General features: G+C 37.2%; 11 protein-coding genes and 1 long non-coding RNA gene across 15 annotated transcripts in view; 3 read left to right on the top strand and 9 right to left on the bottom strand.

The window, feature by feature from the left end:
• LOC141826809 (protein ETHYLENE-INSENSITIVE 2-like) overlaps positions 1-1,875 on the top strand; it is an 8,918-nt gene extending 7,043 nt beyond the window's left edge. For all 4 annotated transcript variants that reach the window (XM_074714112.1, XM_074714111.1, XM_074714110.1 and 1 more), the window contains exons 8-9: positions 1-967; positions 1,353-1,875. The exon at positions 1-967 is cut by the window's left edge and continues 1,757 nt beyond it. In XM_074714112.1, coding sequence (XP_074570213.1) covers positions 1-967; positions 1,353-1,703 — 1,318 coding nt within the window. In that variant the 3' untranslated portion in view covers positions 1,704-1,875. The remainder of the gene's footprint in view (positions 968-1,352) is intronic.
• A 9,924-nt stretch (positions 1,876-11,799) lies between these two features.
• LOC141826926 (protein YABBY 2-like) lies at positions 11,800-19,866 on the bottom strand. The gene is made up of 7 exons (XM_074714247.1): positions 19,846-19,866; positions 19,644-19,722; positions 14,310-14,432; positions 13,902-14,004; positions 13,586-13,637; positions 13,374-13,449; positions 11,800-11,871 (listed from the first exon to the last, which is right to left on the bottom strand). The coding sequence occupies exons 2-7, from the start codon at positions 19,659-19,661 to the stop codon at positions 11,800-11,802; spliced, it is 444 nt and encodes a 147-aa protein (XP_074570348.1). The 5' UTR covers positions 19,662-19,722; positions 19,846-19,866.
• Positions 19,867-19,868: 2 nt separating this feature from the next.
• Positions 19,869-20,373, bottom strand: LOC141828385 (uncharacterized). The gene is made up of 3 exons (XR_012601760.1): positions 20,285-20,373; positions 20,012-20,124; positions 19,869-19,926 (listed from the first exon to the last, which is right to left on the bottom strand). It is a non-coding gene; the product is annotated as an uncharacterized LOC141828385 (long non-coding RNA).
• A 327-nt stretch (positions 20,374-20,700) lies between these two features.
• Positions 20,701-22,901, top strand: LOC141828295 (fra a 1-associated protein). Its single transcript, XM_074715697.1, has 2 exons — positions 20,701-20,905; positions 22,379-22,901. The coding sequence occupies exons 1-2, from the start codon at positions 20,706-20,708 to the stop codon at positions 22,737-22,739; spliced, it is 561 nt and encodes a 186-aa protein (XP_074571798.1). The 5' UTR covers positions 20,701-20,705; the 3' UTR covers positions 22,740-22,901.
• A 256-nt stretch (positions 22,902-23,157) lies between these two features.
• On the bottom strand, positions 23,158-27,373 carry LOC141828130 (uncharacterized). Its single transcript, XM_074715501.1, has 10 exons — positions 27,353-27,373; positions 25,936-26,190; positions 25,665-25,869; positions 25,223-25,313; positions 24,980-25,125; positions 24,554-24,797; positions 24,292-24,396; positions 24,030-24,212; positions 23,739-23,940; positions 23,158-23,645 (listed from the first exon to the last, which is right to left on the bottom strand). Exons 2-10 carry the CDS (start codon positions 26,153-26,155, stop codon positions 23,158-23,160), a joined length of 1,884 nt encoding a protein of 627 aa, XP_074571602.1. The 5' UTR covers positions 26,156-26,190; positions 27,353-27,373.
• Positions 27,374-29,048: 1,675 nt separating this feature from the next.
• LOC141826925 (indole-3-acetaldehyde oxidase-like) lies at positions 29,049-30,786 on the bottom strand. The gene is made up of 2 exons (XM_074714246.1): positions 30,633-30,786; positions 29,049-29,248 (listed from the first exon to the last, which is right to left on the bottom strand). The coding sequence occupies exons 1-2, from the start codon at positions 30,784-30,786 to the stop codon at positions 29,049-29,051; spliced, it is 354 nt and encodes a 117-aa protein (XP_074570347.1).
• On the bottom strand, positions 30,765-38,753 carry LOC141828128 (indole-3-acetaldehyde oxidase-like). The gene is made up of 9 exons (XM_074715499.1): positions 38,615-38,753; positions 36,259-38,022; positions 34,718-34,977; positions 34,408-34,617; positions 33,547-33,765; positions 31,955-32,920; positions 31,545-31,640; positions 31,359-31,470; positions 30,765-30,822 (listed from the first exon to the last, which is right to left on the bottom strand). The coding sequence occupies exons 1-9, from the start codon at positions 38,745-38,747 to the stop codon at positions 30,818-30,820; spliced, it is 3,765 nt and encodes a 1,254-aa protein (XP_074571600.1). The 5' UTR covers positions 38,748-38,753; the 3' UTR covers positions 30,765-30,817.
• Positions 38,754-39,417: 664 nt separating this feature from the next.
• Positions 39,418-42,780, bottom strand: LOC141828129 (multiple C2 domain and transmembrane region protein 16). Its single transcript, XM_074715500.1, has one exon. The coding sequence runs from the start codon at positions 42,531-42,533 to the stop codon at positions 39,567-39,569; it is 2,967 nt and encodes a 988-aa protein (XP_074571601.1). The 5' UTR covers positions 42,534-42,780; the 3' UTR covers positions 39,418-39,566.
• Positions 42,781-47,417: 4,637 nt separating this feature from the next.
• On the bottom strand, positions 47,418-47,958 carry LOC141828429 (uncharacterized). Its single transcript, XM_074715857.1, has one exon. It carries the CDS (start codon positions 47,901-47,903, stop codon positions 47,556-47,558), a length of 348 nt encoding a protein of 115 aa, XP_074571958.1. The 5' UTR covers positions 47,904-47,958; the 3' UTR covers positions 47,418-47,555.
• A 3,591-nt stretch (positions 47,959-51,549) lies between these two features.
• LOC141827387 (protein CDC73 homolog) lies at positions 51,550-55,168 on the top strand. The gene is made up of 3 exons (XM_074714614.1): positions 51,550-52,681; positions 54,759-54,841; positions 54,936-55,168. The coding sequence occupies exons 1-3, from the start codon at positions 51,613-51,615 to the stop codon at positions 55,026-55,028; spliced, it is 1,245 nt and encodes a 414-aa protein (XP_074570715.1). The 5' UTR covers positions 51,550-51,612; the 3' UTR covers positions 55,029-55,168.
• Positions 55,169-55,550: 382 nt separating this feature from the next.
• Positions 55,551-56,684, bottom strand: LOC141827388 (protein LIFEGUARD 4-like). Its single transcript, XM_074714615.1, has 4 exons — positions 56,435-56,684; positions 56,229-56,342; positions 55,933-56,090; positions 55,551-55,748 (listed from the first exon to the last, which is right to left on the bottom strand). The coding sequence occupies exons 1-4, from the start codon at positions 56,682-56,684 to the stop codon at positions 55,551-55,553; spliced, it is 720 nt and encodes a 239-aa protein (XP_074570716.1).
• A 6,891-nt stretch (positions 56,685-63,575) lies between these two features.
• On the bottom strand, positions 63,576-67,093 carry LOC141826924 (putative aldo-keto reductase 1). The gene is made up of 8 exons (XM_074714245.1): positions 67,065-67,093; positions 66,771-66,786; positions 65,081-65,248; positions 64,791-64,994; positions 64,509-64,681; positions 64,220-64,316; positions 63,981-64,134; positions 63,576-63,870 (listed from the first exon to the last, which is right to left on the bottom strand). Exons 1-8 carry the CDS (start codon positions 67,091-67,093, stop codon positions 63,689-63,691), a joined length of 1,023 nt encoding a protein of 340 aa, XP_074570346.1. The 3' UTR covers positions 63,576-63,688.
• Between the last annotated feature and the right edge of the window lie 2,073 nt (positions 67,094-69,166).

The raw sequence follows: 69,166 nt of genomic DNA, 5'->3' as shown, positions 1-69,166 counted from the left end.
AATTCCTCCAGGGTTTGGGGATTCAGTTCCATACAGTGATAAACAAAATGGACTGAATTCACTTGCATCTTCTAGTTTGCAAAGCCCAACACCATCTCGAGTTAGCAGAATGCAGGTTGAAGGAAATTATTTCAACCCTTCTTTGGTCGAACCTATAGGAAATGCTGACACTTCTGCCTATGAAAAGAAATATCATAGTTCTCCAGACATTTCTGCTCTTATCGCTGCTAGCAGGAACTATTACTTGAATGAGTCAAAGTTGGGTGGTCCTATCGGTTCCAGACCATCTGTTGGTAGGATGATGGCTAGCCAGCAGCACCAGTATTTGAATCCCATCTCCAGGACTGCAGTTTCATCACCATTCAATGAGCTCTACTCACCCAATCTCCAGAGAGATGCACTCCCTCAGTCAAATTTGAGTTCAGACAGCAAATCTCTTTGGTCTATGCAACCATATGAGCAATTCTTTGGTATGCCAACCAGGGAATACAATATAGGGGGGCGAACAGTCCCTGACAAACCTGGCCGCGCTTCCCAAGAAATTTTTCCTTGTGCAGAGGTAGAACGCAGGTTGTTACAATCTCTTCGATCTTGTATCTTGAAGCTCCTGAAATTGGAAAACTCAGATTGGCTTTTCAGACGAAATGATGGATGTGACGAGGAACTAATTTATCAACTTGCTACAACTGAGAAGAATACGTGCAAAGTGGTTGAGATGAATCATTTGGATTCTAGTGAACTTCGCCACTTGTCGCCTGAACGAAAGCTTAATTCAGTTCAGAGGAACGAGGAGGCAGACATCCCTTGCACTTTGTCATTGCCTAATTGTGGAGATGGTTGTATATGGCGCACATCCCTTGTTGTGAGTTTTGGAGTGTGGTGCATTCATCGGATATTGGATCTGTCCCTTGTTGAAAGTCGGCCAGAGTTGTGGGGTAAATACACTTACGTGCTCAATCGTCTTCAGGTAAAAACTTAATCATTAGCTTTATCTTATTCCTTTAATGAATAACTAAGTTCATGCATAAAATATATATATTCTAAAATCTACACAATAGCAAATATTGCAAATTATAATCTACCTTCTACTTTTACACTGTTGTTCCAATACAATCTGGTTCTCGTCATTCGCCACTTATCATTTTGAGCTGGAAATAAAGTATTTCTGCTATGAGTGAATAAATAGTCCAAAACCAAACTTATTTAGCTGGTTATTAGTTGAGACAGTGATGGGTTCTATCATTCGCCACGAACTTTAGGCAGTATTCATTTTTTTCCTTTATATATAGCAATAATTTGAAGGAAAACATTGAAGGATGCCAAAGAATCTAAGCCTTTAATATTGAATTCAGGGGATTCTTGATCTTGCATTTTCCAAACCCCGAACTGCCCTCAACACTTGCTTGTGTCTCGATGTACCACTGGAAGTTACTGCACCTTCCGACTCTCTTATGGGGTCAAAAATGATAAGTGGATCCTTCACAACTGCAGCTCTGATTCTTGATCTCATCAAAGAAGTTGAAATTTCAGTCTCAGGTCGAAAGGGTCGGACCGGCACAGCGGCCGGCGACGTTGCATTTCCCAAGGGGAAGGAGAACTTGGCATCCGTGCTGAAGCGTTACAAGCGCCGGCTCTCAAACAGGAGTGCCGGAGCACAGGAAGTTTCTTTATCCCGCAAGATTCAAACGGCTCCAGTTCTATAACGACTGTACCTTTCGATATTTGGTTTTTTCGTTGAAAAACGTTCTCAGGGTTCAAAGCTGTTCCTCTTTGTCCCTCCAAGTTTCCCTTTGTGTATGTTGTATAATTAAGCAGGATTATGTAGAATTTCTTCAGTTTCAAGATCTTAACCCTAATATTTAATTTGTTTTCGAATATCCTTTTGTCTTAATTAAGTTGGGAATTTGTAAATTGCTCATGTAGTTATTTTCTTGTGTTGCCATGGGCATGATCCTCTAGAGTTGGTCGACTTGATTGAGCTGATTCATCGAACCAAGTCAGTCTATCAAGTCGAGTTGGTCTTCTCAAACGGATGTGTCTATTTGTATTAGCTAATCAAAATTTATTTTTGAATTTTGTGATTTGAAGATCATGAATTTATATCTCCAAAATAGTCTCTTGTAAAATAAATTTTATTTTAAAAATTTATATTTTTATTTTATCTTTTATAATTTTTAAATCATATTTTTTTTTTAATTGGATAAATAATAATAAAATAAACTCTCAACTAAAATAAACTTTAATTTTTTTACATCGCACAATTTTTAAAATCTTAACTTGTTTTAATTATTTGAATTTTGATTGGATTTATTTTAAATTTAATAAGTAGTATTGTTGAATAATAATCAAAATCTATAGTACTATATTTATGAAAATGTTAACTCTTTCTTTATGTATACGAAGAGCATGACCTAAAACTCTCCCTACTTATCGTCAACATGTTTGTATATATATACACAATTCGCTAAAACAATACTTTCATTTTAATCTCGCTTCAATCAACAATTTTCACTTTCTCAAAAGTCATACAATAATCTATATAATAAAATCATCGATAATTTATTGAACCACACAAGTTTAGATTTCGTAATATCCAAAATGCGTATCCGACTCATATTTACTAAAACATATAATTATTTCTCATTATTCCTTGCTTTTATCAATAATCTACTGTTCATTCATTAACAACTAGATAGTCGAGTGCAGTACTTGATTTTTAAATTTACTGTACTAGATTTGTGATCAATAGTCAACTAATAGTCCACTGCCCATAACTCCTTAGTCTATTGTTAAACTTTCGGTATTTTCATTATGTGACATAACTATTACATAACTCTCAAAATATTTTCAAACTTTTGCCAATTTTAAAAATTCACATTACTCAATTTATACCATAGAATCTAGGTACAAATTGACATAACTACATTAATTAGGAAGCTCACAAGAGTGTAAAAGTCTTGATTTGAAATATTTTTGAGGTGCTAAGTTCATCAATAAGTTTTTAATAAAAAATTAGTTGATGGTTAAAATATTCAGAATTTCAAAATTTTAACTTGATTTGAATCATAAGAATCCTAATTAAAAACTCTTTGATGGTATTAGTGAGTATGATAGACTTAAATCTTTTAATGAATTTGTTTCAAATTAGCCTGAGGTCATAAAGATTTCAAAAATTCACATCTCTCGAGTGTAGATCTAAAGACATAGTTACACTCAAGAGTCTCCTAGGAATATAATAATCTTGATTTGAAGTAATTTTGAGATTTATAAGATTATCGATAAGTTTTAATTAAAATTCATTGATAATCTTAGATAGTTTTACGATATTTTGAGAGTTATGTAATGATCATGCCACATAATGAGAGTAAAAAATTTAACAATCATTGATAAATTATAAGCAATCGATTGTCGATCATAAATCTATCATAGTAAATCTAGAATGCTAAAAATTTAAATGTAAAATAAATATTTATAACTAAAAAATTTTCTATAACATCTCCCACTCGTCCAAGTGAAGCCACAAAGGCAAATGGTCACAAAGACCATTAAGAGGTATCTAGTCACGTAGACTAAATATAACCGGAATGCACAGTCACATAGACTGTAAGAACAACCAATTCATACATAGGAAAATGGTTCGTGCGACAGCAAGCACATTGAGCATTCATTGCTAAGAAAGTTGTTACACCTTACATAGCTGCTCATAGAGCGATCAATGCTAAGAAAGTTGTTACACCTAACTTAGCCGCTCTCCAAATAGTACATAACCATTTTCTGAATGACACACAGTCATTTATCTGATGGCTCACAACCATCATCCAGGTGGCACCTAGCCGTTCTCCAGTGATACATAAATCACTCTTCTTATGGTACATAACCATTTCCTGGACTCATTATGTCTTGCTATTTACCCAGATTAAATAATATGTATTTACATCAATATGAACATCTCTAATCCCTCAATTTGACTATCATGTCAAGAGCATGTTTCATATCTCAATATTCACAAACATTTCTATACATAACAGAAATGGGTCGACCAGTGAATAACATCATAAGATGTAAATATATTTAATCTTCCTTTTTAGCTAGAATCTATTCATTTTAATCAGTCGCTTTCCTAGTCATGCTCCATAGACCGAATCATCCATAGTCATAGGTCTACATGCTAAAGTAGCAAACCCTGATTAAAATTTCAAGTAGACAGCTAAATAGTCACTTAAGGTAAATGCTGAGATCAACATATAATCTCATAGGGCTCACATAGTAGAGAAGCAGGGATCCATTCTCCTACTACCCTAATTGTCGCATTAGCACATGTGGTATGAATCACATGCTACGATGTTATTCTCTTTACCAAAAAGAGTGCATGTTTTTCTCAAATTAACATCGTACAGATTTCGATCTAGACATTCCCAATGCCTAATCCAGAATTTAACACATAAATTCTAATCTGGCTTCAAACAGGTTTAGTAAATGGTGGGATCATTTACTTCGATCATCAAACTTTAAATGATCTCATCTTGATTCCAATATCAAGGCGACCCCAGCTTATAGGAATGTAACAATTTTAACAGCTACATAAGCTAACAGCTGCTTAAGCTGAACTATAAGCACCGGTCTTACCTCTATTCATACATAACAAATAGAGATGATTGTCCATGTGAGAGGACCAATCACTACCTGCCAACATGCTCACCGAGATCTTATATGAATGTAACTCAAACACATACACTGAATAGATTATGGCAAATTACTCAATCAAATCATAATATTTGATTGTCATTGTTACATTCTACGAAGTCCCAAAGACTTTACATGTTCACAAAATGATTCTCTTGGTATTGGCTTAGTAAAAGGATCTGCAAGCATAGCACGAGTAGGGATATACTTAAGAACCACTTTTCTTTTTGCCACAATATCCCTTACAAAGTTATATTTGATAGCTATATGCTTGCCCTTGCTGTGATATTTGGGATCCTTCGAAAAAGCTATTGCAGCTTGACTGTCACAGTAGACAGTAACTGGACTCCCACTGTCCTCAGCAATCTTCAGATGCTTTAGGAACCTTCTTAACCAGACTGCTTCTTGCACAGCTGCTGAACATGCCACATATTCAGCTTCCATAGTTGACAAGGCTACACAAGCCTGTTTCTTGCTGTTCCAGGAGATGGCGCCACCATTCAGCAAGAACGCATAGCCTGATGTGGATTTTCTATCATCCAGGTCCCCAGCCCAATCTGCATCTGAATAGCCCGTCAGGCTCATATCTGATCCTTGAAAACAGAGACAATAATCTGTTGTTGCCTTCAGATATCTGAATATCCTTTTTACTGCCTTCCAGTGTCTCGGTCCTGGATTTGACTGGAAGCGACTTACTAAGCCAACAGCATAGCTGATATCGGGACGTGTACACAACATAGTGTACATCAAACTACCAATAGCACTGGCATATGGTCTTTTCTTCATTTCGGCTATTTCATTAGGAGTCTTGGGACACATACTCTTGCTCAGAACAGTACCTTTCACAATAGGTGTCTGTTCTATGTTGCACTCAGACATGCCGAACTGTTGTAACATCTTATTAATATAAGTCTCTTGAGACAAACCCAAAAGTCTTTTAGAACGATCTCTAATGATCTTCACCCCTAAGATGTACTCGGCTTCCCCCATATCTGTTGTATCAAATTGTGATGATAACCACTTCTTGATTTCATTCACAAACCTTATGTCATTTCCAGCTATCAACATATCATCAACGTATAATGATAAAATGACATACTTTCCTTTTTCCCTTTTCAGGAAAACACAATGATCCTCATTGATCATTTCGAAACCATAAGATAAAATGACTTCATTAAATCTTATGTTCCATTGCCTTGACGCTTGCTTTAGCCCATATATAGATTTTTTAAGTCTACATACTTTATCCTCTTGGCCTTCAGCAATGAAACCTTCTGGCTGAACCATATAGATTTCCTCGTCAAGTTCACCATTAAGGAAAGCGGTTTTTACATCCATCTGATGTAATTCTAAGTCATAATGTGCCACAAAGGCCAAAATAACTCGTATTGATACAAATTTTACTACGGGAGAAAATGTCTCTTCAAAGTCAATACCCTCTACTTGGGTAAATCCTTTTGCAACTAATCGAGCTTTGTATCTGTTAATCGATCCATCAGCTTTCCTCTTTATTTTGAGAATCCATTTATTCCCAATAGCCTTTCGGCCAGGAGGAAGATCGACTAAGTCCCAAACATGATTCTTATTCATAGACTCCATCTCTTCAACCATTGCAGTTTTCCACTTTTCTTTAACTCTACATCCCAATGCTTCCTCAACAGATTGAGGTTCATCATCGTCAACTGGGAGTGTCATCAATGCCTCATTCTCAATATCAAACCTCTTCTTAGGTTTGATTTTACGAATACTTCTTCGTAAGTTGGGCTGTTGAGAAGTCAACTCATGACTAGGCAAATTACTCCCACTCGGTTGACTAGGTTCAGGCATCTCTATAGACACCTCTTTGGTTGATAATGTCTCATCCTCCTCAAATAGAGGAACTGTCTTCTCAACCTCACCTCTAATTGGGAACTCAGTTTCAAGAAAAGTAGCATCTCTCGACTCTATTTCAGAGATAGTTCCATCTTGCTGCTCACCAATGAAAACATAACCTTTAGAAGTATCAGAATACCTTATAAAGATACACTTCTTACCCCTAGGTCCCAGTTTTCCATATTTATGAGAGTTATCATGAACATAGGCAGCTGACCCCCAGGGTCTCAGATTACTCAAATCCGGCTTTCTGCCAGTCCAACGTTCATATGGGGTAGATGGAACTGATTTTGAAGGCACTCTGTTAAGTATATAAGCCGCTGCTAATAATGCATCTCCCCAATAGGAAATAGGCAAATTAGCTTGGGTCATCATAGACCTAACCATTTCAAGAAGAGTCCTATTTCTTCTTTCAGCAACCCCATTTTGCTGTGGAGTTCCAGGGATTGTCAGCTGTCTAATAATCCCTCTATCATTACATATTGTCTTGAACATATCAGACAAATATTCCCCCCCACGGTCAGTGCGTAGGGTCTTAACCTTACGTTCCATTTGATTCTCAACTTCGTTCATATAACGAATGAAGCAATCTAATGCTTCAGATTTATGAGAAATCAAATACACATGACCGAAACGAGAGAAATCATCAATAAATGTAATGAAGTAAGAAGCTCCATGTCTAGCCTTCACATTCATTGGACCACAAATATCCGAATGAATCAATTGCAATGGTGACTCAGCCCTAATAGCCTTACCAAATGGTTTCCGAGTCGCTTTTCCAGCAAGACAATGCTCACATATAGACAAGTTGAATCTTAGCTCGAGTGCCTAATAGACCCTCTCTAGCCAACCGATTCATACGTTCTTGTCCTATATGTCCTAATCTAGCATGCCAAACTTCATCAGTTATATCTGCATCACTAGTAAGAGCAATGTTTGAAAAACAACTATCAATTCCACAACTGATATTCGGTTCCACATCAAGAACCATAAAACCATTCGTTAAATAACCATATCCGATTGACACTGAGTCAATCTTAAGTTCCACACACCGGCTATAAAAATTAATACAATACCCTAATTCAAGAAGACTAGTTACAGAAACAAGATTCCTTCGAATCTCCGGAGCATACAGAACATCATGTAGAAACAATGTAAAAAGTCCAGTCAATCTGGAGGATCGTACTGGCATCAGGTAATCTCTCCTGAGGGGAGTAGGTGAGGACGCGTTCCCCGGAAGAGGGAACAGTAGGCGTCGATTCGACCTAGAATTTCCGATTGGAAATTCGAAGTCAGAACCGGACAGTTCGAAGACTGTCAAACCTATTTTCCTTATATATTATTTATTATGTTCTAACTCTGTGTTGCAGGATACTAATATGTTTGTGCAGAGTTGGAATAGGCCAGGATTGGTCGACCGAACCAAGAAGAAGCGTCAACTGATCAAGCCGAGTTGATCAGGTCAGAATCGACCAAACCTGGAATAGGAGTCGATCAGATCAAAGTAGAATGAGCCGATCAAATAAAGTGGAGATTAACTTATTGGTCAATATTGTATGAGGTTTGGTCAACTTATTTGCTTCGGTCAAATTAGATCCCAATATTTAAGGATCTGGATTACTGTTGCATGCAAAAAGAGAGCCTTTGGTGTGCAACGCTTCCACCACGAAGGTTAAGTTTGCAAGTGCCGATTCCTTTGACTTCAACTCTTGCATTGTTTCCTACATAAATCCATTTGTTGCCAGCTGGTACCCTGTGGTACTCAACATACGTAACTCGTTCCCGAGTTACATGGTTGGTTGCTCCCGAATCTATAATCCACAAAGGATAAGAATCTGCCAACAACACAGAACTAGCAACTAAATGCTCAGAAAAAGAAGACACACTAGGAGAAACCTTTTTCAGCTCAGAACATTCCCGAGCGAAGTGACCCTCTTTGCCACAGTTAAAGCAAGTCAACTTGCTTTTAGGTTTCTTTCCAGTCTTCTTTCCCTTCTTCTTGATAGGGTCTGGTCTCACTCCTATAGTAAGACCATCTACAGGTTCAATCATGACCTGATTTATAGCCTCTAGAACTTTTTGTTCCTCTAGGACATCCTGTATCCTAAGGTGCCAGTTTTTGTAGTTATCCCCATTAAAATTTTCTCCATTATTTAAATCAGCTATGATGTTCTTTGTTGCCATAACCTATCATAAATAAACAAATTATTCAGATATTCAGTGTATGTCATTTTATGTATGTAATCTCTAAATTGACTCAATGTAAATTTGATTTGGTTTACAAAATCAAGTGAGAATTACATTCTCACTCATCATTTGTATGTTCCAATCTAATTTGCATTGATCTATTTTATTACATACATCCCATCTTTAATGAACTTAATCATTAATTAATCATGATATTTATCATTAAATGAACTTATCATTTAAAAGTTAATTAATTATACTCATAATGAACCAATCAAAGAGTATACATTAATTAAATATCATGCATCATGTAGAGCAAACAGCATAAAATGAACATATCATTAAAACGTGCTGTACATTGTTAACAAATAACAAGAACTCTACTTTAAATGTTATCTTTAACATTTTTACTCATAATTAACTAGACAACAACTCTAACAAACTAGATAAGCAACTATCACTCCCACTAGGACAAACACTAGCGCAGTGATAATCCAAACATAGCTTATCCTTTTAGGCTGAACAGAAACATCTTCAACTGGGATATTATTTGGATGATGCCAGGATACAGAATCCTGTGATGAACTCAAATATCCCTCAGAAGTGTCCTCTCCAGAGTCTTCTCTTGGATCTTCTTCTGGATCCTCTTCACAATCAGCATAGTGAAGCAGTTCTGTGCACAACTCAGTATATGTAATACGTCCCTTATAGCGCTCCCATATCTGAAGTGCTTCAACTTGCAGGTTTTCAGGCAATGAACGAATCAAAGCTTAAATCCTGCAGTTGTCCAGAATCGAAAAATCCTACATCTCTAGGCGCCAAAATAGTCTGTTCAACCTCCCCATGTGTCTACTAACTCCATAAGCTGGATCATAATCTATCCACTAGATAATTTCCCTCAGCTTATTACGCATCACTTCGCGTCGAGTCATAGTAGTAATCGTCTGTGCCATCTCGAAAAATTGAAATTAATGAAGTCAGTACAAAACTGACAAACCAGTACATATACCAGCTTAATTCAATTTATACAGGCATAGATCTAACACAATAAATCAAGAAAAACAAATCTTCTTGATTTATAGGGGCTTTGTTAACTGATCCTTTGATCAGTCGATCGGCACCTTGAAGACTCAACATGGCAGTGTTCCATGAGAACTAAAAATATCACATTAGCTCCAAGCACCCCAGGCACCTTGAGCACCATGCATGATATTTAGTTTAACTATCATCTTCATGTTGACTAAGCCTATTGAGTTGTTTCTTGAAGTATAAGTTGTTCAAACAACTTCTCAATTATGAGTATGGTTGACCAATGTCAACACTAACACCGGCTTCCCTTTCCTGCCACCCAAATCGCCCCTGCTTGACCTCGCCGGCTTGCCAGCACCCGACCTCGCCGGCTGACACGGCTGCGCACTCATCTGTCACCGGTACCAGCCTTGCCGGCACCATTCTGCGCCAGCCTTGCCGGCGCCACAGATCTTCATCGCGAGCAGCGCCGGTGCGCCGCCGCTTGCGACATCGGCCAAAACAGGACGAACCGAGAAATAGCAACAGGTAATTTCACTACAACTTGCTCTGATACCAATGTAAATTAATACCTGTTGAAGCGTGCCTCGACTCCGGCTCCGGCGGCAGAGCTTCTGTCGGAAGAATAATCACAGTCGGAAAACTCTTCTATTTCCACAAACCAAATCCGTCGGAGTTTGGGAGTTCTTCCTCTTCTCCGGCAACACCTGAAGGCTCCTCTGGATGCTCACACACAGCAGGTGCTTCTTCCACTTGGACGCACACACAGGTATCCTCTCCACACTCACTGGAGAAGCCCCTTCACTCTTTCACTTTCAGCAGCAGAGCTTTCCTCTCCCTTTATAGGGAGAGGACTGCGTCTCCACGAGCACTCCGTGGGAGCGCCGTGTGGTGATCATGGTGATCATGCGAAGTGGACGGCGGTTACCAAAACCGCCAGCGGTTACCGAAACCCCAGACTTACTTGTTATTGTACGTCGATATGCGCGCCAAATTTTACACCCATGCAGCGACCTACTACGTGGGTCTTAGCCTTTTTAGGGTTCAGTTTAGATAGATATTTACTGTAATTTTTTAAAAAAATAAAATAATATAATATTTATTTGTATTATTTACCTCTAGTAACTTTAAATGTGTTATATATATAATTTGTAATGGAATTATCTCAAAATAATATATTTTTTAATGATGCATGTTTTATGGTTTAGTTATATAGGGATAGTGACAAAATGATAATTTTTTTTGTAATATTTAATTATTAAGAAGTAGCGTCAAAATAATAACTTAATCTACTCTTAAACATTTACCAAAATACTTTTTTAAAAAAATAGATATCAATTTATTTTATGAAAAAATTGTATAGTTTATCGTTTTTAGATTTCCAACAAGTCATCCTTCTATTTGAGTGTATAATATTCATTAGTTAAGTTAATTTTGACACAATTCTAATATAATATATTATTTTATTTATCCTTGTAAATCTATAAATATCTCATAAATACTATTAATTTGAATTAAACTTAGTTTATAGTCAAGTCAAAATGCCCTTATTAATCCCAAATTTTAACAAATTAAATATTATTCCATAGAAACATTTGTGATTAGAAGATTAGACTTATTTCTTTTAAACACAAAAAAATAGTTATGATAATAATGTAACATACAAGATTATATATAAATTTATAGAAGAATATATTTAAAAAACTCCTCTATTCTTAAATGACTCTTGTTGTTGTTCATCATCTTTCTCTATCGTCTCACACGCAAGTAACAACAATGAGTTCGGGTGCAACAATAGTAAGAGTAAAGTGGAGAAGAGAGTCGACTAGCAAGGACAATGCTAAAATTAACACTAGGAACAACTTGAGAGAGGCATGTATACAAACTCATGAAGTACAATAAAGTATTGTTCTTGCTTCACACTTCAATATATAGAGATAGAATGCAATCAATACAAGAGTAGATCCATTTAATTATCTCCATTTATTCAAGATTGTATTTTAACCCATACTAAATTTATTCTCTCCATCAATCCTCACTCCTTATTCTTTTATTCTTGTTGAGGTTTGGCCCGATATGAATGCTAGGTAAGCGTGCCCACTGCTAGACCCGACCACGGTTCAGAATCGACGGTTCAACGGTTCAGAGCCGCCGATTCGACGATTCATGGCAGATCGACCCTTAACCTTAACCGCCCAAGATGGTTACGGTTCACGGTTCGAAACCGCCGGTTCACGGTTCACGACGGTTCGAGATTATTATATTAAAAAATTTAAAATTTAAAATTTATATAAAAGAAATATTGAAACAAAAAGAGAAAAGTCGATGTAGTTTAGTGATGCGTATTCCAAGACCGGTGAGAATTGCGTTCGTTCCCCATCAACGACGTCTTAAAATGGATTTGAATTAAATAAATATAAATATAGTATATATATAATTATATTAATTTTATAAACAAAAAACGTTGTAGAACAGTGGTGAGTATATGCGCTTGTGTTTCGGGATGTCCTGGTTCAATCCCCAACAACGACATGTTAAATTATAATTTAATTAAATAAAAATGAATATATTTTATATACAAATGTATTGAATGAAAAAAAAAATCCAAACCGACGGTTGCTATTGGAATCGGCGGTTCAGCCCGTCGGTTAACCGACGGGCCGCCGGTTTCAGACCCCTTGAACCGTAACCGGCCCCGGGCCGGTTCCGGTTTGGGCCGGCTAACCCGGCCGTTGACCCGGGCCGGATCCGGGCTGGACCCGGCCGGTGGTCGGGTCTACCCACTGCGACACGATAAATTAGTGAAATAAGCAAAATATATAATTTCTTCACTTGTTGAGGCCAATTTAAAGAGGAGATGCTAACAAAACTATCGAAGTGAAAAAACAAACCAATTCATTCATCATGGAGGATAATAAATGCATCACACTTGAGAAAAGGAATCACATAATCTACCTAAAACTAGTTGTATTTGCGGTTAATGAGTATCCAACAAATAGACAAGAATATTGAGTTGTTTTGTAACTAGCTAGTTTATTGATGCAAGTTGAAACAAAACAAGGGTTTAGTGGCCAAATATTCTTTCATCTTTGAGTTTAGTTAGTATTCACAAAGCATGTAAAATTTACGATCTAATCAAGAAGTTTATAAATATAAAGGAGTGAACTTAATTCTACTAATCTAAGTTTAATTGGATTAATTAATATTCATGGATATCAAATTAGACTTTAGCATAAACATGCCCAAGTGTTGGAAGACTACTTTGATCCTCATATGCTATCAACTAATGACAATTCATAGATGAATTTGACTCGATTTTGATAGATGAAAAAAAAATCATTCATTTTTCTCACTAGATCATTTACCCTTCTTTGCAAAATATGCCCTTACTTTTAATAATGTATTATAACTTATACTCAATACCTAGAATTTTAAAGCAAATACACAATTAGTTTGTAGTTTCTTGGGCAAATGAACACTTAGCTTTAAAGGTATCTTATGTTTGCCTTTAGGACATTATTAATAATATTATTATTTGTTATAATTATTAAAATCAAAAAATATATAAATATTTTTTGATAATAATTATCATATGTACTTACATTTTTTGCTGCTGAACTGAAAGCTTCCTTGTGGCTAATCCTTGGATTGTTTGCCTTTATCCTTTGAATTTCTTCCCTGAAGAAAACAAGAAATCTCAAAGAATCATCAGATTTAATTTTTAATGATGTTTGATATGGCGAAAAAAAGTTAAGGAAAAATATATTCTTTTGGAATTTTGTTTTTTTTATATGAAAAAATCTCAATTAATTACCTGATAAAACTGTTATATGCAGAAGGAACACGTTGTCTCTTTTCAGGAGGAGCTGTTTAACAAAAAACAATTTCTAATAAGTAATAAGAATTTGATACTAGATTTATTTTTTTCCTAATTCAATAAATTTTCATTAAAAATTTTATTAGTAGATTTATCAATACAATATATATTGATGTATAATTTTTGTCATTAATTGCTAATATATTTTGTAATATTATCACTAATTTATACAATAGTGACACAAATGAAGCAATATATATGAAGAAAACAAACTATTTTGACTACCACATATATATGAGTATCGTAATCTTACGATTAAGTTTAGTTTGTCCTTGATCATTCTGCGTCTGATTGCACTTGGATGATGATGATGAGCCACGATCCATCCAATTTCCTTGAGGTTCGATGTCGTAGGCCTGTAGTTTAATTTTCTCTCCACCAAATGAAAATGGATATGCAATATTATGGTTGATGCAACCAATTTTTTGAGTAAATTATCGCAAACCTTTGCACATATTTTCCCCTTCCATTTCCTAAATGCAACTCATTTTGGACTACTAATCCTTGTGTGATGAAATGTTACCAAGATGTTACATACACAATGCATATGCTATATATCAACTAAGCTACCATATCGACATATCGAAAAAAACCCCCTAAAGTAACTATACATGTGCACAACAAGAAAGACTAAAAACTCTTCATATAAATGAAACTAAACCTGGAGATCATGAAGAGGTAGAGTTTGCTGCAATGACTCCAAATGCACAGAAAGAAAATTTGAGCAGAGGCCACATCTCACTGTTACTGTGTTGAAAACTAGCCTATTGCTTGGCACACTAACCTGGAAATTAATCAAGCAAAATATATCATTCTTTTTTTAAAAAAAAGTAAAATGTTAATGACTTCATTATCTACAAGTCCATCTAAAGTACTAAAACAAACTTTATATAATAAAGTTAGTCTTTCTTCCTTGAACTATAGTAATAACTCAAAGTTTTGACATACTACTTTTATGTCTACTTAAGCTTTGAAGTCTGAGAACTATAAGAGATAGATTATTGTACATTTTCATATGCAAACTAGGGCACAAAACATCTTAAACTTAGTCTTTCTTTTACTTCTATGAAGCATTGAACTGTAGAGATGTCTATGACAAACCTAAAGATCTTGAGAAAAGAAAATGTCAACACCTTTATTGAGTAGAAGAATGAAAAGAGGGGCTTGTCTCTTTGTTGATCTGTCTCCTTGTCAAGTTCAAGAAGATGGAGAAGAGAAGGATGGCAAAAAGAGGGGAGAGATCAAGATCAGAAACTCGTTGGATGAAAAGACAGTGAGGAGATTGCAGTAGCCTAAAAAACACAGTGAGTCGATCACTTGGTTCTAACTCAAAATGATGAGACAAGGAACCCTAAAAAAGGCTGCAGCTTTAATTCCATCAATTGCATTGCAGTCCTCTCACCAGTTCGACCGACTTTTCTTAAATTTCTGTTCCCTTCTGGCTTCTTGTTAAAGAATTATAAATTCATTCCAGAAATGAAAGAACTTATGCTTTTGAAGAAAGATTATAGGTTTGCTGATAGGCATAGATCTTGTCAGCCAAAGTAGGTAGCTGATTCTAGGGTTTAGATTCATATACATAGAATATATGATAGATATTTAACAATCTTTGGGAGCTACTAATTAAAGTTGTTTGAAGTACATTTTTTATTATTATTTCTCAAAATATGTATAAAAACTAGATTCAACTGAAAATGGAAAAAAGATTTAATATATCTTCTTGGCCAAAAGCTTAATTCAGTGCTAAAAAACTGAAAGAACAAAGCTCCTATAGTGCATGTACATGACATTCATGTCTAGAAAAATAAGATCATCCATAGATCTTATGTCAGATCACCAATATTATAGTGTTTTGTTCGAAGATGTCATGAAAAATAAGATCTTGACCAAAATCAAATGAAATCAATATGTCCACAGTACAATATAAATTAGTCGTCAGTAGTTTAATGTATTTTCTGAAAAGAATCAAGTAGAACTTCATAGGAAAAAATACACACAAATAGTATACTTCTGACCTCTTTCTTATGATTTATATGATGGATAAATGAAATATAAAAGTATCCATATTCTACCACGAGAAAAGTGTTGCAGAAGTTGCATTGCACATAGCAAATGTGCTCCGGGGCAACAAATTGGGCCGCCAACGACATTTCTAATGACCTGGATCTCTGAATTATGTTGCATAAGGATTTAGCGACCGATTAGCGACCGAAAATCGGAGGAAGATTCGGTCGCTAATCGATATTATTTTTGTAGTGGGAGGAAGTGAGTCAATCGTGAAGAAGAAGAGGAAGGCAAGGAGGAGGATAAGTAAAATGATGAGTTTATAAATAGGAGAAGAGAGGGATTAATTGCTTTCTTGATCTTAAATTTGTTTTGGTTGCATTGGTGGACAACAAACAAAAAGGAAGGTGTGAGTGGGGACTAACTCATTACTTGATCTCACGGAGTGTGAAGAAGCTAAGCCTCATGATCACCTAAAGGGACCTTCCTCAAGTGGATGAAGAGAGAAGAGAGGTAGATTTAGATGGTGGTGGTGATGATGAGTGCATCTCTAGGGTTAAATGAATGAGTGGGTAGGAATCCATTTGGTGCATGTCTTTCTTTGAGGAAATTTCACTTTTGTCCTAAGAGTTTTGGAACATTTTCTCGCTGCACCAAGAATTTAAGAATGTTAGGTTCCTATATATAGTTTTGAAGATCATCATTTTACCTTGAGTTTTTCCTGTTATGATATCTCTGTCAACTTCTTTTATTAAAATTAAACTAAACTACCGAGTTTTGGCATGATTTCAGTAGTATTTAGAAAAATCTTAGTTCCATCTTACTTTAGAATATTCAAACTTAAATATTTCAATTTAGTATTAAGTTTACTACTAAATCAATTGGTAAACTGAGGGCCATGCATGCAACTCCTAATCTCCTATCATGATCAAGAGCTCGACCAACGATAACTCTAAGGAGGCATTTAATTGGAGGTTATTGTTGATAACTTTAGTAGATTATTAATAAAATCCTTGTTTGATTTATGTAATCAATGATTCCCGATAATGCAACATCCCGCCACATCAACAATTGGGGATATAATTCGGAATCGAAACACCTTAGAAGCATAAGGTTTTTTATGATTCCAAAGTTAATAATAATTTTTTTCCAAAATTATCCTCCGCAAGCTGCGGCTTCTTCCCTCTTCCCCATTGCGAGTGGAGAACAACTGACACCGTTTACATGTCCCCTCCACAAGCTGTCGGCACCTTGAACTAAATTAAACCGCTTCAAAATTTGGACGCGTATTTTCCTACTTCTTTTAGAACGACACTGGCGAAGCTACTCATGAGAATTTGCTAGTGTTCAGAAGAACCAACAGAGCCGACTTCGATCGAGAAAAGTTGCAGCATGTGGAATTGTTGAACACGAATTCGTTGTTGTTCTTCTACGTGGAGGTGGCGAGGATCTTGGTGGACGATGTGGCGTTAGATATACTAGAATCATCGTGGCGCTAGTGTTCTCGATCTCTCACCCTGTTCACGCACCAGTGAACTCCAAAATCCAAGGTGACTCCTTTGATTTTTCCATGAAATGATACTTATTGCCCTATTGATCTCAGTTTCCCACCATGTATCTTTGATGAACATCTTACCATGTGGATGTTTTGGTAAGACTCCCATGGTGATCCCTATATACTTCTTAGTGATTGTATTCCCTTTCTTTGGCCCCATCAACGCCACCGTCGGCTCCCTTCTTGTTAGCTTCATAGTCTACATCATCCCTGTCGTAGCTCATATGATCACTTTCGCTCCTGCTTCAGCAAGAGACGGCTAGCTTAATAGTTTGGGTCTTTCTTAATCCTCTTTAAATTTGTTAATTCTTTACCATAGCGATCAACTATTCAATAGAATATCGTGGAGAGACCTCCGTTTTTTCTTAGAGGATGGGTGGGTCATTACTGCATCAATGTATTTGTGGTGGCATGGGTATTGGTCGTTGGGTTGAGGTTTGGTCTATAGTCATCAATTTGAGTTGAGTCCGTCGGATTGGTCCGCCCCGCTAAATAATTTAGACGGATTAGATTGAAATTTTATCAATTCATTTTAAATTGGGTTTAGATGAGTCGGCCCGCCTAGGCCCGTGTGTGGCTCGAGTCGGCCCGTGGCGAGAAAATTCAATGGACTTGGAGTTGACCATCAAATTGAAAAAATTTATTTTTTTCTTTAAAATTTAAAATTAAAGTAGAAAATTCAATGGACTAGTGGGTTTGACTCATCTAAATCGCAATTCAAACTTAAAAATTTCAACTTGATCAATTTAAATCATAATACAAACTTAAAATTTTTAATATTTTTTAATTTTTATTTTTTTGACAGGCCCGTGGAGTTGGCCTGCCTAACTCACAACCCGCCTTGAGTTGGGTTGGATTGGAGATTTTCAACCCGCAGAATTGATGGGTCGGCTCGCCCTATCCCGCCACGCCATATAACGGGTTTCTAATGGGTTGGTTCGCTCCACCATGGATTAGCTAGCCTGTTTGATAGCTCTACAGTTTAGAGGGTGGGCGAGCATGGTGACTTCATACGCTAAGTGGGCACATTTGGACTCTTTGCCAAGTGCTACCGGTTGGCACATTTGGACTCTTCGCCAAGTGCTACCGGTGCCCTCTCAAGCACTGATGCAAATCAATTGATTTAATACTTCACTCGATCTATATGCTAAGTTTGAGATTGTGCCTAAGGCCCCCGGGATATAGCTGAGTTGGTTACGACGGAACAGAGTTGCAAAAGAGGACAAGAATTCGAATCTCGGCGAAACCGAGACAATACCTTCCTCCGTCGTCGTGGTCAATTGCAGTTTCTCGATTTACCTCCTTACAGATGGTCGTAGGGCCGACCATGTAGGGCCGCTGGGGTGGCGGATTCCACCTTTTGCAGAAGAGATTGTGCCTAAGCGTGTGGAAGTGGCTTTTTAGTTTTGGTTGATTAGTTTATATACGTATCCTTATTGAGGTACAAATTGACCCCCAAGAAAATCCATATTTTTGTTAATTTCTCCTTTCACGTTCTTCCTAAGTTAAGAATATGTTGTTACTGTAGTGCTAAGACTACTCTTAAATTGTTGGCTTTTCGATTTCAAATCAGAAATAAGTATGAGTGCATGAATCATAAACACTTTTTTATTTCAAGTCTATGATATTCTGTTTTGTGGTTCCTTGATCACTTTTATTTTATTTTTTACTTTAAACAACTTTAACTAGAGATGAATATCTTACTATGTGGATGTTTTGTGGTTCCTAGATCACTCTTCTTTTAGTTTTTATTTTAAAAAACTTTAACTAGAGATCAACATCTTACCAGATTGATGTTTTGTAGTTCTTTGATCACCTTTTTTTATCTTTTATTATATTTTCTTAAATTACAATGTTCAGTTGGCTTTCTCGGTAGTTTGGACCGTGTAAGGATTCAATTTGCTTCAACTTAACCCTTCACGAAAAGGAATAAAGCGAAATGGGTGGTTTCAAAATTGTAAAGGGTAAAGGTAAAGTTTTCTAAACTCTAAAAAGGTAAAGTGAAATTGCTCTTCTTTCTCTCTTACCTGTCTCATTGAAGAGTATATTGGAGTGAGAGGTGAGAGGTGAGAGGGTTTTAAATGTGGAATGAAGAGTGAAAGAGAATGAGAAAGGTTCCACTTTTGGATGAATGTACTTGGTAAACACAACGCTAGATAATTAACTTAGATAGTGTTGGTTGGTACTTGTGAAAAATTAAATTTAAGGATAGACACTGTGAACCTATGGCAGCTTGAAATTCGGATTAGATGACAAGTACTATTCCAAAATATATGAACAAAGTAATAACACTGATGACATACAATTTTGATGAATGACAAAGATTCAAATTACAAGAAACATGTTTGTTTGCTATTTATTGATAACTGCTTAGTTTGGTCCAGTTCAGAAACTACTATTAGAGCAGAAAATACAAAAGAAGAGATGATGACTTACTAGCTTCACTTTCTGCATATGGCTGTTTGAGTTTTTGGGCCATTCTGTCTTGAGCTTCTTCCATCTCCTTCAACTTTGCCTACCAGCAAACAATTGGAAATCAGAATGGGGTTCTTGGCTAATGATTTCTGTTTATTTTCAGATATTCGTGGCAAGCTTGATGATGATCATGATAAAGAAGTGGTAATGAATCATACTGTACCTGATAAAGAAACCTCCATTTGATGCTTCATCCTCTCGATCACAGTATTTGCACTCTCCACTTTCCACGGGCCATCTGTAACTGGATTAAGATCTCTTCCCTAATTCCACAGTAATCTAAGAATGAACACAGAAGGCAAAATGCACAGCTTTACTAAAAGAAATACCAAAACACGACTTAATTTTGTCGAGCTCTGAAAATCAGTCAACCGCTCCTACGAATTTGGGTCTCCCGGAAGGTCCGATCCCCAAGAGCAAAATGCGTGTGAGAAACTCAACCCTGCATATATCGGAAGCGCGAACAGGGGCGAGTATTGATCAGGAAACAAGTAAAGCAATCACGAAGAGATTTAGAGAACCGTGTGGCGATGTGTTCATTGATTCCTTGGAAGATCGAAGGTGAAGGCGAAGAGTTCACGAGATTGGAAGAAAGATCGTACCTTGACGGTCGAATCGGATTGCAGAAGCGAAGGCGGCGGAGTTCTAGGCAGCGGCAAACCCAAATCTCATGTAAATTTTGCAAACCGTGCTGCTAAGTTTTGTAATTTACCAAATGACGCTCTAAACTTTCACAGAATATTTTTAAGATGAAAAATAAAATAAAAAAGTATTTTAATATACATTTTTAAAAACTAAGGTGTTTTTTAACAATAACAAAAATAAAAATGCTATTTTTTCATTTTTACCTTAGATTTATTATAATTTTTAAAAAGTGACAAAATTGTTGATTCTAGAAGTTTCCATAAATTTACTAAAATTTGGGATGTATTTAAGAATTTACCCCTTTTTAAATACGGCAAGTCGGAAGACTTGCGGCCCAATCAACAACTCGGAGAGGGAGAGAGAGAGAGAGAGAGAGAGATGGGGTGGGAGTGGGTGGACGACGAGCCTTCGGGGCGGGGCTTCGGCGATCTCGCGAGCCCTAACCTGAACCCTAGCGAGGAGCGATTCTCGACGCGGAGGGTGGTCCGATCGAGCTGCCGGACGGAGGAGGTGGAGCCTGGAAGGTTCGTGCGCAAGTGCGAGAAGACAGAGCAGCTGCTGAGGGATTGCATTGGCAGGTATGCCACCGTCTACGAATATTGTTCGCCTGATTTGGCGTGCATATGTTTCAATACCGTGCCGCTGTGTTAATCGAGATTAAGTTAGGGTTCTTATATTTGTTTGACGCCGAATTCTTGAATTATACTTGTGGATTCTTGTTGTGTTACCTTTCGTACGATCTCATTGTTTGAAGTAGAATAGGGTGAATTGCTAGGTATGTGGTTGCCGGGGATGGTTAGCTCATACCGATGGATAGATTAGATGTGTGTCGTCCTCTCTGCTACAGCATATGTTGCTGACTTGTAGATCTAGGGCCATTTTTTACTGAGTGGAACGTGGGCAGGAGTAAATGGGCTCAAGTGTTTTTTTCTGCTGGGTGCCATGTCCTTAGGTGGAAACAACGGGACGAAAGGATACAACTGGAGAAATGTTTCCCAACTCCGCCCCATTTTAGTTTTGCCCAGATCCTGTGGAGCTATGGAAGCATTACTAAACACATGTTTCTGTCCAATTTGGGAGTCAAAAATAATTTTTTTAGTGAATCTATGTGATTAAACATCGTTCTTATATTTTTCAACTAGGAAAATTTTTCCTTATTCATCTTCTCCAACTTTTTTCCTGTAGCTCATTGCCTTTCGCATAGGAAATTGGCCTTAAATGTTATTTTGGTTATGTAAGTTGGGACATTATCAAGTTAACAATCTGATTTTTACCATGCACACCTTTTTCATTTGTTCAGATTATTGTTCCACTACATTATTTCATCCACCATTTGTGATGTACATACCATCCTGATTATTGGTTGTTAACATTTCCCTTTCTTAGTAGTTTGTTTTCAAGGTCTCTCTTTTTATGTGAGTGCATATATTTGTCACAAAGAAAAATGCTTATTTATTGTTTCAACCGTTGGGTTGCTTAAATATCTCTTACTAGCTCTTGTGCCTAATTTGTATGGTGGTGTTAGTTTAGAGGCCAATCTAGTGGTGGCAATTCTTTAATCAAAATGTATTTGTTAGCCAGTTGATTGCTTTGATCAAAATTTTATGAAGCATAATACAAACAGCGAGAGGTAAGATTATAACATAGTGTAGATGTGCTGTATGGGCATATGTCGATGGATATAAGTCAACATTAAGGAATTGTATTTGGAAGTGTGTGTTTAATCGAAACAGAAATTCCACAGTAGTTCACATATGTCAACCACTGTTCTTATGTTGGTATATGATTCTTGTTTTGAATTGGGTGAGATCTTGTCTGATTCATAGAGATTTCACCCTGGTTCCAACTGAAGAACTCTGATTTTTTTTACCAATTTCCATTAGCTTATCGTAAGCAATACCACTCTTCTATCAGTCCATGTGTTAAAAAAAAAATATTAACGTCATCCCACTGTAAACAAACTTTTTACATGTAGATTGTTCTCTGTTCTCTCATGTTTCACTGTTGTTTTGTTTGCGATCTTTACATTGATGGTAGGTTTTTGTCATCAGGCCTTCACAAGTAATTGAATCAAACACCGAGCATACTGAAGTCGATGTCACTGAAGACATGAACAAGGGACTCATTTCTTTTGAGTCCCCTTCCCCAGAGCCCTTCACTTTTCCTGGGCTTCAACGTGATATTGAGGGCATCGAAAGAACATTGTTCGGAGGCTTCAGGCATTTCATGGAGGCGGCCGAGGAGATGACCAATGAGTTCTTCCAATCAATGGGAGATCCTTTTCAGCAGCGGAGGGAATCAGCGGCATTTGGTTACCCTGGGCCATCTGATAAGCAACTGAAGAAAGATCATTCGAGCCAACCAAGCGAATCAGGTACCTCCGACTATTTAGGGCAGATGACCGATGTATAAACAATAACACTTATGCTTTGCTCTCGAGTGACTGCTATTCATGCTCTAGTTTTTGTGTTACATGTAGTTTTATAGAGATGGTTGTGCTAGATAGAGTCCCTTGTCTGAAACACTTATTATTTGTTTCGCATCTTCATAATCTAAAGAATAATTTTCATTCAACTCTATTAGTGGTATCGAAAACACTTGCGAGAAAGCACTGCAGCATGTAAAGAATAGCAACTGAAAACATAAATTTATCTCATCCAAATCGATGGGGTTTAATCAATGGCACAAACACAGGAAACTGAATAGTTAAGATACCACATTAGCTAGAGAAAGCATCAATAAATGGTGTATCGACATATCATGGTTACTGATACTGAAATGGACCGAGTACATAAACTACCAAAAGACTTCACTACCTTTTCATCTTGTTCTACCTGGACACTTTTGGCTCAGTTGTTAAGCCGAAACCAAAGGGAAACAATGGATCATAGTTTTTGTCTCCCACATTCATAGGCAGTTGCTCGACAGATTTGAACCAGGTGCGCGGAAGCTTCCCCGTGAATCCATAATCTCCAAAGAGCACGTCGGTGATGCCTTGCCCTTCCGTCCCGGGAAGCCAAGCAGCAACAAGAGCATCCATGACGGGGACGTAAGGCTCGACGACGAGAGGCCTACCAGAGATGATGACGACAACACATTTGGTGGCACCACAGACAGTCTGAATCAAGCTCGGGCCAGGGTCGGGAAGTGTGAGGTTGGTGTTGTCTCCGGCTGTTTCGGCATAAGGGAGTTCTCCAACCACAACAATGGCATATGAGAAGCCATTGTCTTTGACAAAATTTTCATCAGGATTCTCCGAATAGATAACTTCAGTCGAAGGATCAACTGCAGATTTTATAGCATCAAGTATTGTCGTTCCTGCACGGTGTCGTTCCATAAATGACTTGCTTGGTTAACTTGGCAAACTCGACTTGCGTAAATTTCGAATCCTAACTTATCAAGATTGCATACCGACTGTGATGTTTCCACTTGCTCCTTGCCATTGAATTGTCCATCCACCACACTGATAGCCTAAGTTGTCGGCATGACTTCCCGAAACAAGGATCTTTGCAGCCCTTTTAGGAAGAGGCAACAGAGAATCATTTGTACCTTTTCCATTTTTCAGCAACACAAGCGATTTCCGAACAGCTTCCCTTGCTAAATCCCTGTGTTCCTGTTATTTCCAATACCCACTAAGTTCTATCAGAAACAATACAGTTATTTGCATACATGGAAACTGAAACTATTCGCAAAACAATGAACCTGCTTTCCAATCTGATCGGCTAAGCTAAGGTCAGCCATCGGGTTCTCGAAGAGGCCGCTTGCGAATTTGACCCTTAAGATCCTTCTTACAGCGTCATCAATTCGGCTCATAGGGATGAAGTTGTTGTTAACTAGGAAAGTAAGATCATTGATGAACTCAGTGTAGCTGTATGGAACCATCACCTGCCAATGGACATCATTAGTAACAAAGGAGAATATTAGTTTTACGACAAGTTTCATGATCCAACTATAGAGAGATTACCATATCGATACCGGCATTGATCCCATCTTGCACAGAGTAAGTGTAGTTTGCACCTGGTGGGCTTGTGATTCTATCGATTCCTTGCCAATCCGAGATTACAAAGCCCTAGTTTGTTGAATTTGAAGAATCATTATGAAACTTCTTTTAACGAATATGAACATGGTAGTAAGAGGCTCAAAAGGACCCCCACAATTTCTTTGTTAGTACTCTAGGATGTAAATATCGATTGTGAGAGATACATTTTGGTAAAAGTATAACATACCCTAAACCGAAGAGTATTCTTGAGGAAGCCAGTGACTAGATCAGCATTGGCATGCATCTTCACACCATTCCAGCTTGAGTATGAAACCATAACTGTCGAGACACCTTTAATGATCGAGTTGTAGTAGGCAGGCATATGGATGCTAAGTAGTCCATGACGGTCGATGATCGTGTTGTTCTCGTTAATGCCATCATGAGTGCCGCCGTCACCGACAAAATGCTTTGCACAGGCTACAACTTTCTCCCTGATCAATCAACAGCAATAGACAGACTTCAGTAGAGAAACAACCAACAAATGTTGTTTACTTGAGTTGGACTAAACTTGATCATATTTTACTTTCCGATTGGAATTCGCCAAACTAAGAATGCACATCTATTTCATTTGATGAACTAAACACATGATAAATATATGAAAGTTCTTACTTACTTTCCAGAAACATAAGGGACACCCTTGCTTTGGTTATCAGGTACATCACCCTGTAACCCGGGGATTATTTCTGTCATTTGCTGGACAAGGCTGTGGTCTTCGCTGTAGCTCTCGTAGCACCTACCCCATCTCGGATCTCTGCATACCTTCACAAATTCAAATAGGTGAAACTTCAAGTGTGAATATTTTCGTTAGCTAGCGAAGAAGTTGTCATTGCAACATCAAGCAAATCTAGTAACTTACAGCTACACAAGGGGCAAAAACATATGGTATACCGGTCGCCCTTACTTCTAGGGCCGTTGCTGCGCCAATCCTCTTCACAAGTACAGGGTCCCTAGTAAGGAACAGTTTGCCATCATGTTCATGAAAGATGTAATCGAATTAGTAAACTCGGATCATCTTTAAAGAATGATGATCAGAGTGTTTTAAAAAGAGAGAATTGCTTAAATGGCTTATAAACTAGAACTAAATTGGACAATTTCTCAATGAACTTGTTCAACTCTTACGAAAGATAATGTTGTATCTCTTACATAGTTGCATCTTTGCCTTTCGTTTCGATCGGTTTAGAAAAAGCATCAACCAACAATTTGAATATTACTTGCAAATTAAATGGAGGAACAACTGATTGCAAATATTTGGGACTTCAGTGATATTGGAGGGAAAAAACATATGAATTTCGTCTTACCCGGTTGCTCCGAGGCCAATATTATGAGGGAATATTGTGGCTTTATAGACATTATTATGTCCATGAACAGCATCAATCCCATATATGAGAGGAATCCCCAGTCTTGTGGCAAGGGATCCCTTTTGAAAACTGTTAACCATATTCACCCAGTCTTCAGGACTAGCTTGAGGGCCTGGCACACTCCCTCCACCACTCAGCACACTACCTGTATCGATTCATCATCCAATAAAAAAAAATCCCCAAAAAAAAATAATGATACAGATATCGTTACCGATGAAGTAGTCTTGCATGACTTGAGCCGATGCAACTTCACGCTCAATCTGTGTCATTTGACCAATTTTTTCAGCTAAAGTCATTCGTTTCATCAGGTCCTTGATTCGAACACTGATCGGTTGTTCAGGATCCTTGTACTTCATGTATTGTGCTTCTCCATTTGATACCCAAAACAGTAGGAAGACAAGTTGAAGCCATAGTGTTTGATATCTACTCATCTTTGCCCAAGTGCCAATGGTTTCGATTTTGTTTGCTGTTCAGATTGTTCGAAAATGGCAAAAACTAAAGTGAATTAAGAAGTTGCTCAAAGCATTAACAGTCTGTTTAACATGTTAGCATGTACACTAATTCAAGATTTGTAAGATAGATTCCATAGTTAGACTAGTGAAATTGATAAGAACTGAAGATGTAAAGAGTAAAAGGTACAGAAAACACAAAGAAGTCTCTGATTGACATAATTCAATGTGGTTTAATGATATAGCTGTGTGCCTCGTACAATTGAAGGATAAGGTTCATAAGCTGACAGGGAATAGGTAACACAAACATTACAACTTGATGATGATGATGATGATGACGATGTCGTCTAATGATTTGAGATAAACACAAAAGCAGTAATTGCAACTATCCACCATAGTAGAATTTGCACTTCAAAACTTAAAACTTGAATAAATGCCATTAGAGATAATTGTTTTTCTTAATAATGTAACAAAATGATCTTAATTGTCCTAAAATTTTAAACATATCACAAAGTCCCTTTAATTTGATTGATCTATACTTTTATTTTAACTTCTGAAATGCGATATATATTGTATGATGAAATAGCATGTAGATCGAAGAGGATGAGAAAAACATTTGGGTGTATAACTTTACCTAAACATTATTAACCGAACTTTAGTTCAAACTAATGATATATGTGAAAAACTTATAGGTGTAGAACATATATGCAATATCAAAATTGAAAAGATAGATTAAATAAGGGGAAAAAAGAAAATTAAACTTGAGAAATAAAAGAAGTTGAGCAAACATTCCATCTTGCTATATGCAAAAGTTCATCTAAAAAGGATTATATTCAACCATAATATTCTTCTCTTCTCTTCTCTTCCCTTTCCTCATCTCTCCTACAGGATTATCTCATTCTTCCTGTTTGGTAAAGTTCCCCTTTTCTTTCTTTTCCAGGGTTTTAGCAGCTTTTTGTGTTTGGTAAAGCATTCCTTTTTCTTTGCCTCAAACAGAAAATAAAGACAAAGAAAGAAAGAAGATGAAGCATAACATATCAAATCCATGTCAATGCAGCAAATGGAAGAAGAAAGAAGAGAACAGCTTCACTGCAGCCACTCACCATGGAGAACGTACGCTTCAAAGAGGAGCAAGAACAAGAAATGGAGAAGTAAAAGCTCAAGTGAGTCGATGCATACCTTGAAAACCTGTGGCAGATGGACAGACCGGGGAGGGGACGGAGAGCAGAGTAGGAATTTATAGAAAGAGAAAGAAAAAAGAGAGAGAGTTTCTTGTAGCAGATAAATTACATTAGAATTATAAATGAATATGGTTTCCAGGGAGCCAAGTTAAGGTTGTGTGCTTGTCTTGCCGTGCATGGAGTGAAGCTGCAATTAAAGTTTTTTTTTTTGTGTGTGTTTTTGTAAAGATAGTCGGAGAATTCACCAAAATAGTAAGAACAGTGATGAGCAATTCAATCTGCTGAATCATTTTCTAGTGTATCCCAACTGGCACGAGTGATGATGAGTGATGATGGCTTTGGTGTTATTTATTTATTTTTATCAATTGGAAACAACTTTTATTTAGTTAGAACAGAACGTACTGGGCATGCCACCTTTTTTTAATTTGTTTACCATTCACGTAAAGTTTTCTTTATGCATAAGAAATATGATCTTAGATTTCATGGCACTAAGAAAGGTATTATATATGAGTTGAAATATCTAGCTCCCGAAATATAATTGAGTTAGTTACGACGAAACACACTTGTTAAAGTGGACAAGAATCGAATCTCAGCGAAATCGAGACAATGTCCTCTTTCGTAATAGTCAACTGTAACTTCTCGATTTACCTGTTTACATATGGTTGTGAGACCGTATGAGACCACTGAGATGACAGATTCCATTTTTTATAAATCGAATATCTAAATCAATTTTAATAAAAATGTTTATTCAACTTAATTCATTATCAAAATGATACAATTACGGGTGTTAAATCATTTTTATATTTTTTAAATTTATTTTGATAATCGATAAAAAAATTTTATTGATTCGAACCAATTGTATTTAAGATTAGACTATTCAAAAAAATTAAATATCTAAATTATTTTTAATATATATATATATATATATATATATATATATATATATAATAGGTAAACAAATTTAAAAAAACATTTTTAATTATTAGAATCGTTAAAAAATATATTCCTTTATAAAATAAAATCAATCATCTTTGACTGATGAAGTTAATAAAGAATTTTTTAAATATAAATATACTGAATGTGAAGATTTTTTTAATCAATTTTAATTAATTTATTTATTTATTACACGCTATATTCGGTATAAAAAATATGATAAAATGCTCTTTTATTTTTTAAAAAAAAATATCTTTTGCCCTTTTAATTTTGGCCTCATTACAATTTCTAAGAAAAAACACAAAAAGAATATTATCAAGAGTGCTCTTTAAATTTTTGCCTCGTTACAATTTCTAAGAAAAAAACAAAAGCAATAATAATATAATATCAAGTATTTACAGACATGTACAAATAGTCGGACAGATTCAAATTATTTATTTAAATTACAAGTAGTAATTTTGATGTTTAAATTGGTAAAAAAAGGAAGAATAAGAAAAAATGGCCCAAAAAAAAAACACAACAACACTGCTCTTGAAGATCATGTAGTTTTGCTGCTTGAATCCTTCTTCAAAACCCTTTATGGTTTGCCTTTCCTTCCTATCATCTTTAGGTTAATTGACTGAACTCAGCTCTGCGAAATAGTATCCGCAGATATCATCTTGTAACTACTCATAACCGAGCGAAGGGGCACGAGAATTTCCGTGTAGTATATCAGATTCTGAATGCCGAAAACTAGCTTCAAGAAGTGTACCTAGAATTTGTTAGGCATCCTTAGGTTGCCGAGTAGTTATGAAGGTTTCCAAGTATTTCTCCACATTGTTTAGTCCACATAGCTCCTTCACCACAGGCATGGTTGCAGGAACATCAAATTGAAAGGCCAATGCAGAACTTTTAGTGTCGTCGGTGGAGAACTCAGTTCGAGCGGCTCTTATAGCTTCTCTTGTCGCGCAATGAACTGAAACTGCTAAAAGCAAAGGTGGTTCTCAGCTGTTTACTGGCTTTCAGAAGCTGCAATAAGAAATTTATCAGCTGTTTACTGGACTAGTTATCAACAAACATAATAATGGTATGCATAAACTGAATGCATATGAGTTAGAGTAGAGTGAAGTGTCATAGTCGAGTCAATACAGGAGCTGTCTTAATTAGCATAAGCCAAATCGTCGAATAAATATTTATCCGAATGAATCTTAAATCATAGGTTGAGAAGGGGAATACAACAATGCCCTTCAGCCGCCAAAGTATTGAATATAATAGGGTGAGAGTATTTATTTGTGTTTCTATGTATTATTTGGATTTCTATGGTTTGCAAGATCCTTATCAACATTCAAACTACCATTTTTTTCCAGTTACTGCGTTAGGTGGAAGTTCAGGTAGAACATAGTTTCAACTTCAAATGTACCGGTATCAATCGTTAACACGGACAAAATATATAGTTTAGATAGTAGACTAACACCATATTGTATTGACGCAGACTACGATCCTGTAACAGCACTGGTAAATGTAACTATATTATCCATGCTCAAATAGTTTTAGTGGTCTCTATATTATCGGTGTTGGGATAGTTTAATGGTCTCTATAAGAATAACCTTTTCATGCAATACCATTTGACACTCCTTTTGTTCAGTACCATTCGACACTAATCAAGATTTGATGATTATTTTTCCATGACATATCCTTCGATTTCGTATGCTAGTCACAGGAGGAGAAAACCCCAATAAGGAGAGTTAGGAAGATAAGTACCAAACAAACATTAGCATTCGCAAAGAGAAGAAACACAAAAGATGGAGAAATATAATAATAATCCAATTTTAGTTAAGCTAGTCCAAGTTTAGCTTTTTGTAATTAATCAAGATATATTTATAATCATGTAGAGAAATCAGTTGCAATATCAAATATTTTAAAATTATTTAATTTGGATCTTAAAAGTTATGAGTTAGATTTTACTAGAAGGCTACAAGAATTAATTCTCGTCTTATGCACAAGACTCACTTTGGTATTCGAAAGGTATAACCTTTAGTCGAGATACCCTTTAGCTAGAGTTGAGATGTTTTTTGTATTTTTATAATTTTGTTTTGTTTCATCAAAATTTTAATTCAAATGACTTTCTAATTGTTATAGACTTTTATTTGAGATAACCAAACTAAGCTAAAGAGGACTATAGATTGAAACACATTTAATATGATCTCAACACAAGAGAACCATTCCTATAGGCAACTGCATTTCAAGCACAGAATGGTATCTTAAGCCTTGTTGCAAAGTAATCTCAATTTTCAGATAAACGAAAAATCAATAGAGGAAAACAAATAGAGTTTCAAAGCGATATAATTCAAAATGTGGATTCGTACCCTTGGAGGAGAGAACACGCTTTTGGTGATGCCCACTGCTCAACAATTTAACATTGAAGTGCTTCGGGATTGTGTCGAGGGTGGGGATCTTGTATGTCCAAGTACCATCTGAGACCACCAAACCATCTGAATTTTCCACAACTTCTTCATACATAAAGAAACCAATTCCTTGAACAAAGGCACCTTCAATCTGCCAGAAGAGAGGCAAAGATTAATGTCGGATCATACTAATCCAGGATCAGTTTGAAGTTAACATCATGTCATTAGGAATAAAGAGTTTAGTTACACGCGGCTTGTTTAGTTTTGAGATTTATTTACTAGATCAATCTTGCTCCTGGCTAATTGGATTGGCTACATCAATCTTGTTCCTTCATTAAACTCCATGTGACTTACATCAACAATAATATTCTTATCTCTTAATCCTTTTAGTACATTTACTAAGTTTTTTTTGGTTCTCCCTCTGTCATATCTCTACCTTCAACTCTAAATCATTTCAACTTGCGTAACTACGAATCTATTGGTAGTCTACAGATATTCATACCATCTTTAATTTGTTTTCTTTCATTTTATAAAAAACCAAGTTTTGCTCCGAGATAATCCACAAAGATAATCCAATCTTCGGATTACAAAGATTCTTATCTTGGCACCTATAAAGTTTGGCTAATTGTCATATTGTAATTTGCTCCGAGATTAATAACAAAGGATAAATAAGAAAAAGAATGCAACCAGCAGAATAAACCTGGCCCATATCCACAGCTGGATTCAAGCTCTGTCCACAGTCATATATCAGATCAGAACGGATAATCGTAGTGGCTCCTGTAGCAATATCAACCTCTACCTACAATAGAACCACAAATTGTAAGTCGCAAGCCAAGAAATCACCAACTGTGTGTGCAACGTCGATACAGTTACCTCACTTGTAGCAGCTCCATAATTTAGATATTGCATAGAATCAGTGCCAGGAACCCAATAAGTGCTTGCTGACAAGTTTACACCTTGCATACTTGCCTGCAAATAAAGAAGGTGATTAACCATGCATGAAAAAATGAAATTGTGATGGTTTAAACTATAAAATTAGAGCCAGAAACTAGCATCTTGCTTCCATTTCATTGCATTTTGTTCATTGGGTTGTTAGGAAGGAACACAAAGCATTGTTGCATCCATGAAATGAAGATAGAAAATAGTTTGACTCAGATACCTCATATATGAATTAGGGAAATCACTTTAGCTACTGATAACAGATATGTGATAACTAACAATGGAACAAACAAAATATGGAAAATGAGAAAATGTGCATTTATTTATAGGGTTTAGATGTACACCTGGGAAATTAGTGTCTCCCATGAGACTGAACTAGTTTTTTCTTCTAAACTTTGCTTGAGAGACTTCAGTCTGTCGACTAGAATACTGCATGAGAGACGAACTGCTTCACAACTTGATTCAGATGTAGTGCTCCCAGCAGTCCAGCCTCCCTGAATCAAACTAAGAGTATCAGCTTGAATAATCCGTACCCTGTCCAAAAGCTTTTGGCTTCCACCTTCCAAGAGTTGGCCAAGTCCAAATGCCGTAATCTGCTTCACCTTTGTCCACAGTCCCTGTCCTAACTCAATTCCTCCAACTTCAACGACAATCGAACTGTCATTTAGAATTGATACTTTCCCTGGAGTTGGCCTTAGTGTAACCTGGTGTACAATGGGTACCCAGGAAATTCCACGTTTTCTCCATTTATTGCAAAAGTTGAAGTGCCGGACCATTGCAAGGCGATTAAAATAGCTTGTTGATGAAATCAATTCATCAACTATAGCAGGTAATGTATATTCAGGGGTTTCTCCAGCACTGCTTCCATAAAACATCTTAATGCTTTTGTAAGTATGCAAATTCTTATTTCTCACAAGATTGGCATCCATAGAGAGGAATGCTGCTACATGTTCAATAACTGTTTCAGCAATAAAAGATCCCTGTGCTTCTCCTGGAGCCCTCATAGCTGATTTACTAGAAAGATTTGTCCGACAGACTTTGATATCGAATGAGAGAGCACCCCAGTTGTATTTCCTTAGAGTTCCTACCACACTATATGGGATAGATGGGCTAACATCTTTTGTTATGCCTGCATTAATTAGTAGATCTATGTGCAAAGCTGTAATCTTCCCATCGGACTTGAAACCAACAGAATAATTTATTTTCATTGGATGTCGTCCTCCAGTCATAACCATATCTGTTTGGCGATCAAGGTACATCCTAACAGGACGCTGTAATTTATATGCGGCCAGAGCACATGCTGTTGCAACCTAAACATCAGAATATCAACTTTTTAGAGTATTTAAAGATGAATTAGATAGAACACAATTCAGAAATTTGTTTATAGATTCATTGAATGATTTGTTTTGGGAGTCATAATCAAATGAATGAAACATCCAGTGATAGTAACAAGATATATTGTTTGAATTATTTTAACTTGCACAAGAATAATTATTAGACAACTTAACCAAATACCACACATAACAAAGAATTGGGGAGGAAGTCATTTTAACACAACAAATATACCATAATTCAGATACACGCTTTAAAGCATATGGTCATGTTCCAGTAAACAGATACCATGGATTTGGCTATTCTCTTTAGCTCTCACTTCTCATGATATTTCATATTCAATAAAGGATTAGAGAAGTGTCCTCTGCAAACTAGGTGATACCTGATAGATAATCATCAACCAAACAAGAACATACAAATTGATAGTGCAAACAAGCTTTTTATCGAAAGCTAAATTCCTACTTGGTGTATTTTAAGTGGGAAAGGCATCATAATATAGTGTCTCACACTAATCATTCCAAATATGTGTGGCGAAAATTTAAAGCAAACCAAATCAATGCATAAGAGACTCGAATAATTGATAAATATAGATTATGATGCTCACAGGAATCGCCCGTACAGCTTTCCCACCAAAACCTCCTCCAACTCTTCTAGTTATAACACGAACATTGTGATCAGGAATTCCAAGACATTGTGCGATCAAACCCTGTGCAGTCTCTGGACATTGAGTTGAACTATAAACCACAATGCAATTATCTTCGTCTGGTATGGCAAGAGCTGTTTGTGTTTCCATGTAAAAATAGTATTGTGAACCAAGTTTAACCTGCATATAACCGTGACATTTAATTGAAGAAAAAGATAAGTTTGAAGCATTAAAAAATATTGCCAGCAAAAAGAATAATTCTTTTTTAGTATATCCTTAGTTTTACCACCCAAAAATACAAAACTTTCCAAATACCTTAGTTTTACCCCAAAAAGTAAAACTTTCCAAATGCACATGACACATTACAACACATCAGAACTTTTCAATGAACTTAACACTTTTGTAGCTACAATCTAGCTGAGAAATGGTAGGCTATTCACCTTCCGTCAAAGAATATTGATCCTTAACATTAGAGCTTAGGATAAAACCCAATAGTCAAAAGTCATCATTTTTATTTTATCCCACAAACTGCATTATGAATAGGCATCTTCTCCAATTTATCATGCATCTAATTGAGGATATGCCTTAATTAGAAGTAGATGATTAACATGCATGCGCCATGGACTTCTGCCATGGGGGTGGTCCAGACTCCAAAGAGTTGTAGTTTGACAAGCAAAATAGTAAAATAAATTGTTTAAAAGTAAACCCAATTAAAAGACTCAAATATAAGTCTGCATTAAACTCACAATCTCAACACGAAGATGACACAGTCAGCATTTATGTTGGTCCAGTAAAAAAATATTCATGATAATATAAAATCACCTCTGCTGATAGAATTTTGTGTTCAGCTTCTGTCATTCCTTCAGATAGGTTTCCAACATTTTGAGGATATAAAAATGGAGGGATATCAAAGAAACTCAATCTTCTGACTGCATCTTCAACAGTTAGAATTGGAGCTTCTAAATTTTCAGTGGAATATTGCACATTTGCCTGTTTAGCAGCCATATTGGCATATCTCTGTGTTTCTGCAACCTAAAGCTCCCTAAAAATTAGATGTAATTTCTAGGAATGTATATATTTCCAACATGAAGAACACAAAACATAAGTCAAAATGGTGGAAGGATGGAAATACCACAAGGCCAAGAGGTTGACCAGCACATTCAGTCAGAGAGTCAGCAAATAAAGGTTCAGTGCCAAACATAGTGCCAGATCCAACATTTTTGCCACCAGGTGGAATATCATTGACACCAATATAGGTGATGATCTTCTCTGATGCCAATGTAGGGTTGAACTTAATACTCTCTATACGAGCTAAAGGATGTGTGCTGTATACAAATGCACCGTATAGGCAGTCCTTTGGAGAAGGAATATCATCCACATATATCGCTTCACCTGGTTTGGGCATAAGATTTAGCAAAACTAATGGCCATTAGCTGCTTAATATATGGTAAAATGGATCCTTCAAATAAAAAATGATGCAATTTGAAGTGTTACCAAACTATCCAATGTCAATAACAAAAGAAACAAATTATAGAGATGTTAAAAATAAAGGGCACTTTGTTTTCTTACACACCAAGTATGAAAATTTAAATCTTGTATTTGGTAACTAAAAATTATTTGGAATTGTAAAAGTCAGGAACATGATTTCATGATATTCCTACCATCAGGAATATCAGCATATCCCCTACAAATTTTCAACACCGCACTATATCAGCAATCTTAGTTAAGACAACTAGACAAGAACACGTAACCATTTGTGTTTGATCTTTGAAGATGATAACCTTGAACAGAAATGACCTTCTACAACTAGCCTTCCCTCTTATTCATATCTACTTTGCTGTGGCGCACCCCCAAGCCTCTAGTTGTAAACTGTTTTCATTAGTTTCTCCAGTATAATGACACCTCAGTTTAAAGGACCTATTCGTAACTTATCAAACTCCAGCAAACAATTTAACATGCAAAGCTCAAGTATGAAGCTGGCAAATCTCTGATGAAGTAGGAAATTACCAGATAATTCTCAACCATCTAGGAAACCTACTGCAGTTACGTTGGTAATGAACGAAGCTCCTATTCATCAAAATTTTCCACAGGATATTGATCAATTAATATCTCTCAAATGCAGCTTCCCTCCGATTTAGAGGTTTGTTGTCAGAGAAAAATTGTGTGTTGTGCAACTCTGACTCAGAGGATACTCATCAGCTGTACGGTTAATGTTTCTTTGTTATGCATGATTGGAATTCTCTCACCAATAGAATACAACTAAAATACATTCCCCACAGTTTTTTATCCCTCAAATGACTTGAATTCCAAATTTCAACCCCACTTCTAAGTGAAATTTTCCCATCAGCTATGGGATGGACTTCGTGTTGTTGGAGCTTAAGAAACAACCAGATTGTTAGAAATACTTTCAGTGGACTTGACATTTTGACCTTGGTATAATAATCTCACTGGTTGGCTTCATCCTTCCTGTATTGGTAACTCTTTTTCGCTGATTTTGGTTTGTTCCTCGAGAGTGTAACTATTTATCTCTCAAAAATATCCAGACAACCATATTATGAAAAACAAATTAAAAATTTTTTAAAATGATTGAAAATATTTAACAGAAATAGCATAAGCTAAAAAATGTAAATGATGAAAATTCCAACTACAAAAAGAGAATGATGTAAAACATACCAGAGGTTTGAATTTCAGCCCCAACTTTTTTGATAGGCACACCAACTGGATGATATTCCTTGCCATACTGAATCATCTGATTTGAGGACAAGAGAACACAGGAACTGTTAAATAGTTCAGAGTTTGATGCCTCATGATGTGATAAATCAGAATGCCTGTTGAAATTTTCATTAGGATGTTCAGTGATTACAGCAACACCAGAAGCATTGTCATGATAATTGTTCTCATGCACAGCCAAGTCTTTAGATAGTGGTTGAAGAAATTTGAACAGAAAAGCAACCGCCAAACTTGATCTATAGCTTGAATGGGGAGTGCCTTGCTTTGGTATGATGGTTTCTTTGAGTAATTTAATAGCTTCCAGCAAAACTGAGACTTCTAGTTCTTTACCCACCAAAAATTTCTCAACTTTCCTAGCTCTGATGGCATGTTCAGTTCCATAAGCCCCAAAAGCCAAATGTAGATATAGTAAAACAGTATTCCCAGTAATCTTATCAGAAGAAACATGAGCCAAAAAAGCAGAATTTAAGTATGAAACAGCATTCCCTAGGGGGCGTGGAGCTGCTCTATATGTTTCAAATATGATATTGGATTCACTTCTATGTGAAGAAACACTGTGCTGGTCAGTACCGTAAGATAACTCCACCATGGAAATCGAAGGAATAAGTATGCTCACAAGTATGGTTTTCTCATCTAATGGAGGCCACCCTAAAAAATCCTCCAGAGAAAGAATCCGCCTATCTGAAGCCGTCCAAACACAAACAGTTGATCCAGCAGCTAGAAGTATAGTAGTAACATCTGAAGCAAATTGATATTTTTGTGCCATGATCAGATTGCCTCCCAAGCTTGCCATATTTCTAACAAACGGTGAAGCTACCTTATCCAAATGATCAGCAATCTTATTAAAGACCATTTTTTCAGCTGAAGGCACACTATCAGCATTTTCTTTTAGCATTTCAATAGCCCTGGAAATTGTTACAGCTGCTCCAAATGAAATACCTGTGTGATCCCTTTTGATCACTGAGAGCTCTGGTATCCCTTTGAGATCAATATATTTATCATATAGGTTGTTCTCTTTGTACACACCAGATCCAGTGTTTCCGACGACCAGTTTTGTACGGCTCCCAATGAATGCATTAGAATTCAGGACTTGATACAACCCCTCGAAGCTAGTAGGTCGGTACCACTGAGACTCTAGAAAGTTTGTATTATTTCCATTCATCAAAGTATCTAAAGATGTTTTGACCACAGATTTTAAGAAGTCAGGAAAAGTGCAGATTTTTCCTCGGTTGTGACTAGGCAACTTGCTGACAATTGCATCTTCCCCCTTCTTCCAGAATGTATTCAGACCCAGATCTTCCAAATCAACATCAGCTGCAAAGCTCCTGCAGACATCTGCAATGGGTCGATAACCAGTGCACCGACAAAGGTTGCCGGCAATAGCCTTCTCCGCCTCAAGTTTTGTGATCTTTGATAACCCATTTGGAGGCTCAGGCCTATTAGTCTTGTCTGCATTGGTAAGAGCTGAGAAAAGTGACATACACATGCCTGGAGTGCAAAAGCCACACTGGGATGCATGAAATCCTGTAAATCTCTGATGAATTGGATGGAAGCCATCCCTACTATTTCCAAGCCCCTCAGTGGTAGTAACGGAACACAAATTTATACTGCAAAGTAGAGTAAGGCATGAACTGACACTGAAGTCCTTCACTTGATCACTAACTGGATCATATGTTGAAAGAAGTACAACACACGCTCCACATCCACCTAAACCATGAGATTGCAGATGTGCATTAAACTAGAGCTGCAAAATCCAAGTATTTAGGTGGCATGCTACTCCAAGTAATTCAAAATTTTCTCAGCAGAAAAAGGGGGCAACTTCCAGACACTAAGTAAAATGTCGAGCCAAAAGTTCTTAAATAAAATGCCTCTAAAATGCGTTAAGAATCAACCACTGCAGCAGTCATCTTTACATGGTATTGAATGCACATATAACACATAATTAAGAATCAAACAAGTAGATGCACTTCCTCAATGGACGAGCACGCAGATGCACTTGCTCAAACGACTACAGAAGCAGAGAAATTATAAGAAAAACGAAGCTCCAGAAGAAAGGTTAATGACCATGGGCAGGTATCAGATCAAAGTACTTGTTGAAACAAAACATCAGTGGCGCTCATAAAATAAAATAAATGAAGATTCACTCACCAGTAGAAATGTTCAAAGGCCAATCAGAAAATTAGCATCTTTACGAATCCAAATAACCAGCCATCGCAAAAGATGAACTTTTAGGAACCAAACCAGAATACCACTTCCAGAAACCCAAAAACAACAACAGCATGAGTGAGAAAATCTTTACCTTCACCGCAGCCAAGCTTGGGCCCCGTGAACCGAGTCCGGGTCCTCAAGAACTCGAGCAACGAAGTGGAAGGATCGACCTCGGCGAGCTCGAAGCGCTTCCCGTTGACGGCGAACACCAGTTTCCCTTCCATCGCATCTGCGGCTGGCCCCCTGCTTGTAGCAGTGAGAGAGCTTCCGATTTCCGCAGCATTTTATAGCCGGCTGATCGAACGACAAAGAGATGCTCTGGTCAAATCGGAGGGACGATCAAAAACAGTTATTGCGACTTTGGCGGCGAGTTGCGGGAAGGATACGCTTCTCTGGAATTTGGAAGTTTTTTCCATTTTCACCCTCCGAAGTTACTGTCTTTTTCCAAAATCACCTCTAAAATTTCAAAATCATTTAAACACTTTTATATGAAAGGGTTGCTGAAGAGGAGTTTATGTAATGACCTCTCATGCGTCGTGATTAATTATAATTCTTCGATTTACTTTTTCACAGATGATCGTGAAATCGACCATGTAGGATCACTAAGATGATGAATTCTATTTTTTTTTACAGAAGAGTTTTGTAATGACATTAATCAGTCAATTACCTCCTCCGTCGTGATCAACTATAGTTTTTCAATTTATCTTCTCATATATAATCATGCGACCGATCGTATGCGATTATTGAGTGACAGATTACACTTTTTTACAAAGAGTTTATCTAATGAGCAAAATACTATGATGGCCTTCACTTTTATAAATCACTATTTTAAACTTTTAATTAAATAAAAAATTTTGAATAATTCAAATAATTCAATAGACTAACACTGAAATATAAATCTTAAGAGATGTTTTAAGATTAATTAAAGTTGTAAAAGTTATTTTACAAAAACTAATAAACATTCGAAGACATTTTAGAAATACAAGGACAGCCCAAAGATCAATGGCTGCTCACAAGAGTCTTTCAACAAGATCATTTTTCCTTCACAAAATTCTTTCACCGAGCGAGGGAAGACGCCGGAAGAAGTTGACGGCGGCCGACGGCAACCGGTCCCTGAACATTGGGTGTCTCAAGTAGTAAAATCCCGCCGCCACTGCGGTCATTCTCGCCGGTACCACATAGAGCGTCACCGCCACAACGAAGCACAGCGCCACGAACATTCCCGTCGCCCGTGGGTCTCTCCACGTCACCAGCGCCTGAACCCGCTCCGCCTGCGCTGCTACGTCCCCCAGCATCGCCTGAAACCAGGCCGCCACCGCGCGCATCCTGTTGTACCGGGCGCGAACAACATCCGACCCCCGCAGGCTCGGCACCGGGTCGAACTCTTCGTCCAGTTCCTCCCGCTCCACCATCTCCGCCTGCGAGGCCCTCAGGCACGGGTGAGGCATCGGCTCTCTCAGGCGCCTCCGTCGCCTCCACACCACGACCACCGCCACGTGTCCCATCAGCGTCGGGGCGGCCAGCTCCGGGTACCAGACTAGCAGCACCAGCACCCCGTGCGCCAGCACGGTGGCCGTCGGGTTCCGCCACGCCCGCATGTCCTCTGCCCACTTGACCACGTCGGAGACCCACGAGAGCGCCGCCATGATCCGGTACCGATTGGCTCGGACCCGTCGCATGCTGTACCCACGCGGATCCCCCGCCGCGTCGAGCATCCACAGCGCTACCTCTCGCCGCAGCGATGGCTCGGACCGCCCCAAGCGCGTCGCGACGATCCTCGCAGCCGCGAGGCGGAGGAACTCTCTCTGCTCAGCCGGTATCGGGCGGAGGTGATGCATCGCCGGAAGAATGGGCTTGAAGTAAACGTGGAGCAGATCAAGAGTGGAGCCTGAGCGGGAGAAGCGCACGGCGAGCTCAATCTCCCCCATTCGCTTGACGCCGGAAGGAAGCAGCTGCAGCAGCGGGTAGGATCCGCGATAGATCCGGTCGGTCTCCAGAGTGGAGATCCGAATCCGAACCTTTCCCATAGGGCGCGACGTGGCGTCTTCAGATTCGTCGAAGACGGCGATGGTGAGGACCGTGGATGGTTCGTAGACGAGCCACGTGTACTGCTCGTTCCAGGCCGGGTCGAAGCTGTCAGCGACCGTGCGGGTTCGAGCCCATTTGGGCCCGAACTTGGCCACGGCGTACGGGTCGGTGGTTCCCTTGCCGGCGACGGTGCGCACGGGGAGGAGGCCCCTGCAGCCAATGATACCGAGCTCGATGACGCCCACCGACGGTTGCCATAGCTGCCGTGCAGACGGCCGGAAATCGCTCTGACAGTGTTGCGCCTCCTCGAAGACGTGGTAGCCGCCGTCGAGACACAAGCGCACGTGCAGGCGGCCGCCGACGCCGGGCTCCCGCCCCTTTTTCGCTGGAGCCTCGTCGGCCTCCGGCAGGAGGTGAAGCCATCGGGACGCCACTTTCCTGTCGTCCACACGGCGTTCGACGGAGGAAAGGGGGATGGAGGCAGATCCGAGCGCGATGGCGTCCTTCTTCTCGTGGCGGAGCTCGAGGGAGAGAACCAGCTTATGTTCGTCGCCGAACGGCTCGGCTGTCACGAAAAGGAGGTCCTGATTCCACGTCGGCGGTGCGCCGTTACGGCTCACGGCGTTTCGCGTCTTCAACACTTGGAAACCGAGCGCGGCCTTGACGGCGACGGCGTAGTCCATGTTCGACGGCGCCAGGGCGTCGTGCGCCTCGATAACGGTGGCGCGGAGGTACCACAGCTTGGGGGAGTGGTAAACCTTGGAGCAGGAACCGACGTGGGCGGGCGCGTCGGCCTTCCACGCGTCGGGAAACGACTCATCTGCCTGGGTACCGATCCAGGTTGCGACCATGAGATCGCCGGACCGGCGGGAACAACCCTCGAGGCGGTACCACTGCGGGGCCAGTGGGCTATCCGGTGGGTCCCGCAGTGGGACCTCCGAAACGTCGAAGCGCACTCCGCCGAGGAAGTGCTCATCCTCCTCGTCGTTGGCGTCGGATTCCGGCGGTAGATCCCACACGGTGATCTCCAGGGAGGAGGGGTCGGCGGCGGCTGCCGATGCGTCGCGCATGAAGGCGAAGGTCTGATTCCATTCGAAGAATGCCGACATCCTCGTGCTGACTTGGCGGCCGTAGGCAGCCACCCGGACGTGCGGCTTCGCGCCGCTGGAGAGGGCTCGGCCTCGAACGACGCGGACGAAGAGGTACTGCATCTTGTCCACCAGGTCGTACTTGGAGCGCTCCGCGACCTCCGGGGACCGCACCAGCGGTGGAGCCATTTGCTTCAGCCGCGGGGCGACCTTCGGGGCGGCCTCTTTCTCTGCGAACTCTTCCGCGCTGGGCTTCGCCGGCTGTGGCGTCGGATTCGCTTCGACCGTCTCCGAAACATTCTCCGCCGCTGGTTTCGGCGGAGGAACGGGTTCAGCTGGCTTTTCGGCGTCAGCAGCTGCAGCTTCCGGCGATTTTTCAGGTTCAGGCTTTTCGTCGAGCACTTTCTCTGCATCAGCCACCGGCGGCTCCTCCGCCTCATTAGCACCCGTCTCCGCCGGATTCTCTGGCGGCGCAGGAGGTGCCGGTTCGTCGACATAATACATTTTCAGGTCAATCTCACCTCGAACCCAGCTGAAGAAGCTCTTCTTCTCCAGCGGAAAGCTGACGACAGCCTCCTCCCCCTTCCTCACCACCTTCTTTGAGTCGATCCTCACCCGCCCCAGGAAATTATTCCGGCGGCTCGGCCCGGCGCGCCGATCGTGGTAGACTTCAACCTCGATCGGCTCCCGGTCGTAGTCGACGGGCCCAGTTAGCAAGAACTCCATGGCCTCATTCCACGCCGGATTCAGATCCCGGAGCACCGTCTGCGTCTTCCTCCGCTGCCCATCGAAATCAACAACCACATAGGCACTCGAAGACCCAGTCCCGTCCTTGGGCAGCAAATCGTGAGCTTCCACCACCTCCACCACCAGCTTCCTTGCCACGGAGGCCATGGAAGCAGGAAGAGGAACTCCTGAAGCTATATAGCGAGATCCTTAGTGGAATCCCTAGCTCTGCAAAAGGGGATTCAAGGCTGTGCTTAACTTGGCGAGCAAGGAGCCACTTTTGATCTTTGCCCCGGTAAAGTGGCGCCCATGGCCGCTTCGCGTTCTCACCTTCGCCTTTTTGAGGGGGCGAGAGATTCCCTTCGCCATTTTTAATCCGACCTTTCGCTTTTCAAGATCGGATTCAGCGGGGAGAAAGGAGGAGGCGAGTGAGGAGCGTGTCAGCTTCGTTGCGGCCATGAATCAAAAGCGAAAGCTTTTGCGTTCTGATCTCCACCGGCCATGACGACTCCATCTCGTCGCACGTGTCTTGCACGTGCCTACCGCAATATTTTGAACATTTAGCAATTTACTCAACAAACTTTGGATTTTAACGGAAATCTAGTCATATACTTGTATTTTTATTAATTTCATACTGTTTATTAAAACATCAAAAAAATATATATGCTAGATTTAACAGTTATTTATATTTAATATTATTTGGAATATTAAATTTCAAGCAAGAATTTGGAAAGCCAAAGGGAAAGGTATACACATACTTAAATCGCAAATTTTACGAAATGTAATCAAGATTATATTACTATGTTTGGTTGAAGGAATGCATGCAATCTTTGATTACAAGAATGATTACATTACAGTGTTTGGTGTACATTATTTTCAGTAAGGAATCTAATTTTTATTATTATAAAATATCAATAATACCCTCCTAATTTTTAAAACAAAATAAAAATAAATGTAATAATAAAGATTATTTTTATTATCTTTAAAATAAATTATTTTATTAATAATTAATAATTTTTATTATTAATAAAATTAATAATTTTTATTAATAAAATTAATAATTATTTAATAATTTTATTAATTATAAAAAATAAAAATTATTAAAATATTTATTAATTACTAATTAAAATTAATTAATAATTTTTAATAATTAATAATTTATTATTAACTATTAATTTTTAAAATTAATTATTAATAATTAATTAATTATTTTTATTTTTAAAATAATTAATTAGTTTAAATAATAATTAATTAAAATTATAAAATAAAAATTATTAAAATAATTAATAAATATTTTATTAATTAATAATAATAATAATAAATAATTTTTATTTAAATTATTAATAATAATTATTAATAATTTTAATATTTTAATTATTTTATGAATTATAATTATTAATACTTATTTTAATAATTAATAATTATTATTTTATTAATAATTATTATTAATAATTTTATTATTTTATTAATTATAATTATTAATACTTATTTTAATAATTATTAATTATTATTTTATTAATACTTTTATTAATTATTTTAATTAATTTTATTAATAATTAATTATTAATTAAAATTATAAAATAAAAATTATTAAAATAATTAATAAATATTTTATTAATTAATAATAATAATAAATAATTTTTATTTAAATTATTAATAATTATTATTAATAATTTTATTATTTTAATTATTTTATTAATTATAATTATTAATACTTATTTTAATAATTAATAATTATTATTTTATTAATACTTTTATTAATTATTTTAATTAAGTTTATTAATAATTAATTATTAATTATAATTAATAAATTATTGATTTTATAAAATTATTAATTTTATTAATAAAATGGAAGGGTATATTTGGTACGATAAAAATAGAATCTGTAATGTAATCGGATTACATACTATTTCCTTTGTAATCCAGATTACATATCTTGACTCCTCTTTTGTAATCCAATTACATTACATATCTTGACTCCATGGCCTCATTCCATTAAAAAATATTAAAAATTTTAAATTTAGATAGTGGATTAGGCAAGTCAAATAAAAGTCTATTGATTTTTCCATTCAGATTGAAGTCCATTGATTTTTCCATTTTAATTTTTAAGTTTTGAAGAAAAAAAAAATCTTTTTCTCGTCCTGCTAGCCAACCCAAGCTTGCCAATGGGCATTGTCCTTCAAGGATGATTTGTATACTTTGTTGAGTAGGCATTGTGAGGAGGGGTTCCATGAGCTATCCTATGATTTGAGGGTGGACTCTAGGATGAGTATGAAGCAATTGTTGGTTCGATGATTTGAGAGTATGTAACAAGGTAGACTTAGCGTGGCCCTTCAAGATACGATGCGATAAGAAGAGGTAGGCCGAGCTCCCAAACAATGAAAGTTTGATTCGTAGAACACTTCATACATCTGCCGTGTTTAGGGCTGAGCAAGAATTCGGTTAAACCGAATAAACCGACCGAACCGACCGAATTTAAAATTTCGGTTCGGTTATTTCGGAATTTCGATTTTTTTATTAAAAAATCGATTATTTCGGTTCGGTTTCGGTTTTAAATTTTGTTATTCGGTTAAACCGAAAAAACCGAAAATTAATGGACTTAAATGTAAAGTTGCTAAAAATAAAAAATAAAAAACCCTAAACCATTCTCCGCTCGCTCACTCACGCCGCAACAAGCCAACAACTCCCGTCCCGAGGAGTCCCGACTCCCGACTCCTCCGCTTCCTCTGCCGGTCTGCCCTAATCTTCTCCTCTAATCTTCTCCCGTCGCTCCCGTCGCTCCCGTCGCCGACGCCTGACGTTGCCTAGTCTTCGATGCTCTTGGGCGCCTGGCTGTGACTCCAAGGTTTCGTCGGTCTACCGTCCACCTCAATCATCTTTTCTCCCGTCGCTCTCGCCGCAAGCACCTTCCCATTGTTCTCGCCGCAGACGCTTCAGTCTAGTTTTCAAATAAGATGTAAGCTAGCTGTCCTTCATGCTCCTTAGTTAAGGAAGCTCCAAAATGTCCTATTGATTTTCTTGCTAAATTTTCGCATGAAATTGCATGAGCGAAGGAGCGAGATCCATATGAGCGAAGTAGTTAAAATGTCTTCAATCGTTAATTCTGGAGTGCTGGGAAACTTTGGTGAATTGGAGATAAATCCCGAGCAAGTAATAGAAGTAAGATAAATAGCGTTGCCAATGAACCTAGCAAGCCTAGCAAGCCGGATTGGGCATACGCATACGCATACCATCATTTTAATTGAATCAACCTTTATCATCATTTTAATTAAATTAAATTATTTGAGTTAGAAAAATCGGTTAATTCGGTTAAAAACCGAATTAACCGATATTATATCGGTTCGATTTATTCGGTTATTGTTGAAAAATTCGGTCGGTTCGATTTGATCGAAAAAATTTGGTTTATTCGGTTTTCGATTTATTCGGTTCGGTTCGGTTCGGTTTTAACCGAATACTCACCCCTGGCCGTGTTTGAATCATTCGTAATACTGAATTGTTCATCATGACCCATTATATTTGCACTTTTCAAATTTATTAATCGATTCAAAAAACTGAATCCCTTAACGGGCATTGTCATATTTGATCATGACTACTCAAACAAGTTGCGGATCCATAAAATCTCATCGATCGATATGGGCTATCCTATCCCAATAGGCAGGAATCAGCCTCTATCACCAATAACTTAGATGAGTCATAGTCCCTATCACCAATAAGTGTCATGGGCTAGCATCGACAATGAAATCCATCTATACGATAGCACAACTCGTTTCATATCTCACTTTTCTGTATAAAGATAGAATCTATCATCCTAACGGCCTCACACGATCGGTCTCACGACCATTTGTGAGAAGCTGCAGTTGGCCATGACGAAAGAGGTATTGTCTCGGTTTCATCGAGATTCGAATTCTTGCCCTCTTCTACAACTCTGTTCTGTCGTAACCAATTCAGCTATGTTCCGATGGCAACTCGTTTCATATCTCGCAATATGATATGACGTTGTCTTTGCTTATCCCATTGCAAACACATTCAATCAGCTCTAAAGGCATTAGATAGTCTTCTTCGACAATCTAACGATCGTAGGAATAGTTGCGTTGCGTTCCTCTTTCCTCTAGAATCTGATGGATAGCAACAAGCTAGCAAACAAATTAAACGATCATAGGAATGCATGGCAATGCATGGTTGGTGGAGATGATGAAGCGAATTAAAGGGAGCTCCACTAGATCGAACTCCACCTCGAGAGGGTGCCTAGAGTTGCTACTAGTCGCCGTTGTTCTTCTCCATCTCCCTTCCAAGCTCATCGCCATCCTCCACCTCTCCCTCTGCGATGTCGACATGGAGCTGATCACCTCCTCTATGAGGACAAGCTTTTAAGGCTGTGTTTACTTAGAAGGTTAAATTCTTCTTATATTTTGCTTCCCCGTCCAATCTCCAGATCAGGTAGAAATGGACTGAAATGGATTGAAAAGGAAAGAGATAAATAGAGAGAAGAAAAAACAAAACTTCACTTCTGTTCATTTTCTGCTATTTTATTTTCATAATTTCTCCTGGAAAGAAATAAAAGGAAGGAAGGAATTTAATTCTGTCTAATTTTCCTATTTTATTTCTGTCCAAATACGACAAAAATTGATATAAAAAAAGGAAATTAAAATAAATTATGTATAATTAGAGAAGAGGAAGAAATGCAATTATGTATAACATGGAAATGAATTTATGAGATGTTCACAAACACAAACAAAGAATAATTTAACTTCTTTCTTTCGAACAATTTCAAGGCTAATTTTAATTAAAAGCGAGAAAAAAAATGAATCGAAACCTAGTCGTCGATTGAAGCAATCTACTATTCGAACCCTCACAACGTTGAAAATTTTGAATGTTGTGATAAAAAAAGAGCAATTTCATTGAGCAAATATGCACACAATGACGAGATCGAAGCAGGCGAGATAAGAAAAGGGGGGAACCGAATCGAAACCTAGGCGCCGATCGAAAAAAAAAAATCTAAGTTCTAACCATTACTCATCGATCCTGTTGATTTCGACAGAAGCACGATAGAAATATTCAGCAAAGTTGGAACTCTGAATGATATCCCCAATTCAAGAGGGCGATTTAATTTCATTTAGCAAATATGTACACGGTGACGAGAAACATCGACGCATGCAAGACGAGAAATAGGGGGGAAACGAACCGCTAACCCTAATCGGCGATCCTCGCGATTCTGAATCCGCACTTGACGGGCGACGACGCGGGCTTCGACAGATCGCCGGATCTCCGCCGCAGCATCAACCGCATGCCGTCGGCGACCTTGGTGGCCGGATTGGAGTTGGAGGATTTTCTGCAGAAGGACATGTGGTCGGTGATGGCGTCCAGGAGAACGCCGGGTGAGCTCCGCCGCTGCCGCCTGCTGAGCTCGTCGCGCACGGCCTCGGCGCAGAGCCCGCAGAGCCACTTGCCGTCGAAGTCGGCCTTCACGCTGCCGATGTACTCCAAGGTGCAGTCCTCGCGCAGGCCGCAGCAAGCGCACTTCGCCGACTCGATCGCCATTGCCGCTGCTTCTGCCCAGAGAAGGATTGCGGCGGTGGCATGAGCGAACGAGCTCGAGATTGGGGGCATTGGATTTGGAGGGGAGGGCGCAAATTTATAGCGTTGAAATGAGAGAAATATTCACTTTCGACCCCTCCGATTTAAGGTCGCGATTTTGGGGGAAACTCGATATCACCTGCTGTATATTAAAAAAGAAAGTTTACATTTCCCCAAACTTTTATGGGGTTTTTATAATAATAATAATAAAGGTAAAAATAATTTTTTTTTATTATAATAAAAAATAGATCTGATGATGAAATTTCAGCCCATTTTTATATAAAAATATCATTTATTAAGCCATGTGATAAAATAATTTAATAGACATATATACACTACTATTCAATTTTCCATTTTTCGTAGTTTATTTATAAATTTGTTTATTATGATTTCCCTCTACTTCCATTTAAACACAATATAAACAATCAAAGTTAAAATAATAAAAGTTAAATATAAATTATAATTTAGGATCAAGATGAAATAAATTTATATATTTTTTAAATTTTCTCTCTCTCTCCAATCAAGGAAGAAAGAAAGATATTCGACATATCTTTGTCATTTTGTCTTCGTATTCGAAGACATCCATAATTGCTATGTTATTTATCTAAATCTGTGTCACTATCTATTAGATCAATTTTATATAATTGGATATACGTCTTATCCCATTCGTCTTTATAAAATGATATAATTATTCTCAAGTATACTGTTAGATATTTTTTTTCTTGACACCCATTAAATTCTAAATCCATTGACTAGTTGTACGAATAAGACAAATTTATATTGAAATAATTACGATTTGTAGTTCTTATAATATTATAATAGTTGTCATGATACTGCGGTAGGACATCCAAGTTATTACCTAGACACCCGCGATTTGATCCCCAATTACAGCGTATTTATAGAAATTTTCCTCCAAATAGGAATCGTAATCAAAGGATGCTAGTCATCTGGGTTGGCTGCTGCATGCGCTTCTTGATTTATCCTGGTGGCTGGTAGGAAACTTCCGTAGGATCGGACCGATCACCCCCAGAGATTGAGTCAATGCAGCTAACTGAGATTATCATTTTTTTATAATATTATAATAGTTATGATTTCATAATTGTTACTATAGTTATAGAAGTTGTAGTTTTGTAGCTGATATAACATAAATATTATTGAACAAAATAAGTCCATATTGTAACAGTTATAAAATCATAATTGTTATAATTATAGTAGCAGTTACGAAATCATAACTATTATAATATTGATATAGCTATGATTTCGTAGCGGCTATAATACACAGTAACTATTGGGGGTGGCCGGTCCGGTAATATTGATATAGTTATGATTTCGTAAGAAAATTCTATAATTGCACCATTACCCCGATTTATCATGTTCATACAAATGGTTGATTTTCAGAATTTAATATATGTGTGGGAAGATAATAATTTAAAACAATGTACTTGAAAATGAAGGTAACTATATCATTTTATAAGGGAGTTGATAGGGTGGGACATCATTTTGATTAAAAAATGAAATGTAAAAAAAAATGGAATATGAACATGCGCTCCTTTAATTTTTTTCCCTCAAAATTATGAGCATTCGAAGGAATGTGTTTACTTCAACTGATCCCTCCTAAATTATAGTGTGTTTCTTATCGTTTACTCCAACTTAAATATTGTTTACTTCAACTTATCCATCCTCAATCATAAACCATAGTGTGTGTTCCTTTTTATTCACTTTTAAAATAACATCTATCAAGTACTTATTTGTTGTTCTATGTGATTGGTCACATGGAATTCCTCCAATCAATTAATTAAATGTGCATGAGATTGATTGATTGATGAGATTGATGAGATATAGTTTTTGGTTGGCACTGAATGAGGGATACCTTCCACATGCACCCACATGGTGAAATTAACATGGCTGATGGGACTACTTAATTCAATGGACCAAATCTGGTGGTCTGACCCAACCCACCCCATTCCAATCATGAGCCACATTTGCATCTCATAATGTGGAACCATCACATTATTAATCTGATTTGGGGGAAGCAGCAAAGCAATATCTTTCATTTTTCTGATTTGTGTCCCCCCTCACCCACATGCCTTTAATTTGTCATATTCTTTAGGTTTTTTGATTGTAGTAACTTCAAAGTTAGTTTTACCCCTAATTGACTATCTCCTCTCCCTAATACGGCGGCAGAAATATACCGACTTGTTAGATATTGTTAATGAAGTTTTTTCTCATGATGTGGATGGACTTGCACCGATCAACACGCAAGTCCGCCCCCATCGCCAAAGACTTACATAGTTGTGGAGCTACCGTCAACCGAAATTATCTAACTAAAAATGATAAATATCTATCATTAGTAATCAATTTTTTATTGCACCCTAAGCTTTGTCTAGGCTTGTTCTCAAGTCACTGTATACTAGCTTGCTTGAGCATTTAAACTCATTTGTTGTTAAGGAGTGAAGTGAAACAATACTTTCTAGTGATCTCGACCTCTCTAATCCTTGTCTCTCGTCATGAACATGCATTGTCATGTTATTTTGCGGTGTTGCTTTATCATGATTGTTAAATTATTGTATTGTATTTATTCTAATCGTTTAAAATTGATTATGAGAATCTGATCTCCTTTGCCTCACTTCTACCGCTAGATCCTCGACGTTGACCTTCTCAGCAATGATTGACATTGAGTCGTCGAAGGAGTTGATCATAAGGCTTGGCTTCATGACAAAGTTATAAATTACTCTTAATTTCTATAGAACACATCTCTCTTAAACGAAGACACTTGCGAGAAAAAGGCTTCCACGAAAGAATAGGAGTGATCAAAAATTTGGTTAAATCGAATAAATTGATTAAATTGATTGAATTTAAAAATTCAGTTCGATAATTTTAAAATTCAATTATTTTTTTAAAAAATTAGTTAATTTGATTAATTCAGTTCGGTTTTGATTTTTAAATTTCTTATTCGATTAAATTGAATAAACTGAATTAATCAAAATAAAAAAATAATTTTTAAAATTTTAAATTAGTAAATTTATAAATCTCTAATTAATTGGTAAATTTTTTATAATATTTAAAAATTTTAGTTATTTCAATTAATTCGATCAAAAATCTGAATTAATTGATATTTTATGAATTAATTTGTTATTTTTATTTAAAAATTCGGTCAGTTGTTTTCAATTTTTATTTAAAAATTTTATTAATTCGATTCGAGTTAAAAAAATTTTAATTCAATTTTGATTAATTCGATTTAATTTTAACTGAATACTCAACCCAAATATAAAGCATAGTAATCAAAGGAGAGAGGAAGTCGTGCCTTCTCATCCTTCTGCCAAAGTAAACATCCCCTAAATAGCTAACTATGAATACATAAAGGACCTTTATGTCCTTTCACCTTAAATGGGCTGATGGGCCTATCCAACTTTGTGCTTACTAGCCCAAGACCAAGCACCACATGAATAATTAACGGCTTTTCTTAGATGATGGCCCAGCTAAATTGCTGGGCCGGGCCAGGTATTTGGATAGGATCCGCATGAAATAAATACGAGGCAACTGAAAGGACCATTATGCCCTTTTTTTTTGTCTTTAAGACCCACAGGCGATAGCAAACCCCCGACCGCCGCCCTCTTCTTCTTCTCCTACCCCAAATCGCTCCTCCGCCGGCGTCGATTTCGCCGGGCCGGCGATGGATCCGCTCTCGGTTCTGAGGGAGTACGCGATACGCGGAGAGTTGGACCGCGTGAGCCGAGTCGGCGACGAGCTACGCTTCGGTTCCGAGTACGCCTTCCCCGCCTCCGCTGTCACCGCCTACCGCTCCAAGCAGGGCGGGTTCTACCACCTCGACGCCCTCCTCTTCTTTGCTCGTCACCACCAACTCAAGCACACCGACTACCTCCAGTCCGCCCGTCACCACCGGGTCACCACAGTTACTCTCCCCGACCGCAAGGCCCTCCTCGACTACCTCCTCGGCCGCACCGCCTCCTCCGATGCCGTATCGCTCCTCCCTCCTCCCACCTCCTCAGCCGCCAACGCCATCGAGGAGTACCGCCCCGATGATCCCTCCCTCCCCCTCGAGGAGCCCCCTTCCTCTGCCCCCGCCGTCGACGCCTACGCCGCCGATCAACCCGCGACCGTGGCTGTCGACTACGTCGCCATGATCCGCTCCCTGGAGAGGCCCCTCAAGGACCGCGAGTCCCTCCTCGAATGTCGCAACCGTGACTTCCACGCGGTGCTCCTCGCGTCCACCAAGCGCGAGGAGGAGAGACAGCGCCTCGAGTCGCAGCAGCGCAAGGACGGCCTCGTGGCCAAGACGCGACTTATTGGGACCGACGACCATCATCGTCCTGTTGCCGCGGCCTACGGCGGCGGCGGAGACGATGTTGCTGATGCCGTGGCCTCCAAGCCCAAGATGCATCTGAAGGGAGGCAAGATTGGGGAGGGGGTTCCGATCATTCTCGTTCCCAGCGCGTACAGTACCTTGATCACCATCCACAATGTAAAGGAATTCTTGGAAGACGGGATTTTTGTGCCGACGGATGCGAAGGTGAAGGCAATGCAGGGCCCGAAGCCTGACTGTGTGACAGTGCAGAAGAAACTGAGCCGGGACCGCGCGGTGGCCGCCTACGAGGTCAGAGATAAGCCCTCGGGGTTCAAGCCAGAGGACTGGGACCGTGTTGTGGCTGTGTTTGTGCTCGGCAAGGAGTGGCAATTCAAGGACTGGCCGTTCAAGGACCACGTTGAAATTTTCAACAAGAGTGAGTGTCATTTCAGACAAACTGTTTGTGAGTTTGTCTCTCTTAGTTGATGTTTTCATGACTATAATAGAGTATGCAATGATGCTAAACTACTAATTCTCTTCGTTGTTGCAGAAATCTGAATTTTGTATGAATATGTTCAGGGGTCAACATTTTTCTTGTGGTTCTAATCCCTTTATTCATCTACATGAATAGATTCCTAAGTTTTTAAGTGACATTCCCTATTATTTTGAAACTACTTTATCGAGCCAGATTTTTGGCACTCATGAAAAATATATCTGGGTAACTTCTATAATTAATACCAATGCATTAGGTCAGACATTAGAACTGGATAATGTTTTGCTTGTTTGGATCCTACTAATAAGTGTTGGTGTCAATTGTTTTCTAGTATAGTTGGATACCTATCCTCCTAAATTTTATTACTTATGTTCTCCTTGTTTTGATAAATTTAAGACCTAGAATGCATCTCAAGTACACATTTTTCACTGGTGAAGATTGATAATAATTTATTATCCCAGAACATATACTATGAACATCTTAGTCATATATGCATGAAAGAAATATATTCACTGTTTTTGGATAATTTGAAACCTAGAACGTTGCTCTAACTACATAGTGGTACATGTGTGAAAGATGTATATTATATATTATACATATAGATAGATTGTTTGTGTTTTCAGTATTTTTTTTTTCAGAATTCAATTACTTTTCTTTTATGTTAGAAGTTACTTCATTTGAGTTATCTAATATCGAAGAAGCTTTTGTTTTAATTATAATATCTTTGATTTTATGATACATGAAAAGGCATTTAAGTTCAATATGTTCAGTAAATGTGAGAATCTACTCCTGTGTGGCAGCATACTCCTTCCCTCATATTGAGTGTTCATCATTATTATTATTTTCAAACTACATTTTATGACCTAACTAAATTATTTGTTATGTTCCATGACATCCTGTAAGTAAGTGCACTGATGAAATCTAATTACAAAAATAGTCTTCTGTAGGCTTTTCTTGCTTATTGTGTCAGTATTATTGTTTGAATTTTGTCTGTTCTAATAGCAGTTGCCTCTTTACATTTTGGTCATGGAAGATTAAATTGTTATTCTTTGTTTATTTTAACTGTTTCTCAATCTTTCATATATTGCTATCTGTGAACTCTCTAACCTAGCATACTTATGCATTCCATACAGTGTAATTACTCTCTAACGATAACTTGTCAAAACATAGAGTTCTTTGCATTCTTCATTTTGAATACTGTGGTAACCAACAGCATGCTGTTCATCCTGTTTATAAACAAAAACATCCATGCTGTTTTTTCATGATGCAACTTTAGTTGCCTTCTGGGTAGATCTTAACATTGGATATGATTGGTTGAGTCTGCCTGTTGCTAAGTTGGAAATGTAACAGATGCCCTTGATGGATTTGAAACTTGAGATTTCCTTTTGCTTCTCCAGTCACACTCTCCGTTGATAATATCAACAAGGGTCTTCATGGATGACACGACGAGTGTGTGTCCAAACATCATTTCAATTCTAGACGAGTAGATTTGCTACGTAATAGATGCTTGCATAAATGTCATTGATGTAACCAATCACTGTGCTTTAACTGTAAATTCCCAGCTCATATGGACGATAGGTCTTGCATGTATCTTACTTGCTAGGAAAAAAATTACATTCTTTTGTTATTATTTGTTATTACTTAATAGAATTGATCGTAATTTGGTGCAATTTATTTCTATGATCCATAAGGTCATTGCACTGCCAAACTGAGTTGGCATACCTATTCTTGTTTCTCTTATACCTTGCAAGAGCTTAAACTGCAGTTAGATACCTCACAAGAGTTGTAAACTTGCCATGTGTGTGTTAAATCTAAGTAAGGTTGATAATTTGGAGTTCTTCCTGATTGATTTTGTTGTCTTTTCCATGAGAACTTTCGGTCTATTAAATTTAAGAACATGTTTGCTATGGTTGCACAGTCAATTTACTTGATTTCTTATTCTGTTCTAGTCAATTTTCTAAGTGATTTCTCATCCAGTGCTCCTTCCTTTCCGCTGAGATTCGTTTGATGTTTTGTGCAGTTATCGGGTTCTATGTTCGTTTTGAGGACGATAGCGTGGAATCCGCAAAAACAGTGAAGCAGTGGAATGTAAAGATTATTTCCGTAAGTCGATCTACCAAATCTTAAGCTGTTCTACCCAACTGCTCACTTTGTCACTGACCGAAGGTCCTTGTCCTCCCTTAAAACTTCTTTGCAGATCAGCAAACACAAAAGGCATCAAGACAGAGCAGCTGCTTTAGAGGTTTGGGATCGACTAGAAGAGTTCATGCGATCGCGATCGCATACATGAATCACGAAATGCCTTTGTAAGAACCACAAGATGATGTCTCTAATCGTTTCCTATCAGTTCTAGGTTCAACTGTGTTGTAGACATAATACCAATGCCTTCAAACGTTGGATTCAACCTATTTAAGATGAAGCTTGATATTATTTCTGGAAATTTTGAAATATTATATTACTAGGAACATTTCGATTTAATCAAATTTTTTGCTCACCTTTAGTTTCACTTTAAGCCCTAAATCTTATCTAAATTGTAACTTAATTCCCATGGTTTTGGAGATTTTTGTTGCAGAGGAAACTTCACTTTGATCCCGCAAATCTATCTAATTACATTATAATACAATAGTTCTTTTCAACTCATTTGTTGTAGAGGAAATTACACTTTGACCATTATACAAAGATTTCTACTAAATTATATACATAAATTGGAATCACACTTTTCATAGACGTCATAGAAAAAGAAAAGATTAAACGTTCCATTGTTAGTTATTTCTCAAAGCACAAATGTATTTTCTTCACCTTGGATGTTCGATCACTCCTCCATTACGCTGAGCAAGGCTAAGAACAAGTTGATGATGTCGAGATATAAAGAGATAGCGGCCGGGACGTACTCGTCGTAGCTATGGCGCTTGATGAGGTTGTCGGTGTCGTAGACGATGAAGCCGGAGAAGACGATTGCTGATATGCACCCGAATATCATCGTCGTCGTCTTGCCCAAGGGGAAAAATATCTACAATGATAAATCTCAGTCAGTTTCATGGACTCAATCTTTGGGGGTGACCGGTCCGATCCCACGGAAGTTTCCCCACTGACCAAAAAAAAAAATGGTGATACATTGTCTCCAGAGTTTAAGTGAGATTTTGATGATGATAAAATTAATGGGTGCTTTTTAAATTTTTGCTAAAATAATGGACCTGAATGAGAGAGAAAATGGTGAGGCAGAGAAGAGCCGCAAAGAGAAATGGGCCGAGGAAGCTGAAGTCGTGGCCTCTTTTGGCGGCCCAAAAAGTGTAGAGAGTTAGGCCCATGAAAATTATTGCCGTTAATGCTGCAGCTTCTAACACCACGTTGCCTGCCCAGCCCAGCAACAATTTCATATTTTAGTCTAAAAATTTATTAAATATGTGATTCAGACCCTTACTATATGCTAATGAACAATATGCAGTTTAGTCCATACTTTTTCGGAATTTACATATAATTTCACAATCACCTTGACGGCCGGAGCATGCCAATCCGATAGTCATTCCCATACATATCGTAAACAACACCAGCAAAATCATGTTTATCGGGTGGCGATCGCTCAAGAACACCATCGGTATCATCACTGCAAGATTTCATTCCATTTGATCGATCGATCGATCGAAGACTAGTTGGTTAGTAGTTTGCAACGACATACATATATACATACATACATACCTAATAAAGGTAAAATCATGATGATAAAGGTGAGGATGATCGAGTTAGAGGTGCGGCTGATGAAGAAGACATGGATTGAAGGAACTATATTCATGACCGCGGCGATGATGATGGTGATGAGGATTTGCATGGCGACTATGAGGTAAACCTTGCGGATGAACCCCCATCGGAGCTGTGGGCTCTCCATCATATTTGGATATAGACCGCCTGACGTCCCAATCTCCACATCCCATGATTTCTCGTTCTTCATCTCGATTAGAAATTATTTAGAGATATTTTTTCCCCTCGAGTTTATTTCAATCAAGAGAGAAGAAGAGGAAGAAAGAAAATGATGGATTTAAACAAGAGAGGGGCGGTGAGGGTGGATTCATGGATGATTTTACTAAATATACGAGCGTAGGACATTCATGACTAAATTTGCAAATGAATCACGCGCATTTGGCAAATTATGACTATTTGGACTAAAATTGACAATATGAACATATATTTAAAAGTTTTTTCAATCCTTCTCGAAGTAGTCATTCTCGACACAATTGAACTATCAATATTCAAATTCAACCCTCTAGGTAGTTACTCTCGGCGCAAACACGATCGATATTCAAGTTCATTCTCGTGGCAAGTGGCTTCATTATGGTCATAGAACCTCCAATACAATTTCATTCCTTCCTCATCTCCACATAAGTCTTCATTATGGTCATACTCCGATTCTAGATGAATTAAAGGACAACTACTTTGTATAAAATAACACTATGTTGGAGTCGCTATAATAAAACATAATATATATAGATTTTGCTTGATTAATTTTAGAAGTAGATAATTTTCTTCATGATTTATCTATCGAATAAATTTAAAATATAATTTATGTATATTTAGATGTCAACTTTTAAAATCATCTCTAATGAGATTTAAATTCTGATTCTCTTATTTAGATAAAGTGTATGAGTATTTTAGATAGACCCTAATCTCGACCTTAATCTTTGCTCGGTCTTGGATCCTGACCTCAACCTCTACTCAGCCTCGGGTTCTGGTCTCATCTCAAGCCTTGGATCCCAACATTCGCTCGACCTCACGTGCCGATCTCATCTTAGCCTAGGGTCTCTCTGTGATCGATTTTGGGTTGAGCCCATAAGATCGATTCACCCATAAGATCATGGAACTATAAGGCTGTTTCTTTCAAAAAATCAGGAAAGTATTCTAGAAGACATGGATAATAGGAGCGTGTATATCAGAATATATCATAAACGATAGCACATATTTCAGAATAAATCTTAAATGGATGCTTATGTTTTGAAGATTCAAGATATTGATAACTCTATAAAAGGTCGCTCCTATCTAGGGGGCATAGGTATGCACATGCAAAATCCTAATTTCCTCAAGCCCTTAATCTCCATCCTCTTACAAAACCCTAACTTGAGCGTCAGAATAACTTATCGGGAACCAACCTCGACACTATTCTAACTCTCTTTTTAGAGTATTCTTCAGGTATTTTCGTCATCTCTAACTACGAGGAGCGTATACATCAGTCCGTTTGTTGACTAGTGGCTTGATCATTCTCGGTATTTGCTCGAAACAGTCGGTATTGACTATTTTCTACAAGGAAAATGTGCACAAGATTTTATATTTTGTAGCCATCTATGAGCATCTGCATACCTCTCTGACATAGTTTGCATGACTTGATCTTATTGTAGAATTGTATTTGCTATAGTTGTAATCCAAAACAATCCTATTAATGCAGGTCTATCAGAGCATTTGTAAGAATATTACAAGATAGGTGATAGTAACATAATTCATGGTAAGCACTAGTAGGATAAACTTTACTCATTGCAAATAATATTCCACTGTCTATCAGATGTAAATGTCATAGTTGATGTATCAGCTGCAAAAAATATTTTTAGGTGATTTAGAAATCACTCACATGGTGGGTCACACTCAACCTTAGCAACTACAAAATCAACTGGAATAAGATTTCCATTACCATCTACTGTTGTGGCCATCAATAAAACATTAGGATACTTGCCACTTATGTGTGTTGCATCGATTCCAATTACTTTAAGAATATACGCTCGAAAAACTTTTCCACATGCACCAAAAGTCAAAAACTAATATTGGAATTTATTATCACTATTTGTTTTCAATGCAACAACGTACCCGGGTCATTATAGTTTAGTCTACTAAGATCACCATATTCCTTATTAAAATCACCTATCACCTTATTTAGAGCTTTTTGATGTGCATAATATGACTTTCGATATGATATATACACTCTAAATCATGCTTTTATATCTCTCTGAATTGTTTTGGGTTTATAATCATCTACACAAAATGACTTTCAATCTAATAAGCTATAAAAGTCCCCGGGGCAATGGTGCCGCGGTAGGACATTCAGGTTGTCACCCAGGCACTTGCAGTTCGATCCCCAGCTACGACATATTTGTAGAAATTTTTCTCCAAATGGGGAGCGCAATCAAAGGATGTTGGTGTCTAGGTTGGCCGCTGCGTACACTTCCCGATTTACCCTGGTGGCAGTTGGGGAACTTCAGTGGGGCCGGGCCGGTCATCCTAGGGATAGTCAATGAGACTAACTGGGATTTATCATTTTTTTCTAATAAGCTATAAAAGAAGATATGTATGCAGAATGGTCAACTTTTCTCAAGCTAAGTCCGCACCGGTGATGCTTTAAATATTTTATAGAACTCAATCTTGCAATTATTATTCGTGTGCAATTTCTTCCTCACAAGTTGTTTTAACTAACTCTGGTGTTTTTGGTCAAGGCCGGCTCAAGGCATAGGCCACTAAGGCCTATGCCTAGGGCCTCAATTTTAGTGGGGCCCATTATTATTATAAAAATATTTTAATAAATTTTTTTTTATATTAATCAAACAATGTGTTCGTTTCGTGAGATCATAGTGCTTCGATTTTTGTAGGGTCACATCATGTTTGTATGGCTACACATGAGAATTTGATATCACTTCGTGCATTTGATGCATTGCTTACGCATGCACGCCTATATGCATGAGAAGTTGCTGCATGCATAAGAATTAAGCATAGCTAAATTGATGCATCATTTTAAAAATAACAGTAAAACTAATTAATTTTATATTAATTATAATTATTATATTATTATAAAAATATAAAATTCTATTTATATGGCAATTTCCTTTTCTTTTATCTTATTTTATATCTTCATTCTCTCAAAAGCTAACAGATCAATAATGTGGATCTCATTTTATATGATATAAAAAACTTAAAATTACTTAAGGATAATTTTTTTTAAAATAAAATATTTAAATCTTAAAATTTTTTTAACACATAACATGTAATCTGATATTGATGATTTAGGTTTATTTTTAGAATTAAAAGTTTTTTAAAAAATAATAAATCCAGAATTATAAATCACAATTGAGGTATTAAAAAATTAAATTATTTTTCTAATGCATAAATAACTTATAAAATATTATTAGCTTCAGCAAAAAGAAGTTTTTTAAAATTAAAATTAATAAAGTCTTATTTACGTTTAATAATGTCTTAAAAAAGATTAAATAATCTAGTAATTTTATCAATTAAAAAAATTTATTAATAAAATTTGAATATAAAATTTTAATTAATAATTTTGCATCTCAAAAAAAAAAATTTTAACCTGTTGTTGTCGGTCCCAAATCCGAACGAAAAAAGATGAGGGAAAATTTTATATTTAAAAAATATATTAAAGGTCTAAAAAAAAAATTTAGCCTAGGGCCTCATAAAACCTTGAGATAGCCTTGTTTTTTGTATCCTTTATTTTGTATGTAAAGCATCTTTTCATAGCATATTTAGCAAGTGAATCTTTAAAATATTTTTGTGTTATGTAAATCTACAATAAGAATTTATATATATTTATGTTAGTATTACTGAAATTGAGTTATGTTAACCTTATGAAAGTTAAGAAAAATATGTTATTTGACCAATAAAAAATTCAGTACTGTCATCTAGTTCTTGCCATTGCAATGGATAAGTCTTGAATTCATTACATATACATCTTCAGCTAATGAAAATTGCTCTTCAAAGTTGCTATATTATAATATTAGTTAGTGTTGACTGGCTCATCTAATGCTTAGTGTATATCATTTACATAGAATTCATCATCGGAGACTTTCCTTTCAATTTCTGCTTTCATTCTATTATTGTTAAATTCTTATTGAGTCTACATATCTTCAAAATAATTTTCTAATCTTGTACTCGTATGGTCCGAGTCATTCTCAAAACTAAGAGTTTGTTCATTCAAATTAAATATGTAATTAGTAATCTCTCCGGTATTCACTACAACACTAAAGGAAGTTGAAGTGAGCAGATTGATAGTAATTATATTTATATTTGAAGTAACCGATACATGTTGGTTCTCTAATTATGAATCAATAGATTCCATCGTAACTAAGAGCACATCATCAAAAATTGAATCTTCTCTACATTGATACAATCAGAAATTAACCATATTACTAACAAAAAATTCTATTAAAATTGTGAATATTTCAAAAATACACTAACCGAGTGGAGTAAATCAATAGATTATAAAATGTGTATCTTCCTAAAATAGTAGTATGACATTTTAGAGATTATCCTTTTAGAAACAAACAACTTTTAGATCAAAAACATACTTATGTTTTTGATTTAAAGTGTTAATACCGGTCAACTACAACTTTGAAAATACAAAAAAGGAGACAAGAAAGTCCAGATACATAGTGAGTGAAAGCCATTGATAATGCTAATATATAAATAAGAAAACAATATCTAAAGTTGCAAAATTATCGTTCGATTATTAGAGCGAAAAGCTTCGTCCACGGTATAATTTTAGATATCATTGGTGTTGTGATAAAATTGTTTAGAGTGAAAAAAATTAGACTGAATAAGAAGATGTCACTGGCGACAAGATTGGTAAGAGCATGAATAATAGTTTAGATGTTACTAGTGACGTCGGGTTTTAGAGTTTTTTTGAAATGCTTGAAATTTTGGAGTTGTTGGGACAATAGTTTACACCCTACCTTCCAAATTTTAGTGCGCGATGCTTCGATTTTAAGGGAGCTTCTCCGAGTTCGAAGATTTGAGTGCTGAGTGAAAATAAAACAAAGAGCTGCCATGATATGATGCAGATTGTTGAAAATAGACACGCCATTGAGCATTAAGAGATGACGTGGTGTTTAGGTTTTGGTTTTGTCCGTCTCTATTCGCCTTTTCACCAAGAAGGTGAAAGATTTTATAAAATAATGTGATTTGCATGCATATTAATTGAGTATTTATTCTTTTGAATATCCATAAAATATCTTTCTTTAATTCTGGTCTTTTATCATCATAGGCTGAAACTTTTCTTTTCTTTTCTTTTATTTGATTCCTGATTATGATTGTCTTATCAACAAGATCTTTCATTTTATTTTCTATGAATAAAAAATTTGTCCAATTCATAGATTGATTTTGTTTAATCAACTCGATTATAATTTATTGTACATTATCCCGTCAATGAAGATCTCTGAATAATGTGTTAGAATTAGCCTTTAGTGTCAATTCGGATTGAGTTGGACTCGAGTTGGACTCAAGTCAACTCAGATTGTGTGAGACTCGAGTTGGACTCAAGTCACACAAGCCAAATTCGAATTCATCAAAGATTATCATGCATGAGATCATGATCATAAAATGCTGCATGATCTTCCTTAAAAGAAGAGAAAGATTATCATGCATGAGATACATAATCTTCATTAAAGGAAGAGAAAGATCTTCATGCATGAGATGCATGAGAATTAATAAAATATTAATTCCTTAGATCACTAAAAGATAAAACCCTTCATATCTCATGGTGGGATATAAAAAGGGGTGAGAGGCTCTTGATGAAGGGTTGTTTTTGGATGCTCTTACTCTCCCTCTTCCTCTTCTCTTCCACCTTTGGCCGAATCCTCTTTTGTGGCTAGCATCACAGTTGGGTTCTTCTCCATATCAGTGTTCGTGTGGATACCGTGGAGGCACGAACGCACTGATCGTGCTGAGATCCGTCGACCTTGAAGGCAAAAAGTTGCTGTCGGGATTGCGAAGGACACGCATCGAAGGTAAACTCGATTCTAGTAAGTAGAATCGTCAAATGAGTATGTTTTTCACATGGATCTTCTGGAGGGATCCTGTTTTCCATTGCGTTATATGCGGTTTAATCGGTTTTTCGCACATATAGATCCCTACATAATGAACATATGATATTGGGCCAGAACTCTCCCCACAGCTGATGAACAAGTTGGGAAGCTATAGCCACCAAGAAGAGTTAGAAGGGTGGCTAAGGAACTTAGTGAAACCTTTCAGACGCTAAAGTCAGGCATAGAAAAAAAGAAGAAAAAGAAACGAAGAAGCTAAATAGTAAGAAAACAGTCTTCCCCACCTATACGAGCACTCTTTTATATTAACTTGAAACCTAAAAGAGTGAGAGGGATCTTTATCGTGCACTCCGCACATTTCGCATACATCAGCCCATGCCTTCAGAATGTGTCCCTATACCATTCCTCCTACTCTCTCGTGCGCCCACTTGTCCGAGACCCCATCAACCTTGATTCAAATTAGATCATGATCACACTTAGATCATGATCACACTATTTGCCTTTAAATCTGTTGGCTTGATTCGAACTCGATTTCAAGTCAGATTAATCTAATTCTACGTTGATCGAGTCCAAAGCCTACGATGTGGCTAGCCTCTGTCATCTCCGCCGCATCTATCCCCGTTGGGATTCAAACTTTGATTCCCATGGGAGCAAATTTTTTAGCTCCAACATCATGTTTTGTACAAAACAACTCGAAGATAAATTGTACGAGTATTTTGCACTGGTATAGCCAATGTTGAGTTGTACACTCCAGTAATTTTTTATTTAATATATTAAATTAAAATTTAAAAAATTAAAATAGTCTAATTAGTCCTACTAATTAGCTCAAGGTAGTTGAGAATTGTGATTATGTTATCGGTATTTTGGACACATAACTATAAGTAAAACACCATTATTTTGATAAATTTTAAAAGAGTGGTGTGCATTCGATGATATGAATTTAAAAAAAAGATGTTCTTTTGATTTTTTGCCAATTTTCTATGATAAAAACTGAAAAAAAAAATCTAAAGTAAAATTTTCGCATAAATATTTTATGCAAAATTAAACAGTGGCTTAATCAGACAACCGATTTGCAAAAGCCATTTCCATGTTTATCACAACGGAGGTAATTAAAACCCCCAGAGTACTGCTAGAGGGGATGATAAGTTGATTACACGATTTTGGGGGGTGTATTTGCAAGTTGCCACACATACGATGCAAAAGGTCCTATGGCTCTATCCCCAGCAAATTCATCCACAGGCAATGCCTCAGAAATCTCTTTCAGGTCATCTTCTGTAAGCTTCACCTTCAGTGAGCCAATGTTCTCGTCCAAGTTCTTCATCTTCGTCGTCCCTGACCATCATTCAAGCAATAGCGAAAACACCAGTTTAGAGTTTGGTGACAAATTAAATCTAAGGGTTGTTAAGTTTATCACTTTTGACTTACAGAAATTAAAGTTTTACCTGGAATGGGTACTACATCATTCCCTTGATGGAGAAGCCAAGCAATGGCCAATTGAGCAGGGGAACAACCATGCTTCGCAGCCAAGTTGGTTAACCGAAAATATAGGGTCTTGTTCCTATCCAAATTGTCTCCAGAGAACCTAGGGAAATGGGACTGAGGAAAACGCCAAGTGACTATATCGATCGAAGGATCATGTCTTGAGCATATGTAGAAAATTAAATCGACAATGAGATCATACCAGAAAATTGCCAGGAGTCAAGCTTTCTACACTGGCCTTTCCAGCGAAAAACCCAGAGCCAAGTGGACTGTACGCAACTATTCCAATGCCAAGATTCCTGTTTAATTTCTCAACAATATATATACATTAGTTAGAATTAACTCTCGATTGAGATTGGTTTAATTCTCAGTTCGTTTTTGTCGCAAAAGAAGAATATGCAAATGCTTCTACCATAAGAATCGATCAACTGATGTTTTGAAGAGTAGCAAAATGATGATTAGTTTTTAATATATATAGCAAGAGAAAACACCTGCAAAGAGGAACGACCTCACTCTCGAGGTCGCGAGTCCAGAGTGACCACTCCATCTGCACAGCAGTGAGGGGATGCACAGCATGCGCTCGCCTGATCGTATCGGGGCTCGCCTCCGACAGCCCGATGTATTTCACCTTCCCCTCCTCCACTAGCTTCTTGAGCTCTCCCATCTTGGACAAGATCGATGCCAAAGAGAGAGAACAGAACTAGTTAATCAATGCTAAACAAGCTAATTAATCAGCTCATAAGCTGAAAGAAGAAGTGTGTTTGATTGCTCACGGTGTCCTCGATAGGAACAGTCAAATCCACCCGGTGCTGGTAGTAGAGATCGATGTAGTCAACTCCCAGGCGCTCGAGGCTGGCCTCACAGCACGCTCGCACGTACTCCGGCTTCCCGTTGATCTCGAGGTCGTTTCCGTTGTACTTCGAGATGCCAAATTTAGTGGCGAGTTGGACCTTTTCTCTCGGCAAATGCTTCAGCGCCTGCGAAAACCACCACCATTTCATCCACCAATCTCAAATCCTCGAGCACCCAATTTCTACACTAGGGAGAGAGAGAGAGATCGAACCTTTCCGATCAATATCTCGTTTGTGTGAGGTCCGTAGGCGTCGGAGGTGTCGAAGAAAGTGATGCCTCGACCGAACACCTGCTTGATGATGCCGATGGCTTCTTCATCACTGGAAGGCGCGCCGAAGATCCCAGCAACGCCGAAGCACCCGAAGCCCAGTCTCGAAACCTACATGTTGGGAATAGTGCCCTCAAAGCATTGTAATTGGATTATGTTTTTTTTTAAATAAAAGCGACATTTATCATTGAACATATTTTGTTTTGAATATCATAGCAAAATCCTTAGTTTATTGGATGTAACCATAATTTAGTATATATAAGAGTTATATATACAAGAGGATTAAATTATGGATAATAAACTTAAATTAAGTCTGTGATGAAATTAATTAAAGTATGGGATCTTTAATTAAAACATCACTAATGCGGCCCATGAACATTTTGAATGTGACTGTCTTATCCGGACCGTCGATGTGGAGACATCTAGCTGGGGGCATTTATATATAATGAGATTATGTAGGACTTGGACCGATTTAATTAGAAATTTCATAATAAATTCCGTTATACTATGAAATTCAAATTAAATCATAAAGATGATCATATATGGATAGATCTTAATCCTTAAGTAATTATAAACTCCTATTTATTTCTATGTAATTCTTAATTTGCTTGTTTAAAGTTTGCAATTACGCATTCTCAACACTTGCATTTTAGATTTACATTTGAAATGAATGGCTGGGAATATAAATTTACAGATATGGAATCCATTCCTTCTTGCGGGAAGCAGAAAGATAATTCCCTCATTTGTTAATTCTGGAACTGAGTGTTGGGCCCAATCGATTTATAATGGAATTATAAATTGAACCACTCACTAGTGGATTAATGGTAAATGAGGTTTAAAAATAATTGGAGAGGTAAACGGAAAATTTCCTAGCTCCAATTATGAATTATCTATGGAGGATTAATCCGTATGTAATGATTATATCAATGGACGACTCTTTTCATAGAGTAAAATATTCTATAATAAAGAAGAGTGCAATTCCATATTTTTAGTGGAGTAATAATGGAATTAATAAATTGAATAAATTAATTAAAGAGTTTAATTATTTATCCAATTTATTGAAGCTTCTTATTATAGGTCCATGGTCCCCAGTACGCCTTCTTTATCAATGACGAGCTAAAAATGCAATTTAGAAATCAAAGGTGAAAATGGAAATTTGTTTCCATAATTCCAACGGCTTGGAAATAAATTAAATATGAGATTTAATTAAAATTATAATTATGTGATAATTATAATTTGTGAATTATTATGGTAATATCCAAAAGGATATTAATAATATCTTTAATATATTTGGAATATATTAAATATTATAAAATCCAAAAGGAAGGAATATATTAAATTTTATAAAAGGTGATTTTACCGTGAAAAACCAATTAAAAGGAAAAAGAATTTTGGAAATTCTTGAAATAAATCGGTAAAACAAAACGAAAAAGGAAGAAGAAAATCTTTGATTGATCTTTCTTTTAATAAAGGATCTTCCCTTGTTTTCCATAGCCCCACTCTCCCTATATATGTTTTCATGAGTTGGAAACAAAGAGAGAGAGAGAGCAGAGAGAAAGAGTAAAAAAATAATTGATTTCTGAGATTTGTATTTTGGAGTGCCCACACACTACCGTCAATAGAAGGATCGTACTGGAAGGCTGTGGTTTCTACGCACCCAGAATTTACGAAAGAGGAAAACTACAAAGAGGTTAGTTTTCTATAAAACACTTTCTTTTTGTAAATTTAAATTCTTCATTGATTTATATTCATGTGTTGATTAATAATTTGTGAAATTATATAATCGCTTCCGCTATATTTCGATCGGATCGAGAATTGATAATCTGTATCACCGGAATAGTTTCGGAGGCTCACCGTTTTTTCCTACAAAATGGTATCAGAGCCAGGTTATCATGTGAATATTAAATCATGAACCTTTGCTATTTACTGTCTTTGCAATTTACTGTTGATAGTCATTTACGTAATTCAATTGTTGATAAGTAATTATTTGATTAAAATTATTTGATTATTTTGTTTTAATCTTGTGTGGCTTCTGTTATAAATGTTTTGTAAATGTTAAAAAGTGATTATTTGATTATGATTTGTTTTAATCAAATTAAAATATGTCCTTTTTATGTGATCCAAATTTTAAGGAAATTAATTAATTAAAAATTTGTTTTAATCAAATCTCTTGTACGTGCTTTCAAGAGATTCTAAATTAATTTGAATTAAATAAAATTGTTTTATTTAATTTGTTAATTTTATACTTTCAATTAAAATGTGATTGAAAGGACTCGGTTGAAATTATGACATTGTCTTTATGTCATTCCTATGTTTATTTTGTTATGTCATGCATCATGTTTAAATTAGATTTAAAAATTGTGATGTTTAATTATGTGGTGTTTATTATGTGATACCATAATTACGAGAACCCAATGAGATTGAACTTTTAATAATTACTAAATCATAAGATGATATTAAATAATTAGGGTTTGAGAAATCTTAATTATATAATAATGAGTGGGAGAAGGATATATGACAATAAATCCTACGGCCTCCACTATTAACCAAAGCAACGTGAGATTCAAATGGCGCCTAGTGACGCATAGGACGTCCTCCCTAAGGAAGGTTTTCATTTGAATCAAAATTCAAGGCTTAGTTTCCGAAAGGATAAGATTTTTAATTTGATTCATAATTTACCTACCCTAAGGCGGCGATTATGAATTGGGTTTTAAAATCGAAATAGTGGGTCACATTCATAAGGGTGCAATTAAATTGTTTAAGTGCATCTAGGCTAAATTAAATGGTAATCAATAAATAAAAGTGAAGATATGAGATATCTTAGTGTTTTATTTATTAATAGAGATTGTCTTAATTTAATCGTCATTTAATTTGTTTGACCCTAAGGCGGCATATTAAATGTGAGATTAAATTTCCATGGAATTGGTAGGATAAATAAATTTGTATCATGCACTTTGTTTATGATTCCTAAATTAATTTATTTGTTGCCTATGATATTCGTTCAATTAATTAAATGTTGCTTTGTGATATAATTTCAGCAATCATGTCTTCTGCTCCTATTCTTACTTTACTTAATGAGAAGTTGACTGGTGAAAATTTTATAAAATGGAAGAGTAACATTAACATTGCCCTCGTCTGTGAGAATCTCAAGTTTGTCTTGACGGAGGAATGTCCTTCTGAGCCTCCTTCGAGTGCTTCTCGTAGTGTACGAGAAATATATGACAAATGGGTCATTGCTAACAACAAAGCTAAAGGCTACATGTTGGCCGGTATGAGCGATGTGCTTAGGCTGAAGCACGAGCATGTGGAGAATGCTTATCAGATAATGGATTCCCTACAAGCTATGTTTGGTCAGCAGTCTAGTCAATCTAAGCATGAGGCCATTAAGAATGCCATGAATGCTAAGATGAAGAAAGGACAATCAGTTGGAGCACATGTTTTGAACATGGTTAACTACTTCACTGAAGCTGAGACCCATGGTGCGACCATAGATGATGGTACGCAAGTGAGTATGATTTTGGAATCATTGCCTCCAGCTTTCCTGCAATTCAAGAGCAACTATGTCATGAATAAGCTTAGCTATAACATGACACAGCTACTCAATGAGTTGCAAACCTTTGAGGCCATTTCCATTGGAAAGGTCCAAGAAGGTGAGATAAATGTTGTCGAGAATAAGCCATCATCCTCCAAAGCTAGTTTGAAAAGGAAGAATAAGGGGAAAGCAAACGGAGCTCAGAAAAAGCAAAAGAAATGGAATTCTAATGGCAAAAAGAAGGTTGACACTGCAAAGCCTAAGGGAAAATGTTTCCACTGTGAGGTAGATGGTCACTGGAAGAGAAACTGTCCCAAGTATCTCGCTGACCTAAAGGAGAAGAAGAAAGGTAAATATGATTTACTTGTTCTAGAATCTTGTTTAGTAACTATTGATTCTTCTATATGGATAGTTGATTCGGGAGCTACTAATCATGTTTGTTCTTCTTTGCAGCTACTTAATTCTTATGAAGAACTTGCCGAGGGATCCGTCACGAT

Source organism: Curcuma longa, chromosome 4 (assembly GCF_044706935.1).
Source record: "Curcuma longa cultivar G26 ecotype Majalengka, Jawa Barat chromosome 4, ITB_CL_G26_1.1, whole genome shotgun sequence".
Classification (NCBI taxonomy): Eukaryota; Viridiplantae; Streptophyta; class Magnoliopsida; order Zingiberales; family Zingiberaceae; genus Curcuma; species Curcuma longa.
Note: the sequence above shows the minus strand (reverse complement) of the source record. Positions and strands in the feature narration are given on the sequence as shown.

What these genes read in the sequence shown, in the direction of transcription:
- LOC141827388 (XM_074714615.1), bottom strand. Translation starts at nt 56,684, where the DNA reads ATGAAGAACGAGAAATCATGGGATGTGGAGATTGGGACGTCAGGCGGT. An exon ending in CATGATTTTACCTTTATTAG is followed by an intron (nt 56,343 to 56,434) that starts GTATGTATGTAT and finishes GAAATCTTGCAG; the next exon opens with TGATGATACCGATGGTGTTC. An exon ending in CCATTTTCTCTCTCATTCAG is followed by an intron (nt 55,749 to 55,932) that starts GTCCATTATTTT and finishes TTATCATTGTAG; the next exon opens with ATATTTTTCCCCTTGGGCAA.
- LOC141828129 (XM_074715500.1), bottom strand. Translation starts at nt 42,533, where the DNA reads ATGGCCTCCGTGGCAAGGAAGCTGGTGGTGGAGGTGGTGGAAGCTCAC.
- LOC141828128 (XM_074715499.1), bottom strand. Translation starts at nt 38,747, where the DNA reads ATGGAAGGGAAACTGGTGTTCGCCGTCAACGGGAAGCGCTTCGAGCTC. An exon ending in ACAAAATTCTATCAGCAGAG is followed by an intron (nt 33,766 to 34,407) that starts GTGATTTTATAT and finishes GGTTATATGCAG; the next exon opens with GTTAAACTTGGTTCACAATA. An exon ending in ATGGAGCTGCTACAAGTGAG is followed by an intron (nt 31,471 to 31,544) that starts GTAACTGTATCG and finishes GTTCTATTGTAG; the next exon opens with GTAGAGGTTGATATTGCTAC.
- LOC141828295 (XM_074715697.1), top strand. Translation starts at nt 20,706, where the DNA reads ATGGGGTGGGAGTGGGTGGACGACGAGCCTTCGGGGCGGGGCTTCGGC. An exon ending in CTGAGGGATTGCATTGGCAG is followed by an intron (nt 20,906 to 22,378) that starts GTATGCCACCGT and finishes TTTTGTCATCAG; the next exon opens with GCCTTCACAAGTAATTGAAT.
- LOC141827387 (XM_074714614.1), top strand. Translation starts at nt 51,613, where the DNA reads ATGGATCCGCTCTCGGTTCTGAGGGAGTACGCGATACGCGGAGAGTTG. An exon ending in CGTTGAAATTTTCAACAAGA is followed by an intron (nt 52,682 to 54,758) that starts GTGAGTGTCATT and finishes TGTTTTGTGCAG; the next exon opens with TTATCGGGTTCTATGTTCGT. An exon ending in GGAATGTAAAGATTATTTCC is followed by an intron (nt 54,842 to 54,935) that starts GTAAGTCGATCT and finishes ACTTCTTTGCAG; the next exon opens with ATCAGCAAACACAAAAGGCA.
- LOC141826925 (XM_074714246.1), bottom strand. Translation starts at nt 30,786, where the DNA reads ATGTATGAAGAAGTTGTGGAAAATTCAGATGGTTTGGTGGTCTCAGAT. An exon ending in GCGTGTTCTCTCCTCCAAGG is followed by an intron (nt 29,249 to 30,632) that starts GTACGAATCCAC and finishes TGCTTTTAGCAG; the next exon opens with TTTCAGTTCATTGCGCGACA.
- LOC141826926 (XM_074714247.1), bottom strand. An exon ending in GCATATAACAGTTTTATCAG is followed by an intron (nt 13,450 to 13,585) that starts GTAATTAATTGA and finishes TGTTTTCTTCAG; the next exon opens with GGAAGAAATTCAAAGGATAA. An exon ending in TCAGTTCAGCAGCAAAAAAT is followed by an intron (nt 11,872 to 13,373) that starts GTAAGTACATAT and finishes CGGGTCTAGCAG; the next exon opens with TGGGCACGCTTACCTAGCAT.
- LOC141826924 (XM_074714245.1), bottom strand. Translation starts at nt 67,093, where the DNA reads ATGACTATCAACAGTAAATTGCAAAGACA. An exon ending in CTGTTCCTATCGAGGACACC is followed by an intron (nt 64,682 to 64,790) that starts GTGAGCAATCAA and finishes ATCTTGTCCAAG; the next exon opens with ATGGGAGAGCTCAAGAAGCT. An exon ending in TGACTCCTGGCAATTTTCTG is followed by an intron (nt 64,135 to 64,219) that starts GTATGATCTCAT and finishes CGTTTTCCTCAG; the next exon opens with TCCCATTTCCCTAGGTTCTC.
- LOC141828429 (XM_074715857.1), bottom strand. Translation starts at nt 47,903, where the DNA reads ATGGCGATCGAGTCGGCGAAGTGCGCTTGCTGCGGCCTGCGCGAGGAC.
- LOC141828130 (XM_074715501.1), bottom strand. Translation starts at nt 26,155, where the DNA reads ATGAGTAGATATCAAACACTATGGCTTCAACTTGTCTTCCTACTGTTT. An exon ending in AGAATACTCTTCGGTTTAGG is followed by an intron (nt 24,397 to 24,553) that starts GTATGTTATACT and finishes TCAACAAACTAG; the next exon opens with GGCTTTGTAATCTCGGATTG. An exon ending in TCAATGCCGGTATCGATATG is followed by an intron (nt 24,213 to 24,291) that starts GTAATCTCTCTA and finishes GTCCATTGGCAG; the next exon opens with GTGATGGTTCCATACAGCTA.